General features: G+C 45.3%; 2 protein-coding genes and 1 non-coding gene across 3 annotated transcripts; 2 read left to right on the top strand and 1 right to left on the bottom strand.

Annotated features, from left to right (window-relative positions):
• Window positions 1–14150: 14150 nt before the first annotated feature.
• On the top strand, window positions 14151–14231 carry trnas-uga (transfer RNA serine (anticodon UGA)). Its single transcript has one exon. It is a non-coding gene; the product is annotated as a tRNA-Ser (tRNA).
• Window positions 14232–28023: 13792 nt separating this feature from the next.
• Window positions 28024–41142, bottom strand: LOC140402562 (probable G-protein coupled receptor 139). The gene is made up of 2 exons (XM_072490414.1): window positions 41080–41142; window positions 28024–29413 (listed from the first exon to the last, which is right to left on the bottom strand). Exons 1-2 carry the CDS (start codon window positions 41138–41140, stop codon window positions 28500–28502), a joined length of 975 nt encoding a protein of 324 aa, XP_072346515.1. The 5' UTR covers window positions 41141–41142; the 3' UTR covers window positions 28024–28499.
• An 11606-nt stretch (window positions 41143–52748) lies between these two features.
• On the top strand, window positions 52749–56427 carry LOC140402255 (probable G-protein coupled receptor 139). The gene is made up of 2 exons (XM_072489885.1): window positions 52749–52815; window positions 55520–56427. Exons 1-2 carry the CDS (start codon window positions 52749–52751, stop codon window positions 56425–56427), a joined length of 975 nt encoding a protein of 324 aa, XP_072345986.1.
• The last annotated feature ends 15662 nt before the right edge of the window (window positions 56428–72089 follow it).

The raw sequence follows: 72089 nt of genomic DNA, 5'->3' as shown, positions 1-72089 counted from the left end.
TGTCCCTATTCCCTAGTTCTCCCTCAATGCTCTCACCTTCTGACCTATTGCTCCCGTGCCCACCCCCCTGCCATACTAGTTTAAACCCTCCCGTGTGACACTAGCAAACCTCGCGGCCAGGATATTTATGCCTCTCCGGTTTAGATGCAACCCGTCCATCTTATACAGGTCACACCTGCCCCGGAAGAGCTCCCAGTGGTCCAGATAACAGAAACCCTCCCTCCTACACCAGCTGTTTAGCCACGTGTTTGTCTGCTCTATCTTCCTATTTCTAGCCTCACTGGCACGTGGCACAGGGAGTAATCCCGAGATTACAACCCTCGAGGTCCTGTCTTTTAACTTTCTGCCTAGCTCCCTGAACTCCTGCTGCAGGACCTCATGCCCCTTCCTGCCTATGTCGTTAGTACCAATATGTACAACGACCTCTGCCTGTTTGCCCTCCCCCTTCAGGATTCCCTCTACCCGTTCGGAGACATCCTGGACCCTGGCACCAGGGAGGCAACATACCATCCTGGAGTCTCTTTCACGTCCACAGAAGCGCCTATCTGTGCCCCTGACTATAGAGTCCCCTATAACTATTACTCTTCTGCGCTTTGACCCTCCCTTCTGAACATCAGAGCCAGCCGTGGTGCCACTGCTCTGGCTGCTGCTGTTTTCCCCTGATAGGCTATCACCCCCGACAGTATCCAAAGGGGTATATCTGTTCGAGAGGGGGACAACCACAGGGGATTCCTGCACTGACTGCCTGCCCTTTCTGGTGGTCACCCATTTCTCTGCCTGCACCTTGGGTGTGACCACACTTACATAACTGCGATCTATGACGCTTTCCGCCACCTGCATGCTCCTAAGTGCATCCAATTGCTGCTCCAACCGAACCATGCGGTCTGTGAGGAGCTGCAGTTGGGTGCACTTTCTGCAGATGAAGCCATCCGGGACACTGGAAGCCTCCCGGACCTGCCACATCTCACAGTCAGAGCACAGCACCCCTCTAACTGACATTGCGTCAATTAATTAAAATTAAAATTTGTCTTTTTTTTTTTTTTAAATACTTTTTTTAAATTTCAAAGTTACTGTCAACTATCTGTTTCCTAGCACTAGATTTCTAATAGAAATGCGATAGCTAACTATAATATTCTCCGATCTCTGGCTTAGATATCCTCTAAATTATAATTAAGTTATTATGTTTAATTAGATCCCAAATACTCAAAAAAATTTAGGTTAGAATCCCAACCAGCCACTCAGGTCACAGCTTTTCTGTGATGTCACTTCAGTTTCCCCCCGACACACACAATTTGAAAAACAGGTATAAAAGTAAAAATCACTTGCTTACCTTCTGAGATGTTCTCAGGTTCTCTCGCTGACAGAGACTGCTCCTCCACCGCCAATCCTTGACCTGCACAATGCTAATAATATAATAATATAATATGGCACTTACCTTACACCAATGGGTCTTATTATTAGGTTAGAGGAGGAGGGCGGGTGGGAGACACTACACGTGTAGTGTCTCGGGTTTCCTCTCCACCAGAATTTATTGGGGGGGGGGGGGGGGCACTTGCCAGAGGTCGAACTTCCGGTTCCCGCCGAAATCCAAAGGGCTGCTCCTGTAAAGGTAAGTGCTTTTAAACTAACTACTCACCTCCCAGAAGGCCCCTGCGCACCGCTGCCGCCGAAATCCAAAGGGCTGCTCCTGCAAAGGTAAGTGCTTTTAAATTCACTACTCACCTCCAAGAAGGCCCCTGCGCACCGCTGCCGCCGAAATCCAAAGGGCTGCTCCTGTAAAGGTAAGTGCTTTTAAACTAACTACTCACCTCCCAGAAGGCCCCTGCGCACCGCTGCCGCCGAAATCCAAAGGGCTGCTCCTGCAAAGGTAAGTGCTTTTAAATTCACTACTCACCTCCAAGAAGGCCCCTGCGCACCGCTGCCGCCGAAATCCAAAGGGCTGCTCCTGTAGAGGTAAGTGCTTTTAAACTAACTACTCACCTCCCAGAAGGCCCCTGCGCACCGCTGCCGCCGAAATCCAAACTGAATCAAAGCAAATTATCATTGCGTCGCAAAGTCTATCGCCACATGTTGCCCACACAATTATAGATCAGAAATGTGAATGAACAATGTCACATTTATCTCTCTGTTCTGCTGACGAACAGAAGCAGTGATGTCAGTTTTCACCCCTCGCCAAGTCGGCCTGTCACGTGGGTAATGTAATTCTGCCAATCAGTGGGTTCAGTTGGCAGTTTAGGAGGAATTCGAAGTCATCCTGACTTCACCAGTGGCCTCATGGTTAAGGTGTGAGTGATGTTGATCGTGAAGTGATCAAATGAGTGTCTATTTCAATCTTTCCGCCGTGTGTTTTCATACTGAGTAAAAACATGTTGGCCATGGTCTGGGAATGTTTCCCACCGGTCCATTCCCAACATTCCCTCACCTGATGGGATGGGTTTTTCCTTCCAAACGATGCGGGACACTTTATTAATATTATCATTTATCAAAAATTGTTTTAGATATTTAATGTAGTTTATTTAAAAAATGACAATTATCACACGGGATACATTTTTACTTTCATTCCCCCAACAGCCACATTGGGTGAAAACTATCAATGAGAGGCGAAAGGAGAACCGTGGTCAGTGGTTTGTTTATGGAACTGAGTAAATATTCTGGATCCGATTCACTGCGAGGCGGGTTCGGATCTGCACAGGGAAACCTGGTGCGACTGTGAGTGGAACACCTTACCCACTCGGCCGTCACAGTCTTTTTTACCTCCTCCCTTCTCAATACACAAGGCCCCAAACACTCTTTCCAACTGAAACAGTAACATACTAGTTCTTTTTCAGTTTAATTCACTGTATTTGCTCCTCCATTTTGGTCTCATCTACTGCAGCACACCAAATCGCAGACTGGCTGACCGCTTTGAGACATCTTAGTTTAGTCCGTAGGCCTGACTCTGAACTTCCTGCCACTTTCCATTTCAAATATCCACTTTGCTGCCACTCTGACCTTTGTGTCCGTGGTCAGTTACAGTGTTCCACTGGAGATCAATGTAAACTCGAGGAAGATATTGTATTCCTTGGCGGAGAGGTATTGGGAGATGTTTCGAGAATGAATTGAAGATCTAAAGGCTCAGCCATTTGCAAACGTGGCCACCATTCACGGAGCAATGAAAGGTTAAATGAACAAGAGGACAGGGATGGATTCAGAAAGAGAAAGGGAAATGTCTGGGAATGGAATCGGAACTCCAGTCTGGTAAGTGAGAAATCCCCCCCTGAACCACTAATTCGTGACGGATTCGTGAAGGGTAAGTCTTGCCTCACAAATTTGATTGAATTCATTGAGGAGGTAACTAAGTGTGTCGATGAAGGTAGAGCAGTTGATGTCGTATACATGGATTTTAGTAAGGCGTTTGATAAGGTTCCCCATGGTCGGCTCATGAAGAAAGTAAGGAGGTGTGGGATAGAGGGAAATTTGGCCAATTGGATAAGTAACTGACTATCACATAGAAGACAGAGGGTGGTGGTGGATGGAAAATTTTCAGACTGGAGACCAGTTACCAGCGGTGTACCACAGGGATCAGTGCTGGGTCCTCTGCTATTTGTGATTTTTATCAATGACGTGGAGGAGGGGGCTGAAGGGTGGGTCAGTAAATTTGCTGATGACACCAAGATTGGTGGAGTAGTGGATGAGGTGGAGGGCTGCTGTAGGCTGCAAAGATACATTGATAGGATGCAGAGCTGGGCCGAAAAATGGCAGATGGAGTTTAACCCTGATAAGTGCGAGGTGATTCATTTTGGTAGAAAAAATTTGAATGCGGATTACAGGGTCAACGGCAGGGTTCTGAGGAATGTGGAGGAACAGAGAGATTTGGGGTTCATGTCCACAGATTGAAGGTTGCCACTCAAGTGGATAGAGCCGTGGAGAAGGCTTATAGTGTGTTGCCATTAATTAACAGGGGGCTTGAGTTGCAACTATACATGACCCTGGTGAGACCACATTTGGAGTATTGTGTTCAGTTCTGGTTACCTCATTATAGGAAGGATGTGGAAGCATTGGAAAGGGTGCAAAGGAGATTTACCAGGATGCTGCCTGGTTTGCAGGATAGGCCTTATGAGGAAGGGTTGAGGGAGCTAGGGCTTTTTTCTTTGGAACGGAGGAGGATGAGAGGTGACTTAATAGAGGTTTATAGGATAATGAAGGGGATAGATAGAGTGGTCGTTCGGAGACTATTTCCTCAGGTGGATGTAGCTGTTACAAGGGGGCATACCTATAAGATTCAGTGTGGGAGACATAGGAGGGATGTCCGAGTAAGCTCCTTTACTCAGAGAGTGGTTAGTGTGTGGAATGGACTGCCTGCTGTGATAGTGGAGTCGGGCACTTTAGGAAGTTTCAAGTGGTTGTTGGATAGGCACATGGAGCACACCAGAATAACAGGGAATGGGATAGCTTGATCTTGGTTTCGGACAATGCTCGGCACAGCATCGAGAGCCGAAGGGCCTGTTCTGTGCTGTATCCAGTTTGTAATCTGTCTGAGGAGGGAGCAGACTGACTGGTCAGCTGCTTTCAAAGGTTTTATTTTGGCCCTGATTGCTTGTTCTGTGAAGGTGATGAATTTTATTTCTGTGACGTCATTCTGATGGGAAAGGGAAAAGAGACTGGAGACATCTTTTTTGAAGGAATTTCGGGCAGCAATTTCACTTCTCTGAGAATATTGATAAACATTGTACTGATTGCTTCATACTTTACTTAAAACCCGACTCTGTCGGGATTCGAACCCACAACCTTTGAACGTCTCATAATGATAATGATTAGCAACCCAAGGCGCTCTCCGTTGTGCCACAGTGCCACACCTGCAACAGTTCCCCATCCCCACATGGGAATGCCTGAAGTTGTCCAACAGTCAGTTCAAAAGTTCAGTAATTTACGACTACACCTGAGGAAGGAGCAGTGCTCCGAAAGCTGGTGATTTGAAACAACCCTATTGGACTTTAACCTGGTGTTGTAAGACTTCTTACTGTACATTGTAAATCTACTTTATTGTCTGCCAATGTTTGGGCCGTCCTGTGGTTGTGAAAAGAGCGACTGAAATTCCAGTAGAACTCCCTCTATAAAGGTGGATCCAGTCACTTTTCACTTTCCCATCGGAATGACGTCACAGGAGAAAACCCATCTTCTTCTCGGAACACACATTCAGGACAAAAATAAAATCTGTGAAAGCTGCTGACCAGAGTCAGTCTGCCCCGCTCCTCAGACAGATTGCAAACTGGACATATACATCAGCGGGCAACTGTTCAGTCAACGTTCCAGACTGTTTCTGACACACTGTTTCTGACATTCCCCATATGGGAATGTCTGAAGTTGTCCAGCAAGCAGTTCAAAAGTTCAGTAATTTTGACAGTGACTACAGTTTAAAAGTACTTTATTGTCTGTAAAAGTTTGGGCCGCCCTGTGGTTGTGCAAAGAGCGACAGAAATTCCAGTAGAACTCCGAAAGGACACAGACAGGTTAGTGCAATGGGAGGACACGGGACAGACAAAGAATTGCGTGAGTCATTTTTGCAGGAATAACACAAGTAGAAAATATAAAATAATGGGCAAAATCCCAAAAGCGGGTGCAGGAACAGCGGGAAATGGGTGGGCATGTGTATACATCATTGAAGGTGACAGGTCAGTTTGTAAGAGTCGTTAATAAAGCAGACAGCATCCTCGGCTTTATTAATAGGGTCACATAATGCAAGAGCCAGGAGGTTATGTTGAACTTGTATAAGAGCAGAAGGAGGCCTTTCAGCTCATCAAGTCTGCTGGGCCATTCAATGAAACAGACATAGAATTTACATTGCATAACGAGGACATCCATCCTATCGAGTTTGCACAGGCCCTTGGAAAGAGCACCCCACGAAAGCCCACACAGCCGCTGTATACCCGTAACCCAGCAACCCCACCCAACCTGCACGCCTTTGGACGAAAGAACAAAGAAGAATAAAGAACAAAGAAAAGTACAGCACAGGAACAGGCCCTTCGGCCCTCCAAGCCTGTACCGACCTTGCTGCCTGTCTAAACTAAAATCTTCTGCACTTCCAGTGTCCGTAGCCCTCTATTCCCATCCTATTCATGTATTCGTCAAGATGCCCCCTGAACGTCACTGTGGGAGGAAACCACGCCGACACGAGAACAATGTGCAGACAGTGACCCAAGCCGGGAATCGAATCTGGGCTCCTGGAACTGTGAAGCGGCAATGCTAATCACCGTGCTATGAATGAGATTGACTGATACCTTGAGAAAATCTCAACTCCACTTGTCTGCCTTATTCCCCTAACCCTTGATTCAAAGTCAGTCTGCCACAGCCTTGAACATACTTCACGACACCAACAGCCCGCTGCAGTAAAAACTTCTACTGATTCTTTCCCTTCTGAGAGAATGCATTTCTCCTCATTTATCTCGGAAATGGGCGACCACGTACTCGGCCCTGGACTGTGCCACAAGAGGAAACAGCTCTCAGCACTCTGTCAAGCCCCGTGAGTACTCGCCATGTATCAATGAGGTCAGCTCCTTCGTGAATTTAGAAATTGCATGAGTAAGAAAGGCACGTAGTCAGCAGGATGCGGGGAAAAGCCCAATGGATTTCTAGTCCATCGCCTTAACCACTCGGCCAAGACCACATGCTCGGTCTCATGAAAATCACACTCACCGCTGTTGAAAGCAATGCTCAAAAATGACCTGTCGTATTTCGTGACTGGTGGTGCATATTAAAGTATTTCAGAATTCTGTTGGTTGTGTGAATCAGTACTCTGCATTTAGAGGGAATCGTATTTAATTGGGCAGTTGTTTGTTCAGCTTTTCGTCCTGTTTTCGATCACGTCAAAATACATTGATACACAAAGCAGATCAACACAAATAGATTGAGAGATAACAGATATAAACACAGAATTATTCAGCACTGACACGCTGATCCACATAACATTCAATTGCAAACATCGCAATCGTCATCATGAATATTGTTTGATTTAGAGCATGAGATAATCCAATACCTGCAACATCGGCGGAGAGGACGTGCGCTCGTCTGCGATATGAACACCAAGTGTTTACATTCTTCTATCATTTTACGCATCCATTCTGCAATTTGGATTTGAGGAGATATAAAAAAATATGTGAATTCCATCGGATAGAAGGAAATAAATTGCTATGTGCGTGTAGGATGCAGGCTGGGAATGCAATGAATAGTAGATGCAGAGGCAGTCAGTGAAGGAATGCGGAGTTACACAAAAGCCTGACATTGCAGGCACCAGTGGAAAATCGGTGTAATGTGCAGATGGTGAGAAACGATAGACCGTGTAGGAGCAAGGGGATTGGAGACATTTGGTACGGACTCATTCACCGTCAGTGGCAATATCTGATAACTAGTTTCGCTCTCAACTTCCAGGCTGTCATATCAGAGGAAACATCCATTCCTCCAGCTCAGTGTCTGGGCAAATCTCTCGAATGTGCTGCTGAAATTAATGGTAGCACAGATTCCCTACCGGGTAGAATGAGGCCATTCGGTCCATCAACTCTGCACAGAACATCCGACGGACCACCACACCTCGGCCCTATCCATGCCCGACTCCATAACTCTAACTAATGTTTGGAAACTAAGGGTAAAGTAAAGATGGCCAAACCACCTGACCTGCAGATGGTTGGACTGTGGGAGGAATCCGGTGCAGTACCGAGCTCCCACTGCCTGCTCGCTTCCCATTCTATTCATCCATTAGCCGCTGATTTGAGCAATAACCTGACATCCAGGCATTTTACTCATTACTTGTCTGCAGGGCACAGCTCCAGGCACAACTTTTCTGTGATCTTCTCACAGACAATTTTACTCTTCAATTTCTGACTCACATCTTGCGGCAGTTTCTTGAAACCAGCCCCCCCCCCCCCCCCCACCCGCCTACCAGGGTCTCAGGTAGTTTCACTGTTTATCTGGAATTCGCAAGGAGAGGATCACAGTGCCTGTGAGGGCATATAAGGGTTTAATCCGCACTCACATACAGACTGATAATGAGGGAATGACACACAAACACACACACACACCCCGCCACGGCAGATGGTGAAATTCGATATCAATAAAAATATCTGCAATTAAAAGTCTGATGACCATGAACCGATTGTCCTAAAGCCCAACTGGTTAACTGATGTCCTTTAGGCAGAGATGTCTCACCTGGTCTGGCTGTACATGTGACTCCCGACCCACAGCAATGTGCTTTCCCCTGAGCTCCCTCCGAGATGACTGACCAAGACGCGCAGTTCGCGGCAATTTGTGATGGGCAATAGTTTCATCCCTTGAATGAATTTTAAAGATCGGAAATTCAAAACGAGGAGATACAGAAACTCGCTTCCAATACAAGACATTGACAAATACAAAATTAATTCCAAACTAATTTCCAGTCCTGAATTTGTCTGTCAGAACATCGCGCAGGTGCACGCCCTGCTCCACCCACACAATCAGCAAGTGATCTAACCCTCACACAGCAGCGGATCATTCAAAAACAGTGTGAACATTAGAACAAAGAAATGTACAGCACAGGAACAGGCCCTTCGGCCCTCCAAGCCCGTGCCGACCATGCTGCCGACTAAACTACAATCTTCTACATATCCTGGGTCCGTATCCCTCTATTCCCATCCTATTCATGTATTTGTCAAGATGCCCCTTAAATGTCACTATCGTCCCTGCTTCCACCACCTCCTCCGGCAGCGAGTTCCAGGCACCCACTACCCCCTGTGTAAAAAACTTGCCTCGTACATCTACTCTAAACCTTGCCCCTCTCACCTTAAACCTATGCCCCCTAGTAATTGACCCCTCTACCCGGGGAAAAGCCTTTTATAATCCACTCTGTCTCTGTCCCTCATAATTTTGTAGACCTCTATCAGGTCGCCCCTCAACCTCCGTCATTCCAGTGAGAACAAACCGAGTTTATTCAACCGCTCCTCATAGCTAATGCCCGCCATACCAGGCAGCATTCTGGTAAATCTCTTCTGCACCCTCTCTAAAGCCTCCACATCCTTCTGGTAGTGTGGCGACCAGAATTGAACACTATACTCCAAGTGTGGCCTAACTAAGGTTCTATACAGCAGCAACATGACTTGCCAATTCTTATACTCAATGCCCCGGCCAATGAAGGCAAGCATGCCGTTTGCCTTCTTGACTACCTTCTCCACCTGTGTTGCCCCTTTCAGTGACCTGTGGACCTGTACTCCTAGATCTCTCTGACTTTCAATACTCTCGAGGGTTCTACCATTCACCGTATATTCCCTACCTGCATTTGACCTTCCAAAATGCATTACCTCACATTTGGCCGGATTAAACTCCATCTGCCATCTCTCCGCCCAAGTCTCCAAACAACCCAAATCCTGCTGTATCCTCTGACAGTCCGCATCGCTATCCGTAATTCCACTAAACTTTGTGTCGTCTGCAAACTTACTAATCAGACCAGTTATATTTTCCTTCAAATCATTTATATATACTACAAACGGCAAAGGTCCCAGCACTGATCCCTGCGGAACACCACTGGTCACAGCCCTCCAATTAGAAAAGCATCCTTCCATTGCTACTCTCTGCCTTATATGACCTAGCCAGTTCTGTATCCACCTTGCCAGCTCACCCCTGATCCTGTGTGACTTCACCTTTTGTACTAGTCTACCATGAGGGACCTTGTCAAAGGTGTTACTAAAGTCCATATAGACAACATCCACTGCCCTACCTGCATCAATCATCTTTGTGACCTCCTCGAAAAACTCTATCAAGTTAGCGAGACACGACCTCCCCTTCACAAAACAGTAGATCCTGTCTCGAAGAATTCTCTCCAGTAATTTCCCTACCACTGATGTAAGGCTCACCGGCCCGTAGTTCCCTGGATTATCCTTGCTACCCTTCTTAAACAGAGGAACAACATTGTCTATTCTCCAGTCCTCCGGGACATCACCTGAAGACAGTGAGGATCCAAAGATTGCTGTCAAGTCCTCAGCAATTTCCTCTCCAGCCTCCTTCAGTAATCTGGGGTAGATCCCATCAGGCCCTGGGGACTTATCTACCTTAATATTTTTTAAGACGCCCAACACCTCGTCTTTTTGGATCTCAATGTGACCCAGGCTATCTACACACCCTTCTCCAGACTCAACATCTACCAATTCCTTCCCTTTGGTGAATACTGATCCAAAGTATTCATGTCATACCTCGCCCATTTCCTCTGGCTCCACACATAGATTCCCTTGCCTATCCTTCAGGGGGCCAACCCTTTCCCTGGCTACCCTCTTGCTTCTTATGTACGTGTAAAAAGCCTTGGGATTTTCCTTAACCCTACTTGCCAATGACTTTTCGTGACCCCTTCTCGCCCTCCTGACTCCTTGCTTAAGTTCCTTCCTACTTTCCTTATATTCCACACCCGCTTCGTCTGTTCCCAGCCTTTTACCCATGACAAATGCCTCCTTTTTCTTTTTGATGAGGCCTACAATATCTCTCGTTATCCAGTAATGGTAGTAACAACTGACCATTGAGCAGAATAGCGCAGCGGACTGGGCGCATGATCTATAAGACAATGGACCGAAACTATCTTCGGCTATGCAACAGATCACCTGGACTTTCCTTTTGGTGAATGTTTATCAGACGCCCCTCAATCGGCAAACAATCGCCAGAGTGGTTTTTATCAGCAAATTGACACGAGCAGTAAGTGCTTCAAAAACAAACCCGCCAAGGACTTCCCCTGTCTCTCAGCCCATTTCAGGCCATGCTCCGAATTCCCTTCCCTTGTTCTCTCCTACTCCTTGATCATCAGAACAGCAAAGAGGAAAAAATCCAATTCCCCTCCCTAAAAACAAGATAATGAAGTGTATACATATTACTACAGTCTGTCTGATCTACAGCATTCACCATGCTTATTTGGACAGCAGCGTCCTCCCTGTGTCATGCACTGGAATGCACTACTTGGGAGTGTGATAGAAGTAGGTTGTAAAAGTATCCGGATGATACTTGGCACGTCATAACTTTCAAGGCTATGGCCCACGTGCTGGGAAATGGGATTCGGTCGCCAGGACACATGTTTTTCAAGCGTCGCTGCAGACTCGATGGGTCGAAGAGCCTCCTCTGCATGTATAATTCTGTGATTCAGTGACATGTACCATCGAGAAGGACAAGAGGGTCAGCGCAGCGGAAACAGCATCACTTTAAATACACAGTTAATAAGCGTTGGACAGACATGATCGTTCCTTTCAATCGCTGGTTTAAATTTGGAAAAAATCCTTAAGTTCACCATGAGTTGTTCAGGTGCATTTTCGTTCTTTGAGGTTTAAATGAGAAACATATTGTATTCAATCATTCTGTGAGTATTTCTGGTTGATGAACTGAAGATGCTCGGAGTTCTGAGCGTTTACTCATTGATGTTGACAAGAGTTGATCCAGTTTTAACTTTGACTTGTTCTCGGGCAGACGATGGTAACACATGTCCGTGAGCAGCCTCATTTGTGGATGATGCTCCAAAAATCTCCACGGCTCACGGAGTGAAGAATATTATCGACATGGAAAATGACCAAGTTCGGCAGATGGAGCTCTCCCTTGCATTTACTGGGATCTGGGTGACAGCGGATCATGAAAACGGAAAACGCGTTGCAGCCGTTGTCCGAGCGGCCGAATGGATAAGGCTGATGTCAGCAGGTTGTAAGTTCGAATCTTCCCGCGGTTGCTTTATACCGAAATCCAGTGGATCTTCCGGAAGTTTTCCGTCGTCAGCTCAAAGTTCCTCCTTTCCTCCCAAGCATGGTCGGGCAATTCTCAGAATGTATTTCCTTGTTATTTTGTCCATTCAGTTCTCTTTCCTCTTCGTACTTTATTTGCTTTCTAACGAATCCACAATGTATGTTTGATGCGGATAAAGTATTGATTCTCCCAACGAGAACAAAATGGTTTGTCTCAATCGATTTAATAAAATCCTGTGGAGGGAAATTCTTTCTCCTCAGGAATGAGCTGAATTACCTGTTTGTTTGTTCACGGGGATGAAAGCTTCTGTCACCGCTTCACACCTTTGTCGCTTTTTGATTGTTTAATTGACATGTAGATGTGATTTGTTTGAGAGTTTTGAATCTTTCTCCAGTAGCAGCGGTTTGACGAGCAGGTGGCTGTGGCCCCCGGAGCTATTCAATCCCTGACCAACTCATCGCTCAACGTTTCACACACACATTTCCCGCTCAGATTGTCAAGATTGCCATACATGATTACGTTGATTCATCTGCTCTTTGGGACACGTGTCTATTGAGTTTTAAATTGTTCACCTGAAGTAAATACTTTCTTACTTTTTGAACTACGTCTGGGGTCCTTTCTCCGCCTCCACTTCAAACACAAACCATTCCAATTTCTGGCTGCCATCGGAACCGGCTACGTTTACTAATGCGACAGCTTGTTCCTTTATTGCTTTGTCAGAGACACCGGAGTAAATGCGCCACTCCTTTACAAACTGCTCCGCAATGTTGTGGGCAGACACAAGTGTGACCAAGCGGTAAGTCTTTGTGCCACACTGCCCATTCCTGACAACAAATGGATCAGCTGATTCTCAATGACTGGCGACCAAGGACTTGTGACAAACAATAATGTGCGGCACAGGAGCACAGTGGTTAGCACTGTTGTTTCACAGCGCCAGGGACCTGGGTCCGATTCCCGGCTTGGGTCACTGTCTGAGCGGCGTCTGCACGTTCTCCCCGTGTCTGCGTGGGTTTCCTCCGGGTGCTCCGGTTCCCTCCCACAAACCCCGAAAGACGTGCTTGTCAGGTGAATTGGATTTTCTGAATTCTCCCTTATTGAACCCGAACAGGCGCTGGAGTGGGGCGACTAGGGGTTATTCGCACTAACTTTATTACAATGTTAATGTAATCCTACTTGTCAAATGTGAGGTAATGCATTTTGGAAGGTCTAATGCAGGTAGGGATTAAAGAATGAATGGTAGAACCCTCAAGAGTATTGAAAGTCAGAGATCTAGGAGTACAGGTCCACAGGTCACTGAAAGGGGCAACACAGGTGGAGAAGGTAGTCAAGAAGGCATACGGCATGCTTGCCTTCATTGGCCGGGGCATTGAGTATAAGAATTGGCAAGTCATGTTGCAGCTGTATAGAACCTTAGTTAGGCCACACTTGGAGTATAGTGTTCAATTCTGGTCGCCACACTACCAGAAGGATGTGGAGGCTTTAGAGAGGGTGCAGAAGAGATTTACCAAAATGTTGCCTGGTATGGAGGGCATTAGCTTTGAGGAGCGGTTGAATAAACACGGTTTGTTCTCACTGGAACAAAGGAGGTTGAGGGGCGACCTGATAGAGGTCTACAAAATTATGAGGGGCACAGGCAGAGTGGATAGTCAGAGGCTTTTCCCGGGGTAGAGGGGTCAATTACTAGGGGGCATAGGTTTAAGGTGAGACGCGCAAGGTTTAGAGTAGATGTACGAGGCAAGTTTTTTACAGAGGATAGTGGGTGCCTGGAACTCGCTACTGGAGGAGATGGTGGAAGCAGGGACGGTGGTGACATTTAAGGGGCATCTTGACAAATATATGAATAGGATGGGAATAGAAGGATACGGACCCAGGAAGTGTAGAAGATTGTAGTTTAGTCGGGCAGTATGGTCGGCACGGGCTTGGAGGGCCGAAGAGCCTGTTCCTGTGCTGTACATTTCTTTGTTCTTTGTTTGACACTAAGAAAAAATATTATTTTTATGTATTTACTAGTTGAGCAGCTACTCCAGGTTTGTTCTCTGACACCCATCTGCGGAGAATTGCCGCGATGCCAAAACGGGATAAAGTTATCACGTGATTATTCTGTGCCGGAAAGATTTATGATTCAATTACATTACATTTGATGCAGACCAGTCCCATGATTAAAAACATGAATTTTTAGGATATTTCCAACGCAGCTTTTCACACCAACAATTTAATCAGTGAAACTGAGTTTAGGGAGTTTAGATTTTCAAGTCGCTCAAGGTTTGGCTCCAAATCCAAAGATAATTTTCCACATAGATTCTCCCCCTTCTCACAGACAAACTGGAACAACTTCAGACTGAAATACCTTCATCGCGTGAATACAATCAATTCCTCCAATCTTTCCAGGCCGGTTTTATAATGTTTTGCGTTGACCAAGTTATTAATGAATATGTTGCATCGCAGCTGCGATGTCCGAGTGGTTCAGGGGTTGGATTTGAAATCCAATGGGCGTCCTCGCGCTGGTTCGAGCCCTGCTCGCAGCGACTGTGATTAAAGTTGTTTGCACAGCTCCTCATAGAAAGTGCTAACTGCAGAATGAATCGGAATTGCAAGTGAGTTTTCTTGAAACGATGGACACACATTTATCCAGTTTAGTTATATATTTAATTTTCTCTTTGGATTTAAACAAAATACTGAGATGAATAAGAATCTCACACACAAACCCACAGTGAATAAATAACAGCGCTTCCTGCAACGTTTGGAAGAAAAAACAGCGCAGTCAGGGATTGAGTGGAAACGTTGTTTGGTCTCGTTCAGCTGAATGTTTTTCTGTGCAAAAAGATCGTGGCAGAAATGGAACATATTTTTGAAATATTTTCTTCTCTCTTTCCTTTTATTCTCTCTCTGTTTCTTTCTCTCTCCCTCGCTCACTGCTTTGTGTTTCTCCGGGTCTCATTGGATGCACAGTGAAACTCAGACCCATCTCATCCCAACTCTTTTGGACGAATACGTCCTGGTGATGGACGGTCCTGAATCAGAGGAAGAATCGACAAACTATTCCATTCTTAGAACATAGAACATAGAACATTCCAGCGCAGTACAGGCCCTTCGGTCCTCGATGTTGCGCCGACCTGTGAAACCACTCTAAAGCCCATCTACACTATTCCCTTATCGTCCATATGTCTATCCAATGACCATTTGCACACCCTTAGTGTTGGCGAGTCCACTACTGTTGCAGGCAGGGCATTCCACACCCTTACTACTCTCTGAGTAAAGAACCTACCTCTGACATCTGTCCTATATCTATCTCCCCTCAATTTAAAACTATGTCCCCTAGTGCTAGATATCACCATCCGAGGAAAAAGGCTCTCACTGTCCACCCTATCCAACCCTCTGATCATCTTGTATGCCTCAATTAAGTCACCTCTTCACCTTCTTCTCTCTAACGAAAACAGCCTCAAGTCCCTCAGTCTTTCCTCATAAGATCTTCCATCCATACCAGGCAACATTCTGGTAAATCTCCTCTGCACCCTTTCCAATGCTTCCACATCCTTCCTATAACGCGGCGACCAGAATTGCACGCAATACTCCAAATGCGGCAGCACCAGAGTTTTGCAACATGACCTCATGGCTCCGAAATTCAATCCCTCTACCAATAAAAGCTAACACACCGTACGCCTTCTTAAAAACCCTCATTCTTGGCTCTGTAAGAAGTACCATTTCTGGTAGTAAGGTGGCTCTGAGAAAAAGGGATCGAGAGAGAACGAGGTGACTGCAGTCTGACTCTTCCTCTGAAAACCAGTTAGTGCGCCCTTGTAGAAACTGGATGTGTCTGAGAACAGGAGGAAAGCAGATCCTTGTAGAGACTGGATGTGTCTGAGAACAGGAGGGAAGCAGATCACGGGCCTGTGATGGATTTTATTGAGCTGGACCTTGAAAAGTGGATAAAGAGCGCAGCACGGTGTCGGAGTGGGTTAGCCCGGTTGCCTCACGGCGCCGAGGTCCCAGGTTCGATCCCGCCTCTGGGTCACTGTCCGTGTGGAGCTTGCACATTCTCCCTGTGTTTGCGTGGGTTTCAAACCCGTAATCTAAATATGTGCAGGCGAGGTGGATTGGCTATTCTAGATTGGCCCTTTATTGAAAAACAAATTAAACAGGGTATTCTAAATTAATAAGAAAAGCGGTTGAAAGCGAGTTATGCGAAAAGGTAACCTAACCCTTTTGAATTGGAGCAAAATAACATCAACATAATAATCATCTTTGTTAGTGTCATAAATAGGATTACATGATGGTACTATGAACATCCCCTCGTTGCCACGCTCCTGCGCATGTTCCAATTGACTGAGGGGCATTCAGAATTTTCAATTCGCCTCACAAGCACGTCTTTTGGGACTTGTGGGATGAAACTGGAGCTGCAAGAGGAAACCCACGCAGACACGGGGAGAATGTGCACAGTCAGGGAACCAAGCCAGGAATCGAGCGCAGGTCCCTGGCACTGTGCAGGAACAGTGCAAATCAATCTAGTATAGTGCCGCTCAACATGGCATTTAACGGTTAACATCATTGTAAAACAACAATTAATCACAATGAAAGCCCCAGACATCTGCTTTCTGACTGAGCGAACCTGCTCATCCAGGACTATCGGAAAATGTAAGACTCCCATTCCAGCCATATTGTTGCAAAACTATCTAATCTCTGATTCAATACATTATCCCGGTTCATTGCTTGTGTATTCGTTCTATAAATACAGAGGGGGTGACATAGCCCGGTGAGGGATTGTGGTAAAGTGGTGTCTGTCCGAACATTTGACCCATGTTCCGTTCCTGGCTATCACAATGGTGAATTATTTAATTAGATATCGCAGGTCAGAACAGAAAATAAGGGGACAGTCCTCAAAGAAATGCACAAAATATTCTCATCATCTAATTTCATCTATCCAGCTTCAGTTTGTTTTCAGTGGAAATTTTAGTAAACAATAGTAAATATTAAATAGAAACATCAGTATAAATGTGGTTTAATTGGGTCAGAAAAACGTCACAATCAAAGTTCAATTTACAAACTGTGTTGTGGATATTCTTGGGGCCAGATGAAATGAGCAAGTAAATTATTTACATAATGAACAATAATTTTTTTAAAATGAGTGGTGGCTCTATGGAGCAAGTGATGCTGTGTTGGCCACGTGTTTCGTGTCCTGATGATGCATTCTGACGTTATCGTTTCTGTATTCCAGCAGAGTCGGCTTTTGGGTGGGACCAAGGTAGAGGCGCCTCACAGCGCCAGGGACCTGGGTTCAATTCCGGCATTGGGTGACTATGTGTGTGGAGTTTGCACGTTCTCCCGTGTTTGCGTTGGTCTTCTCTGGGTACTCTGGTTTCCTGTCACAGTTTCCTCCGCTTACTCAATTCCTGAGATTGATTGGCCAGGCTCAATTGCCCCAGGTGAGGTTGCAGGGGAATGTTAGGGTTTTGGACCAAGGTACAGTGCTCATTCCGAGGGTCGGTGCCGATTCGAAAAACCGTGTTACCCCCGGAATTGAACCTGGGTCCCTGGCGTTGTGAGGAAGCACTGCCACGGTGCCACCCAAGAGCCGATTCTTGTGGAATTCAACCGATAACATCAGAATGCCCTGGAGGGAATGTAGATTACTGAGAAATGGTGAAATATACAGGATTAGGACAAGGTACGGTCTCAGGCCCGAGTTAGAGTCCTATGTAAGGACACACAGAACATCAGACATCAATTACTAGACTACAAGGGCTTGAAGTTCATAAGGAGGACGTGTTAACAATTCTGGAAAGTGTGAAAATAGATAAGTCCCCTGGGCCGGATGGGACTTATCCTAGGATTCTCTGGGAAGCTAGGGAGGAGATTGCTGAGCCTTTGGCTTTGATCTTTAAGTCATCTTTGTCTGCAGGAATAGTGCCAGAAGACTGGAGGATAGCAAATGTTGCACCCTTGTTCAAGAAGGGGAGTAGAGACAACCCCGGTAACTATAGACCAGTGAGCCTTACTTCTGTTGTGGGAAAAATCTTGGAAAGGTTTATAAGAGATAGGGTGTATAATCATCTGGAAAGGAATAATTTGATTAGACATAGTCAACACGGTTTTGTGAAGGGTAGGTCGTGCCTCACAAACCTTATTGAGTTCTTTGAGAAGGTGACCAAACAGGTGGATGAGGGTAAAGCAGTTGATGTGGTGTATATGGATTTCAGTAAAGCGTTTGATAAGGTTTCCCACAGTAGGCTACTGCAGAAAATACGGAAGCATGGGATTCAGGGAGATTTAGCAGTTTGGATCAGATATTGACTAGCTGGAAGAAGACAAAGGGTGGTGGTTGATGGGAAGTGTTAGACTGGAGTCCAGTTACTAGTGGTGTACCACAAGGATCTGTTTTGGGGCCACTGCTGTTTGTCATTTTTATAAATGACATGGAGGAGGGCGTAGAAGGATGGGTGAGTAAATTTGCAGATGACACTAAAGTCGTTGGAGTTGTGGACAGTGCGGAAGGATGTTCCAAGTTACAGAGGGACATAGATAAGCTGCGGCGCTGGGCTGAAAGGTGGCAAATGGAGTTCAATGCAGAAAAGTGTGAGGTGATTCATTTTGGAAGGAATAACAGGAAGACAGAGTACTGGGCTAATGGTAAGATTCTTGGCAGTGTGGAAGAGCAGAGAGATCTTGGTGTCCATGTACATAGATCCCTGGAAGTTGCCACTCAGGTTGAGAGGGTTGTTAAGAAGGTGTACGGTCTGTTAGCTTTTGTTGGTAGAGGGATTGAGTTTCGGAGGGATTGAGTTTCGGAGCCATGAGGTCGTGTTGCAGCTGTACAAAACTCTGATGTGGCCGCATTTGGAGTATTACGTGCAATTCTGGTCGCCGAATTATCGGAAATCTGTGGAAGCATTGGAAAGGGTGCAGAGGAGATTTAACAGAATGTTGCCTGGTATGGAGGGAAGATCTAATGAGGAAAGGCTGAGGGACTTGAGGTTGTTTTCATTAGAGAGAAGATGGTTAAGAGGTGACGTAATTGAGGCATACAAGATGATCAGAGGATTGGATAGGGTGGACAGTGAGAGCCTTGTTCGTCGGATGGTGATGCCTTGCACATGGATACATATCTTTAAATTGAGGGGCGATAGTTATACGACAGATGTCAGAGATAGGTTCTTTACTCAGAGAGTAGAAAGGGCGTGGAATGCCCTGCCTGGACTCGCCAACACTAAGGGCATTCACATAGTCATTGGATAGACATATGGACGATAAGGGAATAGTGTAGATGGGCTTTAGAGTGGTTTCACAGGTCGGCGCAACATCGAGGGCCGAAGTGCCTGTACTGCGCTGTAATGTTCTATGTTCTATGTTCTAATTGCATAAATATATTTATTGCGGACTCGGCAAATTTCCTGGCTGTGCGAGAGCCGTGCGACAAGGGCACTTTCATTCAGAAACAGTTTCAATTGGAGCAAAATAACAGAAGCCGAGTAGGATGCTTTTACAAGACAGTTTATCAAACAAATGTAAGGTACCAAATGGTCTCAGGCTCCGTCAGTGAGCGATGATTGTATAGTTGTGAGCACAGCTGCTTTCCAAGCAGTTGAACCGGGATCGATTCCCGGCCATCGCAGTAATAATTTGATCGGAAGATTTTGGAGTGAAGAAGTGAAACAGTTTATAACTCTGACGTTTTACGCTAATATGTAATTGAGGTGTATAAAATGCCAAAAGTTATGGATAAAGTAGACGTGGAGTTCATACTTCCACTTGTGCGGCATTCTAAAACCGGACGTCATAATCTTCAAATCAGAGGTGACAAATTTAAAAAAGATTTGAGGAGAAACTACTTCTCTCAAAGGGTTGTGATTCTATGGAATTTGCTAGCCCAGAGTGTGGTGGATGCAGGGACAGTGAGTAAATTTAAGGAGGAGTTATATTTTTATTGGCAAGGATTTGAAGGGTTATGGAGAACGGGCAGGACGGTGGAGTTGAGGCCTGGATGCGATGAACCAAGATCACAAGGAAGATGTTAGGCCCATGAGGCTAAATTGCCTACTCCGCTCCTAGGCCATGTGCGAAAGGGAGGAGGTGTTCTGGCTGATATCGCAATCGAGGCTCTTCGTCTCCACCATTCAAGGGAGGAGGTAAGGAACATATGAGCCATGATAGAATGTCGGGGCTGGCTCGATGGATGGAATGGCTGAATTCTGCTCCTATATCTTATGAACTTATCTTTTGCGCGACTTTGTGAGTTTGAAACTGAGAGAAGGAAAGAGTTTCCAACTCAAAATGTATGCGCAATGAGGGCGGGGAGTGAAATCAGTAACTTCCTCCTCATTTTTTAATGTGGTTTCAATATGGACAGTGCTCGAGTATTCACCACCCCCCAAGCCCTCAAATAAATGCGAAAGATCACAGCATTTGAACTTCACCCTCTTGAAGTAGCCAAACAGAGACACCTCAGACGCGTTGCAGACGAGGATGGGATTGGAATCCATGTGTGCAGAGCACAATGGATTATTGTTCTTCTCCTAAACCACATGGTTCAACTCCTTTACTTCATGGAACTTTAATAGCTGATCTGACAGGCAAGCCGCCGAAGAACCTTTCAGTGTGCAAACTGGGGGAGGTTCATCCAGGAGAGAAGTATGGGAGAAGTCAATCCGGTCACCTCGACTGTACTGTGGGTGGCCGAAGAACTGGTGACAGGGATCGGTTAAGCCCCAAACACGTCTCATTCCGTTTCGCCCTCCTCTAAGCCAACTCGCTGCAACCTGGCCTGACCACTTGGAATGAATTGTCACGCCATTGACAGCAGATCCATCTTGGAAAAATGAGCCCCACTTCCGAGAACTAGTGGATGGAAAGTCAACGAAGACGGGACACGAACCCACGCGCGCATAGCACAACGGATAAGCAATCTGTCACATTAACCACTCGGCCATCATGCCCCACAAGCTCATTCGCCAAAACGTCTTCATTCGTTTTGCATCCGTGAACTGATGGAAACGATCTGTTTCGTTCTATTCAACTATTGGATAGCGGTGTTCACTATTGGAAATGCAGCGATGCTGGTATAGTGGTGACCATAGCTGCCTCCCAAGCAGTTAACTCGGGATCGGTTCCCTGCTATCGCAGTAACAACGTAATCGGGCATTTTTGCTCGCCTCCGTATAGTTTAAACGGAGAAACAGTTTCTCACTCGGAATTTTTTGCGCAGTTAGGGCGGGGAGTGATATAAGTAACATTCTCATCATTTTGTAACGTGGGTTCGATATGGACAGTGTTCGACTAGTCACCACCCAAGCCCTCAAACAAAAGTTCAATACCCCAGCATTTTCACTTTTCACCTCACCCTCATGAAGTGGATCAAACAGAGACACAACAGACACGTTACAGACGAGGGTGGGATTTGAAGCCACGTGTACAGAGCGCAATGGATTATTGTGCATCACCTTAACCACGTGGTAGAGCTCCTTTAAATCCTGGAACTTCAATATCCCTCAATCTGACTTCTTTGCGTTTCTTTGGCACAGGCGCTGATTCACAGAATACAATCAATGCGTAAATGAAAAATGAGGAGAAAGGTGATGAACCACCCCCCAATTGAACTCAGCACTTGGGTTGGTGGAGCGTCTGACTCCAGATCAGGCGATTGTGTTAAAATCACGTCAGGCTCATAGAGTTTTTTTTGCAGCTGGTTCCAGCAATTTCTCTCTGTTTGGGAATGTTCTCGAAATGACTCAGTTCAAAGGCACGATTCAAATAATCTTTTTCAGATATTTCAGATTTGCCCACTCAGTTTACCTTTCTGTAGTTTTATATCGGAGCGGCTGTCAGCCAGGAACAGAGTGGCGCCGCGGAAGCGGGCTGGGCCCATACCCAGAGCTCGGCGGATCGAAGCCATTCTCTGCTTGCACCAAAAGTAGACACGAAGCGATCACCTTTATCACCTTTATCAGTATCAAAGTGTTGCTGCCAGTCTGATCCGGAACATTTTCCCAGGAATAACGCAGACAGCATTGCAATATTGTGAAGCTCAAAGTTCTTCGATCGAGACTCAATTAGGGAAAGAAACAACCCCTGCTTTGCTGTGTGAGTATTGTTGATGTCAATATCACTTCTCCACTGACTAGAATGGGTTATGTTTTATTATCACCGTGACGTCATTTGGTAAAGATAGAACGAGGAGTTTTTCAGTGTTTTCAACTGCTTGAACATGGAGAAGAGGAAGAGTGTAGATAACAACATCTAGGGATGTTGTGGATTCCTTAGGAACTAAACAAAGGACCAAGATGAGAGACAATCGAAGGAACAAAACGCAAGAAAATAAATTCTGAGAAAGATCCGGCAATGTTTGGATGGAAATGCTTTGATCTGAGGGGGCAAACTTGTTTATCAGCAAGTTCCAGAGGATTTGCGCGGCAGAAATAGAACCTGCAATCTTCTGATGCCCCCACTAAAATCAACGAAGTCAAACGCCTTATCCATTGGGCCACGCGCTCTAATGCAGCAGCTGATGTTAACATCATGTAAGAAAATACTGTGATTGAATGTGTTGCATTTCTAATTGTTGACGATCCGCTGTTTGCAAGATTCCGTAAAATATAAGGGAAAGCTCCAGCAGCCGGACATGGCCATTTTCGACGTCGAAACATCCCTTCACCTGTGAGCCGTGAAGATTCATGCAGCATCGTCCTCAAACTCGGCTGCTCACGGAAATGTGTCACATCCTCTGTCTGCTCCATAATCACATAGAGTCAGTGATCCTCACCAAGTGAATCAACACAAACCCCGCTCAATAGAAACTGCAGACAAACAAAGGGTGCGTCATTGCACCAATTCTCCTTTCCATTTTCCTTCCTTCAATATTGTACCTGTCACGCAGCAACTTCCCCACAGGCCTGGAGATAATCAAAGAAAGGTCAGGATATTGTCCAAACTATAACAGTCTTCATCAGAAGAACAAACTCTATCTTCAGTCGTTGAGCTCAAGTCTGAAGGTAAAGCTTGTGTGGGTGCTGACTCAGAAACTTAGCCCAGGTCACTGAGCATTCCTTCCGAGAAGCCGATCAGACCTTGATCTGTCACAGACAGAGAAGTGAAATCCACTTCAAACATTCCGGGCTCAGTAAGACCACCAAAACAGCTCCAACAAGAACTAACTGAAGTGGTCCAGTTTAATGGGAAAAATCACACCCTTCCCGGCCTCGCACAAGCCTTTGGAGCACACACCTAAGAACATAGAACACAGAAAATACAGCACACATCAGGCCCTTCGGCCCACGATGGTGGGCCGAACTTTTGTCCTAGATTAAGAACAAATCAATCTCCACCCCAGCATTCTACCGTAATCCATGTACCTATCCAACAGCCACTTGAAGGTCCCTAATGTTTCCGACTCAACTACTTCCACAGGTAGTGCATTCCATGCCCCCACTACTCTCTGGGTAAAGAAACTACATTTGACATCCCCGTATATCTTCCACTATTCATCTTAAATTTGTAACCCCTTGTATTGGTTTGTTCCTCCCGAGGAAAAAGTCTCTGACTGTCGACTCTATCTATTCCCCTGATCATCTTATAAACCTCTATCAAGTCGCCCCTCATCTTTCTCCGTTCTAATGAGAAAAGGCCTAGCACCCTCAACCTTTCCTCGTAAGACCTGCTTTCCATTCCAGGCAATATCCTGGTAAATCTCCTTTGCACCTTTTCCAAAGCTTCCACATCCTTCCTGAAATGAGGCGACCAGAACTGCACACAGTAATCCAAATGTGGCCTTACCAAGGTTTTGTACAGCTGCATCATCACCTCACGGCTCTTAATTTAAACGCTCTGCTATTGAACTAGCGTTGAGTATAGTATTGAACTATGCACACCATAGGCCTTCTGCACAGCTCTATCCACTTGAGTGGCAACTTTCAAAGATCTATGAACATAGACCTCAAGATCTCTCTGCTCCACCACATTGCCAAGAACCCTACCGCTAACCCTGTATTCCGCATGCATATTTGTCCTTCCAAAATGGACAACCACATACTTTTCAGTGTTAAACTCCATCTGCCGCTTTTCAGCCCAGCTCTGCATCCTATCTATGTCTCTTTGCAGCCGACAACAACCCTCCTCACTATCCACAACTGCACCAATCTTCGTATCGTCTGCAAATTTACTGACCCACCCTTCAACTCCCTCATCAAAGTCATTAATGAAAATCAAAAACAGCAGAGGACCCAGAACTGATCCCTGTGGTACACTGGTAACTGGGCTCCAGGCTGAATATTTGCCATCCACCACCACTCTCTGACTTCTATCGGTTCGCCAGTTCGTTATTCAACTGGCCAAATTCCCCACTATCCCACGCCTCCTTACTTTCTGCAGAAGCCTACCATGGGGAACCTTAGAAAATGCCTTACTAAAATCCATGTAATCCGGAGGCATGGGATTCAGGGTGATTTAGCAGTTTGGATCAGAACTTGGCTAGCTGGAAGAAGACAAAGGGTCGTGGTTGATGGGAAATGTTCAGACTGGAGTCCAGTTACTAGTGGTGTACCACAATGATCTGTTTTGGGGCCACTGCTGTTTGTCATTTTTATTAATGACCTGGAGGAGGGCGTAGAAGGATGGGTGAGTAAATTTGCAGATGGCACTAAAGTCGGTGGAGTTGTGGGCAGTGCGGAAGTATGTTACAAGTTACAGAGGGACATAGATAAGCTGTAGCGCTGGGCTGAGAGGTGGCAAATGGAGTTTAATGCAGAAAAGTGTGAGGTGATTCATTTTGGAAGGAATAACAGGAAGAAAGAGTACTGGGCTAATGGTAAGATTCTTGGCAGTGTGGATGAGCAGAGAGATTTCGGTGTCCATGTACACAGATCCCTGAAAGGTGCCACCCAGGTTGTGAGGGTTGGTAAGAAGGCGTACGGTGTGTTAGCTTTTATTGGTAGAGGGAGAGAGTTTCGGAGCCATGAGGTCATGTTGCAGCTATACAAAACTCTGGTGCGGCCGCATTTGCAGTATTGCGTACAGTTCTGGTCACCGCATTATAGGAAGGATGTGGAAGCATTGGAAAGGGTGCAGAGGAGATTTACCAGAATGTTGCCTGGTATGGAGGGAATCTTATGAGGATTGGCTGAGGGACTTGAGGCTGTTTTCGTTAGAGAGAAGAAGGTTAAGAGGTGACTTAATTGAGGCATGCAAGATTATCAGAGGATTGGATAGGGTGGACAGTGAGAGCCTTTTTCCTCTGATGGAAATGTCTCGCACGAGGGGACATAGCTTTAAATTGAGAGGAGATAGATATAGGACAGATGTCAAAGGTAGGATCTTTAATCAGAGAGCAGTAAGGGCGTGGAATGCCCTGCCTGCAACAGTAGTGGACTCGCCAACACTAAGGACATTTAAATGGTCATTGGATAGACATATGGACGATAAGGGAATAGTGTAGATGGGCTTTAGAGTGGTTTCACAGGTTGGCGCAACATCGAGGGCCGAAGGGCCTGTACTGCGCTGTAATGTTCTATGTTCTATGTGCACTACATACACTGCTTTACCTTCATCCACGTGCTTGGTCTTCTCCTCAAAGAATTCAATAAGACTTGTAAGGCAAGACCTACCCCATACAAATCCGTGCTTACTATCCCTAATCAAACAGTGTCTTTCCAGATGCTCAGAAATCCTATCCTTCAGTACCCTTTCCATCACTGTTCCTACCACTGATGTAAGACTAACTGGCCTGTAATTCCCAGGGTTTTCCCTATTTGCTTTCTTGAACAGGGGCACGACATTCGTCACTCTCCAATCCCGCTATGCCACCCCTGTTGACAGTGAGGACGAAAAGATCATTGCCAACGGCTCTGCAAATTAATCTCTTGCTTCCCGTAGAATCCTTGGATATATCCCGTCAGCCCCGGGGGACTTGTCTATCCTCAAGTGTTTCAAAATGCCCAACACATCTTCCTTCCTAACAAGTATCTCCTCGGGCTTACCACTCTGTTTCACACTGTCCTCTCCAACAATATGGCTCCTCTCATTCGTAAATACTGAAGAAAAGTACACGTTCAACACCTCTCCTATCTCTTCAGACTCAATACACAATCTCCTGCTGCTGTCCTTGATCGGACCTACTCTCGCTCTCGTCATTCTCATATTTCTCACATATGTGTAAAAGGCCTTGGGGTATTCCTTGATCCTATCCGCCAAAGATTTTTCATGCCCTCTCTTAGCTCTTCTAAGTGAAAGTCACAGAATTGTGGTCACTATCTCCAAAATGCTCCCCCACTAATAAATCTATCACTTGTCCTGGTTCGTTACCAAGTACCAAATCCAATATGGCCTCCCCTCTGGTCGGACAATCGACATACTGCGTTAGAACAGCTTCTTGGACACACTGCACAAACAACACCCCATGCAAGCTTTTTGAGCTAAAGAGTTTCCACTCAATATTTGGGAAGTTAAAGTCACCCATGACGAGTACCCTGTGACATCTGCACCTTTCCAAATCTGTTTCCCAATCTGTTCCTCCACATCTCTGCTGCTAGTGGGAGGCCTATAGAAAACTCCCAACAAGGTGACTGCTCCTTTCGTATTTCTGACTTCAACCCATACTACCTCAATAGGGTGATACTCCTCGAACTGCCTTTCTGCAGCTGTTATACTATCTCTAATTAATAATGCCACCCCCCCCCCACCTCTTTTACCCCCCTCCCTAATCGTATTGAAACATCTATAACCAGGAACCTCCAACAACCATTTCTGCCCCTCTTCTATCCAAGTTTCCGTGATGGCCACCACATCGTAGTCCCAAGTACCGATCCAATCCTAAAGTTCACCCACCTTATTCCTGATGCTTCTTGTGTTGAAGTATGCACGTTAAGGGAAGCACGGTAGCACAAGTGGATAGCACTGTGGCTTCACAGCGCTAGGGTCCCAGGTTCAATTCCCCGCTGGGTCACTGTCTGTGCGGAGTCTGCACGTTCTCCCCGTGTGTGCGTAGGTTTCCCCCGGGTGCTCCGGTTTCCTCCCACAGTCCAAAGACGTGCACGGTAGGTGGATTGACTATAATAAATTGCCCTTAGTTACCAAAAAGGTTAGGAGGGGTTTTTGCGTTACTGGGGTAGGGTGAAAGTGAGGGTTTAAGTGGGTCAGTGCAGACTCGATGGGCCGAATGGCCTCCTTCTATGTTGTATGTTCAACCCATCTCCATGCCCCTGCAAGAACTCTTCTTTGTCAGTGTTCCTTTCCCCAATGCCTCATTACATGCTTTGGCGTCCTGAACATCGGATCAACTTCATGATCAAATTGTCTGATCAATGAGTTTAGAGGGGTATAACTAAACTGACTAAAGACTGATACGTCCTCCTGCCTGATGGGGTGCACTGCTCGATATTTATTTAATTAGCTACAAAGATAGTGGATGCATGGTGACAAGGTTCCAAGAATGCTTAAAATCTGGAAAATCCTAGAGGTTTGGAAACCTGTCTTATTCGAAAACAGAGGGGAAGAAAATCAGTTAACTGAAGGCCAGTTCGCTGAACATCTGCTGTTGGGAAAATGCCATAGTCCTTTATAGACGATATAATAGCAGAGCATAGAGGCAGATATATGACATAACCAAGCCGATTCAGCATGGCTTCATGAAGGCGACACCATGCACATACATTATTAGAATTCTTTGAAGTGGTGACAATCAGTATAAATAAAAGGGACCTTAAACAAATAATTGATTTGGATTCCTGAAAAGCGTTAAATAAGGTACCACACAGAAAATCACTGTCAAATTCGAGGCAGCATTGATTTGGGGTATGGGCCAGATTAACTCTGATTCATTTAATTCGCAACAAAAACACAGAAAATAGGAGCATAAATAGATTATTCGATTTCCTCCGTCATTCATTATAATCATTCAAGTGAGCATGCTCTTCCCACCCCCACTCGCCGCCCCATATTCTTTGAACCCTTTAGCACAAGGAGCTCATCCTAATTTCGTCTTGAAATCATAAGGTGGTTTGACCTCAACTGCTTTCCGTGGTAAAGAATTCCACCGGCTCAACACTCCCAGAATGAAGGGAGTTCTCCTCATCTCACAGCTAACTGGTTTACCCCTCATCATCGGACTGTGACCCCTGGTTCAAGGCTAACCTGCCATCGGGAACATCCTTCCTGCATCTACCCGGCCTATTCCCATGAGATTTTATAATGTTTTGTCTTGGAGACTCTTACAGAAAGCAGGCGGAGACCTTGAAATTAACCTCGATCCTGAAGTTAAAAAAAAAACACTGCGCCACACAGAATTTGCCCAACAAGGTAATTATTTATTGTATATGACAATAATCGTACATGGTTGTCGGAATTCGCCTGTCTTAATAGGCGAGGGAGATAATTATCTGCGCAACAAGGACAACATTTTGGTTTGAGCGAAATCCTTCATGCATAAATGTGTTTTCAACAATTATGAGTGCAGTCAAGTTGTCGGTAACATTCACCGAGTTGTCAACTGTCTTGTCCATCACAATGTGGGAGGGTATTAGGGTGCTGTCAATCAGAGACCGAAAGTTGCACATCATCCCCACAGGCGCCGCTCACACATGGGGAACACTGCAGTCGCTGTCTCAACTGTAAACATGCTGATTTGTCAGTCGGCCGCAAGTTGGCACAGAATGCCTGATTGGCTGAAGATTCGTAGATCAACATGATTTGCTGAGGTGACCGTTGCTCACTGGAAGAATGTATCTGGCTGAAAGTTGTCGAAGTGATAGGAAGAGGCTCTCTGCTTGGCTTAGAGAATCGGAGAGCTCGAATGATGCTCCTGATTCGCCTGATAGTTATGGGGCAGAACTGCCTGATTGGCCGAGTCTCTGTATAATTACTGTGAGCGGATATTTCACCGCTAACTTGATTTGCTCTCTGAATCTGGCCTGAGTGATCACATAAATAAATGTATTTGTGCAGCAATTACAATTAAGCAGCAAACCGCTGACATTCTGTAATATATATGCCGAATCGCTGATGGAAAATAATCCGATAATTTTAATATACATGAATTTTAAAACGTTGACCGACCACAAGAGTATGAAGGTGCCAGATATTGCGAAGAGTAAAATCATAGACTTCCTTCTGCTCTCCATCTCTGGGTCACTGTCGTTTTCTCCCTTATGCTGAGACCTCAGTCCTTTCCGGACTCGACTTGTCATCAAAATGTGTCTTACTGTCAGAGCGTTAATCAATAGAATTAAACCGAACGGGAGCAATGGAGTTATAATCTTATCAAACCACTGAAATCCGACCCATCTGCGATCAGTATAAGAGCTTATCGTTGTTGCACAACCCCACGGTACATTTTGGAATATGAACATAGGTTCCTTTGTGAAGTAGAAAGGAATGTTTTTTAATAGCAGAATAATTCCGGTTGTTGATAGTACCACAGCCGCAGTTTTTACGGTGCAATATTTGGTTTGCAGCTTCTGGCAACAAATGGCCACAAATCTATCGAAGGAAAACGTTACGGTGAACCAAACAGAACATTCTGTAGCTGCACCCATCAGTACAGATTTTACACTACACACAGGGGTGATATAAAGGAAACTCACTGGGAAATAATAATCATTGATTGTCGTTAGTATGACCACAATGATAATGACCAATAAGTCAGCCGTTGCCATGGCGATGAGGTAGCAAGTGGTGCAGGTGGAAAGACCGCATTTTCTTCTGGACAGGATCAGAATTGCCAGTAAGTTAACTGTAAGAAGGAGACCGGAAACAATATTCACAATTACTGATAAAGCATCCTACTTTTTCGTTTACCGGTGCTAAAAACGCCTTTTGCGCAACAAAAGCGGGTGGAGAGGGCATTGTTCAGAATTTAAAATTTCATAAATCTCAACCTTGACCGAAGCTATGTCCAATTTGCACCAACAAATGTTTAATGGAGTTTGCACTGGAATCGAGCTGACAGCAGGGAGCTGGTTGTTAATTCACATGCTTTAATACTTTTGTACAGCCTATTTAAACGTTTTGACAGGTTCCACTCTGAAAGGCTACCTCTCGACATCCAAACTAAAGTCGGAACAAAGAACCGAAGATTGGCATCAGAGGAGAATTCCAGTCCTCACCCAATATCCGACCTCACACTGGTTTGAACACCTCCTGGGACTGGATGATTTAGCCGGTTGAAACACCCGGCTCGATTATTCCATTCACCAAGATTCAGGAGCAGAAGCCTGTGGTCAGTTTGTTTACTACGTCAGGGAAGAATGCATAAACGTAGGTGCAGACACTGCGAGGGTACACTCTGATAAGGAATAGACCGTCTCCAGGTTCAGCACCTCCCCATAGAAACATATCTAGCCTTGGAAAATCCCCGCATAGGAAACGATGTGCCTCTTTGTCCAAATGCTTCTGGCACAGTGTCAGACATATGTTACCACCTGAGCTGATACAGGGTTTCTTCCGATCCAGCATCAGACTCTATGAGATGGGCGCCTGGATCGGCATTGATACAAACCAAGAATTGTTTCAATCCATGCATCTTCGCATCACTATGGAATTCTCGGCTTTCGGGCTCTGCTCCAGTCATTGGAATTGAACACTCCCAATAATATGTTTCCCCAGGATCAGCCCCTCCTCCACCTCCGAATCAATACCGCCCACACTTACAGGGAAGGGACACACTCAGGATTCGACAGTATTGACGACCATATGGGAATTCACGCCTGACCATTTAATTAAATTCTTTGAGGTGATAACAAGGGTGATCATTAATGGGAAACGTGTCAATGCTTGGGTTTCAAGTGAGTATTCGATCGGTACCCCACAAAAGGCTACGTAACAAGAGACGATCACATATTATGGGTGCTGGGGGGGGGGGGGAGTGATAGTGTATTAGATTAGATAAATGATTCCCTAATTAAAACAAGACAGCGTGGGGATAAAAGAGGATCATTCTGGATGTCACTATGTAACTAGTGGAGTGTCGGAGGAATCTGCACTGGTGCCAATATTATTTACGATATATATTTTGATGACTTGGGTGGGGGACGGGACTTACTATTCTCAAGTTCACAGAGGACACATAAAGAGTTGGGAGGGCAATTGTGAGAATAACAGAAATATTTAACAGAGGGATATTAACAGGTAAAGTGATTTTATTCAAATGGCAGAAAAGATTTAATGCAGGTAAAATTTGAGTTTTGCACCATGGTAGGAAGGATAAACGAGAGGAATGTAGTAATACTGCAGAATGCTGTATCACAGAGGGGTTTGGAGGTACTGGTTTATAAATAATAAATGCCTTCCGACAGGTTTTTCAGATAACACTGAAGGGAAATGCAATGTTGCATTCTATTTCAAAGGGAGTAGAGAATTGTAATGGGAATGTATTTCTAAAACTATATAAGGAACTAGTTAGACCACACCTGAAATATTGTGAACTGTTTTGGTCTCCTTTTCTTCGGAAATCTATACTGTCAGTGGAGGATATCCAGAAGAGATTTAATAGTTGATTCCGCATTTGGACGGATGTTTCTAATGAGGAGAGGGTGAGTAGGTTTGCCCTGTATGCATTGGAGTTCAGTAGACCATAAGACCATAAGTCATAGGAGCGGAAGTAAGGCCATTCGGCCCATCGAGTCCACTCCACCATTCAATCATGGCTGATTTCAACTCCATTTACCCGCTCTCTCTCCATAACCCTTAATTCCTCGAGAAATCAAGAATTTATCAACTTCTGTCTTAAAGACACTCAACGTCCCGGCCTCCATACCACTTTTCCAAAGTGCAAGACCTCGCACTTGCCCATGTTGAATTTCATCAGCCATTTCTTGGACCACTCTCCAAACTGTCTCAATCTTTCTGCAGCCTCCCCACCTCCTCCATACTACCTGCCCCTCCACCTATCTTCGTATCATCGGCAAACTTATCCAGAATGCCCCAGTCGCGTCATCTAGATCGTTAATATATACAGAGAACAGCTGTGGCCCCAACACTGAACCCTGCGGGACACCACTCGTCACCAGTTGCCATTCCGAAAAAGAACCTTTTATCCCAACTCTCTGCCTTCTGCCTGACAGCCAATCGTCAATCCATGTTAGTACCTTGCCTCGAATACCATGGGCCCTTATTTTACTCAGCAGTCTCCCGTGAGGCACCTTATCAAAGGCCTTTTGGAAGTCAAGATAGATAACATCCATTGGCTCTCCTTGGTCTAACCTATTTGTTATCTCTTCAAAGAACTCTCTTCAAAGAGTGAGAAATGACCTTATTGAGACAAACAGGATTCTCAGGGGTCTTAATGGGCTATTTGCCGGGAGGTTGTTTCCCCGCGTGGGAGAGTCGACGGCCAGATCTGAGAGTTGGGCTTCGAAAATCTAAGGCAGAGTGGAGGAGGAATTTATTCCATGAGAGAATAGTGTATCTGTAAAATGTATTACCGCAGACGTCTGGAGAGTTTGGGTCGTAAAGTAGAGTAAAGGCTGAGATAGACCGGTTGATAATTATAGAGAGACTAAAGGATTATGGGGGGGAAGGCGGGAAAGTGGAGTTGAGGATTACTTTACTAGATCAGCCATGCTCTCATTGACTGGCAGCGCAGATTCGAAAGGCCGAATGACCGACTTCTGCTCTGATGTTGGATGGTCCTATGGCCTTTTAAATGTGCCCAGGAAACAGCGAAGATTAGCAGAAAAGACAGGAAGACGCATCCTGCATAAAGACTGTGCAGCCGGCATTTTTAGAGCACGAAGATCCAAAGGATGAATTCGAACCTTTATTGCCCCACAAGTGTACAGAGCCTAATGCACAAACGCAGCACAGCTTATAGAAATCGCGGTTCTTTCAACGGGACAATCTCAGTGTGAAAAGTCCCGATGAAAACGCCGGCTGTCCCCGCACGGTTACTTTACAAAAGATCCATGCACAAAAAACAGGTAAAGGACAACGCAGGGTTTTAATTCCCAGATCAGAAGTTCTGAGGAGGAGAGAAGATCCAGTAAGAATGAATATCGAATGAAACTAAATGAACCAATCGGATTATCCCAGCTGGAGATGGTGGGGTTAACTTGTCCCGGACAATGTGTGTCGGTTCTGCCAGTTACCAAACATGGACTTAATATAATCGAGATTGACATAAACAAGCTAGATTGACATAAATAGAAATTGCCGTCTGGAGCACATCTCCGAACCCTAGAGAAGCAATGTTTATGGCGCCGCCCAGACAGAATGAACCATTTGATGAGAATATGGAATCTGGAGAATGGAGGGAAAGCTGGGATCGCTGGAAGTAAACTGTCAATTCATTCGGAAAGATTTCAAAGCAAAGTACATTTTCGGTAAGCATTTTATAAATTAATCAGAAACAAGGTAAAACCTTTGGTTTGGATAGAATGCATCCAAACAAATTAATAAAAGAAATGGGAAGTACGAGCAGGTGAAATATTATCCTTTCACTAATTAGCTTCGAATCATTACTGAAGGATTTGAATGCAGCTAATACTTGCGGTTGAAGATACAACAAGTGAAAATAACTGTAAATAAGTTGGCACGTGTACCAAAAGAAAGGCTATGCTTAATCAAATTTTATAATTAACCATCGGAATGTGTTGATTTGATGAATACAGGTGGTGTTACGATCCTTGATTTTCTGAAAGATTCAGTACGTAACTGCAGAACCTGCTCATGTCTAATCACAGAACAAATGGAGTACGGGGATAAGTGGCAAAATAGTGAACAAACTGGTAACAACAGAAACAGAATCCAGAGAGTAGAGATGAAAGATATTTGCTCAGAATTTGAAGATCGGTTAAATGCGCCACTACAATGATCAGCACTGGGGCTGTGTCCTCATCAATTACGTAGAGAATGCGGAACCAGAAAGTGGAAAAACAAATCAAAATTGAGTGTAAGAACATAAGAGCTAGGAGCAGGAGTAGGCCATCTGGAGTCTGCTCCACCATTCAATGAGATCATGGCTGATCTTTTGTGGACTCAGCTCCACTTTCCGGCCAGAACACCATAACCCTTTTATTCTTCAAAAAACTATCTATCTTTATCTGAAAAACATTTAATGAAGGAGCCTCTACTGCTTCACTGGGCAAGGAATTCCTTAGATTCACAACCCTTTGGGTGAAGACGTTCCTCCTAAACTCAGTCCTAAATCTACTTCCCCTTATTTTGAGGCTTTGCCCCCTAGTTCTGCTTTCACCTGCCAGTGGAAACAACCTGCTCGCATCTATCCTATCTATTCCCTTCATAATTTTATATGTTTCTATAAGATCCCTCCTCATCCTTCTAAATTCCAATGAGTACAGTCGCAGTCTACTCAACCTCTCCTCGTAATCCAACCCCTTCGGCTCTGGGATTAACCTAGTGAATCTCCTCTGCACACCCTCCAGTGCCAGTACATCCTTTCTCAGGTAAGAAGACCAAAACTGAACACAACACTCCAGGTCTGGCCTCACTAACACCTTATACAATTGCAGCATAACCTCCATAGTCTAAAACTAAATCCTTCCAGCAATGAAGAACAAAACTCCATTTGCCTTCTTAATCACCTGTTGCACCTGTAAACCAACTTTTTGCGACTCATGCAGCAGCACACCCAGGTCTCTCTGCACAGCAGCATGTTTTCATATTTTATCATTTAAATAATAATCAATTTTGCTGTTATTCCTGCCAAAATGGATAACCTCACATTTGTCAACAATGTATTCCATATACCAGACCCTAGCCCATTCACATAACCTCTTCAAATCCCTCTGCAGACTATAACCATAAGACCATAAGTCATAGGAGCGGAAGTAAGGCCTTTCGGCCCATTGAGTCCACTCCACCATTCAATCATGGCTGATTTCAACTCCATTTACCCGCTCTCTCTCCATAGCCCTTAATTTCTCGAGAAATCAAGAATTTATCAACTTCTGTCTTAAAGACACTCAATGTCCCGGCCTCCACCGCCCTCTGTGGCAATGAATTCCACAGACCCACCACTCTCTGGCTGAAGAAATTTCTCCTCATCTCTGTTCTAAAGTGACTCCCTTTTATTCTAAGGCTGTGTCCTAGTCTCCCCTGCTAATAGAAACAAATTCCCTACGTCCACCTAAGTGTTCCCTTACTTGAAGATATTTTATCAAGTCTGGCTCATTACATAACACTAAGTCCAGAATGTCCTGTTCCCTCGTGGTCTCCATCACAAGCTGTTCCAACAAGCCCTCCTGTAAACATTCAATGAATTCCCTTTCTTTGGGTCCATTGGCAACATTATTTGCCCAGTCACCTGCATATTGAAGTCCCGCATGATCATAGTGACCTTGCCTTTCTGACATGCACTTTCTATTTCGTGGTGCATTTTGTGGCCCTGCTCCTGACCACTGTTAGGAGGCCTGTACATAACTCTCATTATGGTTTTTTTGCCTTTGTGGTTCCTCAACTCCACCCACACAGACTCCACATCATCTGACCCTATGTCGTTTAGTGCTACTGATTTAATTTCATTCCTAATTAACAAGGCAACCCCGCCCCCTCTGCCCACCTCTCTGTCTTTTCGATAGGTTGTGAATCCCTGGATGTCCAAATGCCAGTCCTGAACCCCCCCTACAACCACGTCTCTGTGATGCCTACCACATCATACCTGCCAGTCACAATCTGGGCCACAAGCTGTTCACTGCGCGCATATAAATATAGCACCTTTAATTCTCTATTGACCGTCCCTTTTTGTTTTCTTAGTGTGGTGGACCTTGGTTTACTGAGCCTTTCCATACACTGTGGCATATTTCCAGTATCCTCTGCACTTTTTGCTTTTCCACTCACCATAGTGTCGTCTGCAAACATGGACACATTGCCCTTTGTCCCCACCTCCAAATCATCTATGCAAATTGTGAACAATTGTGGGCCCAAGACTGATCCCTGAGGGACACCAGTAGCTACTGATTGCCAACCAGAGAAACACCCATTAATCCCCACTCTTTGCTTTCTATTAATTAACCAATCCTCTATCTATGCTACTACTTTACCGATAATGTTATGCATCTTTACCTCTGTGTGGCACCTTGTCAAAGGCTTTCTGGAAATCCAGATATACCACATCCATTGGCTCCTCGTTATCTACCGCATTGGTAATGTCCTCAAAAAATTCCACTAAATTAGTAAGGCACGCCCTGCCCTTTATGAACCCATGCTGCGTCTGTCCAATGGGACAATTTCCATTCAGATGCCTCGCTATTTCTTCCTTGATGATAGATTCCAGCATCTTCCCTACTACTGAAGTTAAGCTCACTGGCCTATAATTACCCACTTTCTGCCTACCTCCTTTTTTAAACAGTGGTGTCACGTTTGCTAATTTCCAATCCGCCGGGACCACCCCAAAGTCTAGTGGATTATCGTAAATTATCACGAGTGCATTTGCAATTTCCCTCGCCATCTCTTTTTGCACTCTGGGATGCATTCCATTAGGGTCAGGAGACTTGTCTACCTTTAGCCCCATTAGCTTGCCCATCATGACCTCCTTAGTGATAACAATCCTCTCAAGGTCCTCGCCTGTCATAGCTTCATTCCTATCAGTCACTGGCACGTTATCTGTGTCTTCCACTGTGAAGACCGACCCAAAAAACCTGTTCAGTTCCTCAGCCAAAAAAACCTGTTCAGTTCCTCATCTCCCATTATTAAATCTCCCTTCTCATCCTCTAAAGGACCAATATTTACCTTAGCTACTATTTGTTGTTTCATATATTTGGAGAAACTTTTACTATCTGTTTTTATATTCTGAGCAAGTTTACTCACATAATCTATCTTACTCTTCGTTATAGCTTTTTAGTAGCTTTCTGTTGTCCCCTAAAGATTCCCCAGTCCTCTAGTCTCCCACTCATCTTTGCCACTTTGTATGATGTTTCCATCAATTTGATACTCTTCCTTATTTCCTTAGATATGCACGGTCGATTTTCCCTCTTTCTACTGTCCTTCCTTTTTGTTGGTCTAAGCCTTTGTTGAGAACTGTGAAACATCGCTTGGAAGGTTCTCCACTGTTCCTCAACTATTTCACCATGAAGTCTTAGCTCCCAGTCTACCTTAGCTAGTTCTTCTCTCATCCCATTGTAATCTCCTTTGTTTAAGGACAAAACACTAGTGTTTGATTTTACCTTCTCATCCTCCATCTGTATTTTAAATTCCACCAGATTGTGATCGCTCCTTCCGTGAGGATCCCTAACTATGAGATCATGAATCACTTCTGTCTCATTACACAGGACCAGATCTAGGACCACTTGTTCCCTCGTAGGTTCCATTACATACTATTCTAGGAAACTATCGTGGATACATTGTATAAACTCCTCCTCAAGGCTGCCTTGACCGACCTGGTTAAACCAATCGACATGTAGATTAAAATCCCCCATGATAACTGCTGTACTATTTCTACATGCATCAGTTATTTCTTTGTTTATTGCCTGTCCCACCATAATGTTACTATTTGGTGGCCTATAGACTACTCCTATTAGTGACATTTTTGCCTTACTATTCCTGATTTCCACTCAAATGGATTCAACCTTATCCTCCATAGCACCGATGTAATTTGTTAATTTTGCCCGGATGTCACCCTTAAATAACAGAGCTGCACCACCTCCATTACCATCCACTCTGTCCTTCCGAATAGTTTGATTCCCTTGGGTGTTTCATTTAACCCCCAGTCGTGGCCATTCTTTAACCATGTTTCAGTAAAGCCTCTAAATCAACGTCATTCACGATGATTTGCGCCATGAACTGATTAACCTCATTCCGAATCCTCCGAGAATTCAGGTAAAGTACACTGATGTATGCTTTTTTACTTCTGTTTTGAATCTTAACACCTCGATCAGTAACCTCTCCTAAGTTATATTTCCTCTTAACTTTTTGACTAATTTTCCTTGTCGTTGAACCCATATCTTCATGTAACAACCTGCCGCGTCGCTAACCATTAATGTTTTTACTTCCCGTTTTATTCATTTTAGTATTCCTGGTCCTATTCACTGAGCTCCCCTCAGTCACTGTACCTTGGACTGTCGCCCTTTTTGATTTTTGACTGTGGCTTCTCTGCCTGACACTTTCCCCCTTACTTCCTTTTGTTTCTGTCCGTTTTACTACCTGGCAACGTCCTGCATCGGTTCCCATCCCCCTGCCACATTAGTTTAAACCCACCCCAACAGCTCTAGCAACCCCCCCTCCCCCCCCCCCCCCCCACCCACTCTTGCAACATCTCTCGAGCCACGGAGTCATCATATCTATCCTGACATTCCTATCTGACTAGCTCCTGGCACTGGTAGCAATCCTGAGATTTTTAGTTTAACTCCTAACTCAGTGAATTCAGCTTGTAGGACCTCGTCCCGTTTTTTACCAATATCGTTAGTGCCTTTGTGCACCACGACAGCTGGCTGTTCACCGCCCCCCCCCCCCCCCCCAGAATGTCCTGCAGCCACTCCGAGACATCCTTGACCGTTGCACAGGGAGGCAACATACCATCCTGGAGTCTCGATTGCGTCCGCACAACCGCCTGCCTATTCCCCTTACAATAGAGTCCCCGATCACTATAGCCCTGCCATTCTTCTTCCTGCCCAGCTGCGCAGCAGAGCCAGCCACGGTGCCATGAACCTGGCTGCTGCCGCCTTCCCCTGGTGAGCCATCTCCCTCAACAGTATCCAAAGCGGTACATCTGTTTTGCAGGGAGATGACTGCAGAGGACACCTGCACTGCCTTCCTACTCTTGCTCTGTCTTTTGGTCACCCATTTACTATCTCCCTCAGTAACTTTCACCTGCGGTGTGATGAACTCGCTAAACGTGCTCTCCACGAGGTCCTCAGCATCGCGGATGCTCCAAAGTGAGTCCATCCGCAGCTCCAGAGCCGTCAAGCGGCCTAACAGGAGCTGCAACTGGACACACTTCTTGCACTGAAGGAGCCAGGGACAGTGGACGTGTCCCTGAGCTCCCACATCGCACACGAGGAGCATGACACGGGTCTGAGATCTCCTGCTATGTCTTAAACCTTAGGTAAACTTATACAACTACAATTCCAAAAAACGTAAGGAAAAATAAATAAATTAGACAATGAAAAGATAAACTACTTACCAGGGATAAAAAGCACCGCCCCCCCCCCCCCCCCCACGCTTCGAATTCCAGTGTCGTGTGAAACGATAGTATCTATACACAATCATAATGATTGATAGACCGGCAGAGATGGAAAATCAATGGTAAATTAATGCGACTGTAGCCTCAGGTGCTGCATTTTCATCGAAATAATGTTACCAATGCAGGTTGAAAAATCAGAGTCGGAATGCGGGCTCAACACTCCTAAACATCGAAGTTCACAAAGAACAATAAACATCAAAATAATCATTGGAGCTCAAATTTTTAGTGCAATAGATGTAAAATGAAAACCGAACGTAGTATGGAATTCTGTTCGAGTGCTTCCAGGTGGTTCAAAGGCCAGGAATCAGTGGATGTCTGATTCTGGATGAAAATAAATATAGATATTTCTATACTTTTCTTTTACGTACTCGTTTTCAATGGCAAATGGGGCGGAATTCTCTGGTCCTCCAGCTGCATGTTTCTCGGCGCCGCACCATTCACTGGCGAGAGGATTCCATCTTACGGTTGCTTGTCAATGTAACTCTACCCAGGCAAATAGAATCGCAACAACCGCAGAATTCGGGGTCCTATTGCGCGCAGCCGGGAAACGCGAGGACGGGGGCCCTGAGAGGCTAGCGCAATGTGTTTCTTTCCGAGAGTGAGCAGCCACGTTGAAAAGGCTGGACTACACTGACCACATTAAACAATTAACAAAATGAAGCTGTGTTCAATCAGAAATATGTCTGTCCACGTAAACGCCATAGGAACACATCTCGATATCCCATTTTCTTCAGCGAACGCCTTCAATGGTCGATGTTCACTGAGTAATTAATTTCCTAGTCTAGGGTGCCTGTCTCAGGGCTTTTGTACTGCGCTATCGGATAGCTGCCGTCTTTAACTGTGGACATTCAAATGAAGGACTCAAGTTAGTCATTAATGGATTTCAAAGTCAAATTCAACGACTAGGGGAAGGGAAGTGAGATAAAAGTCAAGGCCGATTGGAGTACACTTCAGAGTGTTGTAGGATTGTTTGAATGTCAGGAGTTAGTTGCTATTTTTTTTTGTGGGAGAAGTTTTACATAAAAGAGGGCAATAACGCCACATTTCACATTCTTTTCATGACATTTGATTTTTTGATAAAAAAGAACAAAGAAATATTACAGCACAGGAACTGCGCCGATCCAAATCCTCTGTCTAAAACTGTCGCCAATTTTCTAGGGATCTGTATCCCTCTGCTCCCTGCCCATTCATGTATCTGTCTAGATATATCTTAAATCACGCTACCGTGCCCGCTTCTACCACCTCCGCCGGCAACCATGTTACTTACCAGAACCCCATGATCGCTAGTACTGGGTAGAATATTTTCTTAAACATTGAAAGAAACATTTTCAATAAAGTGATGTGACCATTTGTGCTGGAGGTAATCTCTCTGTATTGAAAGCCCATTCCAAAATCCACTAATTTATACCCTGTTGGTTCCCCTCTCGTACATTCACGTTGCAAAATCTTTCTGTTTTCTGTATAATCAGTTTCTGAACGCACAGATATGTCAGTGTATTGGAGAAGGTACTATTCAATTCAGACAAATAACGCATCTCAACATAGAACAAACTCATTTTACAATCAATACAATTACCTCCACAGATATTCCCAGAAATGCATCGTCACAGGGGTTAAGTATTCCAACCCAGTTCAGCACCCGTACTCAGTCGAATTCTACATTTACGAGTACTCCTATATATGCATAGGCGTTTTTGTCAATTATTCCAGTCAGGCAATCAGTGAATGCCCCTCAGTGAGTGCATTCTGATAGAAGCAGATGGTCCCAGTAATATATGGCCACCAAGATCAAATATTCCATTCTTTTAGATTATCACTGAAATAAATGGTCAATGGGTCAGGTATTTCAATTAGTTTAGTTGACTGACCTGAAGACCAATGCCACACAGCAATGGCACCATGAATATATATCCTGGTCGTCAGGATTCCTAATCTGTTTAGTCACCCACACTTAACGTTGCTGCTACTTCCACTCGCAACGTCCTTCAGAGAATTTGAGTTCACTGCCATCGATTTCACATTCACGGTTTTCTACCTGCAACAAGTTCGTAATTCAGAGAGCCTCTGAGTTTCAGACGTAGGTTTGTTATCAGATGAGGAATTAAAATGAAACTGCAGACATAAATCACCACATTTGCTTTCAGCAACCGACATCACTGTTAATGGATCTGCTGGACGGTGACCATGACGGCAACATGTTGCATTATGAATCACAGAGTAAACACGGGAAAAACTACACAATTTTAACAATTATTGTTACTTACCAGGAACACCGATGATCGCTAGTACTAGGTAGAATATTTTCGTAAACATTGAAAGAAACATTTTCAATCAAGCGATGTGACCATTTGTGCTGGAGGTAATCTCTCTGTATTGAAACCCCATTCCAAAATCCACTAGTTTATACCCTGTTGGTTCACCTCTGGGATAGTCACGTTGCAAAATCTTTCCAATTAATCTGAAATTGACAAAGACATTGCGTCATCTAATGAAGAGATTGTATATTTATTTTTAGATTCAGTTGCCATGTTCCAGAAACTGGACAACGAGTTCAAATTACTGTATTATTTAAAATTGCAGCTGTATTTTTCCACCTGGAAGTTGCCCACATGGTTTTGAGGCGCTGCATAACGCATTTCCTCTCCCCAGGTGCTGCTCCCAATTTCCAGTAGTTTCTGTTTTTATGTAATAGTTTGCTCATTGACTGATAACACATCCCTTTGAAGCAAATATTCTGTAATCAGCAACTGGTAACAAACTGTTTTTAAACAGACAGACTCATTCTTGCAATCTCCTTTCGAATCCCTGACAAAGACAATGTTTTAACCTTTCCATTCTGCGCCCACTGGATCAATTCACATCCAGCTACTCACACCCTTCATGCTCTACAGTATTTAGGAGTGGCATCTATCCATGAATCATAAAATGGTAAAGTGCAGAGGGAGCTCAATCTGCATGTGCTAGTTCTTTGGTGTAACTGATGTAATTACTCCCAGTTCCATGCTCTCACTCCATGGTCTTATATTTTATTCCTTCAGGTATTTCTCCAATTTCCTTTTCTTTTCCCCCAAAACTGGTCACCATTTTGAACAGCGCATGGCAGAAGCGTTCTTTATGCAAGGGTAGTGGTAAAAAAAATACAGATGAATCTTTAAGAAGATTGTAAATCCATCCAAAGTCCGAAGATTTCGCAAGCAACACCGAGATTCAGCATAACTTCACAAAGTGCTTGAAAGGAGCTTCATCAAGAAACATTAGGAACGGAGTCATACATCAAGACAGCTGAACAAAACCATGGTCAAAGTGATGGATCTTTATGGCAGACTGGCAGCCGGGGATGTTTCTAAAAGGAATTGCAGAACTAAAGGCAGCTGAAGACGTGGCCATCAATCGTGGAACAATGAAAAGTGTAAATGAGCAAGAGGACAGCGCAGGATTCAGAAAGAGAAATGGGAATGTCAGCGAATGAAACCGGAACTCCAGTCTGATACATACATTGGCAGTATGTCAATCCTTCGCAGTTTTCCAGAATTTAAACATGCTTGAAAGATTATTACCATTGCCTCCAATATCTGAAGAGTTACTTCCATTAATATCATGGCATGCAAACCTTCAGCCCCCAGGCACATATCAGCCTTTAACCACTTTAAGATAAGACGATGATGGTCAGGAAGTGTGGAATAAAATGCCCTCTCGGAAGCCTGGAAGGGTTTGATTTTTTCTATTAAACTGCAACTCTGTAGTTAGTTCTTCGTGGAGGGGTTTATCGTGGCGTTACTGAGTCTGGAATCTTTCATGTGCACGTTGGCATTCTGCATGTTAGAGACCGAATTCTCATCTGCTTCGCAGAAGGAATTCTGAGTGACCTGAGCATAGTTTCTTCTTCGTTTTCAGGTATTTTATTCCAAATGAAAACGGTACCAACAAAACTACAGTCCAGCAAAACAGAGCGAACATTGGGACGATTTTCACCTTTTAATCCCTTACACCGACCCCTGGCCCCAGCGATAAACAAATCCTCAAATATCGCCTCCACCATATCTAGAACCGTCTTGTGACCCCCGTGAGGCAAACCTAATATTTTCCAATCGGAGAAACTCAGACATTTCCCCCAGCCAGGCCGCAACCCCCGCTGGCGCATCTGACCTCCAATTCCAAACAATCCGTCGCCGGTCAATCAGACAGGCGAAGGTTGTGACTTCGGCCCCCCTTCCCCTCCAGCAGGCCCGGCACCTCCAAAACCCAAAGGGTTCCTCATGGGTTTCGGCTTCACCTTGGTCCCCACTGTCCCAGGTAAAATTCCAAACACCGCCTCCCGGAAGCTCTCTGAATTCTCGGAACCTCAGAAAATGCGAACCCGATTCGCCGGCCCATCCGCTACCCCTGGGAAGAACCCACTCATCGAAGCCGGATTTCACATCGGGATTACTCCCTGTGCCACGTACCAGTGAGGCTAGAAATAGGAAGATAGAGCAGCTAAACACGTGGCTAAACAGCTGGTGTAGGAGGGAGGGTTTCCGTTATCTGGACCACTGGGAACTCTTCTGGGGCAGGTGTGACCTATATAAGAAGGAGGGGTTGCATCTAAACTGGAGACGCATAAATATCCTGGCCGCGAGGTTTGCTAGTGTCACACGGGAGGGTTTAAACTAGTATGGCAGGGGGGTGGGCACGGGAGCAATAGGTCAGAAGGTGAGAGCATTGAGGGAGAACTAGGGAATAGGGACAGTGGGGCTCTGAGGCAGAGCAGACAGGGAGAAGTTGCTGTACACAGCGGGTCTGGTGGCCTGAAGTGCATATGTTTTAATGCAAGAAGTATTACGGGTAAGGCAGATGAATTTAGAGCTTGGATGAGTACTTGGAACTATGATGTTGTTGCCATAACAGAGACCTGGTTGAGGGAAGGGCAGGATTGGCAGCTAAACGTTCCAGGATTTAGATGTTTCAGGCGGGATAGAGGGGGATGTAAAAGGGGTGGCGGATTTGCGCTACTGGTTCGGGAGAATATCACAGCTGTACTGTACTGTACACCTCAGAGGGCAGTGAGGCTATATGGGTAGAGATCAGGAATAAGAAGGGTACAGTCACAATGTTGGGGGTTTACTACAGGCCTCCCAACAGCCAGCGGGAGATAGAGGAGCAGATAGGTAGACAGATTTTGGAAAAGAGTAAAAACAACAGGGTTGTGGTGATGGGAGACTTCAACTTCCTCAATATTGACTGGGACTCACTTAGTGCCAGGGGCTTAGACGGGGCGGAGTTTGTATGGAGCATCCAGGAGGGCTTCTTAAAACAATATGTAGACAGTCCAACTAGGGAAGGGGCGGTACTGTACCTGGTATTGGGGAATGAGCCCGGCCAGGTGGTAGAAGTTTCAGTAGGGGAGCATTTCGGGAACAGTGACCACAATTCAGTAAGTTTTAAAGTGCTGGTGGACAAGGATAAGAGTGGTGCTAGGATGAATGTGCAAAATTGGGGGAAGGCTAATTATAACAATATTAGGCGGGAACTGAAGAACATAGATTGGGGGCGGATGTTTGAGGGCAAATCAACATCTGACATGTGGGAGGCTTTCAAGTGTCAGGTGAAAGGAACTCAGGACCAGCATTTTCCTGTGAGGAAGAAGGATAAATACGTCAATTTTCGGGAACTTTGGATAACGAGAGATATTGTAGACCTCGTCAAAAAGCAAAAGGAGGCATTGGTCAGGGCTAAAAGGCTGGGAACAGACGAAGCCTGTGTGGAATATAAGGAAAGTAGGAAAGAACTTAAGCAAGGAGCCAGGAGGGTAGAAGGGGTCACGAAAAGTCATTCGCAAATAGGGTGAAGGAAAATCCTAAGGCTTTTTACATGTACATAAAAAGCAAGAGGGTAGCCAGGGAAAGGGTTGGCACACTGAAGGACAGGCAAGGGAATCTATGTGTGGAGCCAGAGGAAATGGATGAGGTGCTAAATGAATACTTTGCATCAGTATTCACCAAAGAGAAGGAATTGGTAGATGTTGAGTCTGGAGAAGGGTGTGTAGATAGCCTGTGTCACATTGAGATCCAAAAAGACGAGGTGTTGGGTGTCTTAAAAAATATTAAGGTAGATAAGTCCCCAGGGCCTGATGGGATCTACCCCAGAATACTGAAGGAGGCTGGAGAGGAAATTGCTGAGGCCTTGACAGAAATCTTTGGATCCTCGCTGTCTTCAGGGGATGTCCCGGAGGACTGGAGAATAGCCAATGTTGTTCCTCTGTTTAAGAAGGGTAGCAAGGATAATCCCGGGAACTACAGGGCGGTGAGCCTTACTTCAGTGGTAGGGAAATTACTGGAGAGAATTCTTCGAGACAGGATCTACTCCCATTTGGAAGCAAATGGACGTATTAGTGAGAGGCAGCATGGTTTTGTGAAGGGGAGGTTGTGTCTCACTAACTTGATAGAGTTTTTCGAGGAGGTCACAAAGATGATTGATGCAGGTAGGGCAGTGGATGTTGTCTATATGGACTTCAGTAAGGCCTTTGACAAGGTCCCTCATGGTAGACTAGTACAAAGGTGAAGTCACACGGGATCAGGGGTGAGCTGGCAAGCTGGATACAGAACTGGCTAGGTCATAGAAGGCAGAGAGTAGCAATGGAAGGATGCTTTTCTAATTGGAGGGCTGTGACCAGTGGTGTTCCACAGGGATCAGTGGCACACCTCAACACCTTTGCTGTTTGTAGTATATATAAATGATTTGGAGGAAAATGGAACTGGTCTGATTAGTAAGTTTGCAGACGACACAAAGGTTGGTGGAATTGCGGATAGCGATGAGGACTGTCGGAGGATACAGCAGGATTTAGATTGTTTGGAGACTTGGGCAGAGAGATGGCAGATGGAGTTTAATCCGGACAAATGTGAGGTAATGCATTTGGAAGGTCTAATGCAGGTAGGGAATATACAGTGAATGGTAGAACCCTCAAGAGTATTGAAAGTCAAAGAGATCTAGGAGTAAAGGTCCACAGGTCACTGAAAGGGGCAACACAGGCGGAGAAGGTAGTCAAGAAGGCATCCGGCATGCTTGCCTTCATTGGCCGGGGCATTGAGTATAAGAATTGGCAAGTCATGTTGCAGCTATATAGAACCTTAGTTAGGCCACACTTGGAGTATAGTGTTCAATTCTGGTCGCCACACTACCAGAAGGATGTGGAGGCTTTAGAGAGGGTGCAGAAGAGATTTACCAGAATGTTGCCTGGTATGGAGGGCATTAGCTATGTGGAGAGGTTGAATAAACTCGGTTTTTTCTCACTGGAACGAAGGAGGTTGAGGGGTGACCTGATAGAGGTCTACAAAATTATGAGGGGCATGGACAGAGTGGATAGTCAGAGGCTTTTCCCCGGGGTAGGAGGGGTCAATTACTAGGGGGCATAGGTTTAAGGTGAGAGGGGCAAGGTTTAGAGTAGATGTACGAGGCAAGTTTTTTAAACAGAGGGTAGTGGGTGCCTGGAACTCGCTACCGGAGGAAGTGGTGGAAGCAGCGATGATAGTGACATTTAAGGGGCATCTTGACAAATACATGAATAGGATGGGAATAGAGGGATACGGACCCAGGAAGTGTAGAAGATTGTAGTTTAGTCGGGCAGCATGGTCGGCACGGGCTTGGAGGGCCGAAGGGCCTGTTCCTGTGCTGTACATTTCTTTGTTCTTTGTTCTAACACTGACATCTGGTCCGATTTAAAGTGCCTCCTCAGCTGAATCCAAATCTTGATGGTTGAGTCCACAACCGGATACTTCCCCAGGGCAATGTGGCAATAAGCATGGCCCTCAAACTTGATGCCCTACTGGACTCCTGCTGCAACCTGATCCATTCTACTTCCGTTCAGACCCCCCCCCCCCCTCCCCCCTCCCCAACCCACCAACGCTTCACCTTCTCCACATTTGCGACGCAATAGTTGTGTATCAGGTTCAGGAGCCTCATTCCTCCTGTCCGCCTTTGTAGCAGAGCCCTCATCACCCTCAGTATCTTCCCTGCCAACACAAATCCCGAATCCAGCGCCTCCATCTGCCGCAAAAAGCGCCTTGGAGAGAAACATCAGGAGGAAATGAAAAACAAAGAGGAACGTTGGCAACACATTCATCTTCAGGAAATGCACCCTCTCTGCCAACGTCAAGTTTAACATATCCCACATTTTACAGAGCCCATTCACCTCTTCCACTAAGCCTCTCAAGTTCTGCCGTTGCATTGTGGCCCACTCATGCGTTACCTGAATCCCCAGATACCTAAACTCTCCCTTGCTATGGTAAATGGTAACCCCGGCACGCCACTTTCACCGGGAACACTTCACACGTTCCGACATTCAACCCACAGCCGGAAAAAAGCCCCGTTTGTCTCCAAGGAACCTATAATTGCCCCCATACTTTCCAACTGGTCCGGCACAAACAACAACAGGCCGGAAGCATACCGTGATACTTGGTGCTACCTAGCCCCATCACAGTCCCTCACCACTCAGCTGACAACCGAAAGGACATCGCCAAGGACTCGCTTACCAACGCTAATAACAATGGCGATCGTAGGCGCTCCTGCTTCGTCCCCATATGCAACCGAAAATACGCCAAAATTATCGCATTCGTTCGAACAGTCGCCATGGTGGACACATGCAGCAAAGGAACCGGTGCCACATATTTCTGTCTAAACCCAAAACTTCCCAGAATTTCAAACAGGCACCTCCATTTTATCTGGTCAAATGCCTTCTCTGTATTGATGGCCATTATCACTTCTGGCTCCCGTTCCCTCGACGGAGTCATAATTACATTCAACGGCCTCCTAATGTTACTGGGGAGCTGCCTCACATGTGCAAAATCCGTTTGGTCCTCGGAGACCACCTCCGGGACACGCCACTCCAAGACCTTCGCAGGAGTTTCACGTCCGTGTTTGGCAACGAAATGGACCTGTGGGACCCACACTCCAGTGCGTCTTTCCCATTTTTTGTGATCAATGAAATCGACGCCTGCACTAACGTAGCTGACATCTCACCGTTTTCACCGCCTCACTAAACATACCCACCATGTGTGGGGTCTACCTCATCGCAACCTGCTTGTAACACTGCGCCGGAAAGCTACCCGCCCCCGTGGCATTCCACAACTGCACCCTATGAATACACTCCATCAACTCAAATAATTTTTGGGGGCTGGTTTAGCGCACTGGGCTAAATCGCTGGCTGTTAAAGCAGAACCAGCAGCACGGTTCGATTCCCGTACTAGCCTCCCCGAACAGGCGCTGGAATGTGGCGACTAGGGGCTTTTCACAGTAACTTCATTGAAGCCGACTTGTGACAATAAGCCATTTTCATTTCCTCTCACCCACGAAACCGCCCCATATCCTCCACTTCCCCACCGACCCAGTCCTATACAGCACCTCGTAGAAAGCCTTAACAACTTCATTTATCGTCTCCGGCTCCAACGCCACCTCCCCCTTCTCTGCCCTCGCCTGGAAACTTTCCACCAAACGCTGCCTGACACCACTCCTGGTGAAGCCACATACGATCGCCTTCTCCCCATATTCACACCTTACCGTCCTCGCGCTCCACATCAGCTCCGCTGCCATACATCCTTTCAACCGGTCAAACTGCCCTTGCAACTACTTCCCCTCTGTCAACAGCACCTTCGTGGGTGCCGCCGAGTTTCTCCTCTCCACCTCAAATATCTTGTCCAACAACGCGAGTGTTTCTCCCACTTCATCCTATCCCTGTGGTTCTTGAAGAAAATAATTTTCGCTTGGACCACCAGCTTCACTGTCTCTGACAACGTAGCTGCTGACTCCTCGCCATTCTGGTTCAGCTCCACATATTCCTTAATTTACATTCTCACCTTCCTACAAAACTCTTTAACAGCAAAAATTCCCGAGTCCACCCCCAGTTCTGGCCTCTCCACCTGTTCCAAACAAAGCCTCACATCTAACTAGCGTGGCACATGGTCTGAGATCACAATCCCTGCACAGCCCATTCCAAACATCCCCATCAACACCACCCAGCTCACTACAAAAAAAATCAACCCTGGAATACACCCTGTACACATGCGAGAAGAAGAAATATTTCCTTCCTCCCAGGATCCCTAACGTCCCATTCCCATTCTTATCGTGAACTCTTCCAGCTCGTTCGCCATTCTCACTCTTCCCATTGACTTGCGGCTCGACCTACCCAATCTCGGCTCATTATACAATTATACTCCCTCTCCTCACCCTCCCACCTTTCCATGATTAAATGGTGAGAATCGAGATAGGCAGTCGTTTCGAGTAACATCTTTACAAGACAATCATCGCCCCAATTAGACAAATACACATTTACCAACACCACCCTTCGAACAACACACTGTCTATCACATACCTCTCCACCGTCCCCCGGGCCGCGTATCTCCCTGGCCCTGGAAACCCCGGCTGCTGGCTCAACAAAATGACCACACACTTGACTTCGAAACAAAAAACGAGTGAAGCATTTGTCTCATCCATTCCTTCTTCAGCCTCGTCTCATCTTTCACGTGGAGATGCATCGACTGCAAGAAAATCAACTCCACTCTCAAGCTAATCAGGTGTCCAAACACCCAGGAATTCGTGACCAGTTAATTCAGCCCGCGGCCATTCCATGTCACGATTCTCATCGGAGTTTTATGCATCCACCCCACTCTGTGTCCGCCATCACCACATTTGAGCTCCACTTCACCAGTTCCAACTCTTAAACCGTGCCCTTCCAAAATGGTCCTCCGCTCTACCCATATCTGCACTCATGCCCCATACCTGCCATGTCGCATTCCCAGCTCCTGCCTCGCCAACGCCACCTCCACCCTTCCCTCCCCCCAACCCTGGCCGAACATCGCAGCCTCCCTAAACCCACTGCACTCCTGTTCACTGTCATTGCTGACTCGCGTGGCGCTTCCTGCCCAAAGGCTTTCTCCAACACGCCCATCCCTCCCCCCACACAAAGTAGCGCAACAGGCACCCAATGACCATAAAAGTTTCAAAGCTATCAGCACATCCCAAAAAGCACCAACAATTCAAACTAAACAAAAAAATCATCAAAAACACAAAATACACCCCAAAATAAGTAGTAGGGGAGACGCAATCACCCCCTTCAAAATTTTCAACTGCTTAAATCCCCCCCCCCCCCCCACATCGGAAAACAAGAGCAAAAATAACACCCAACTACCATAGACAGAACTCTTCCATACAAAGTCATCATTCAGCGCTCCCCCACCTCATGATCCTTGGTAAAGGCCTTCACCTACACCAGCATCCTAAAGTAACATTCACTGCCATCATAGGTTATCGAGAGTTTGGCCGGGGACAACAGGCCGAATCGAGTCTGTCACCGGTGCAGGAGTTCCTTGGCCTTTTTTAACCCCAACTCCGCCCCCAAATCCTGCTAAATCTGGATTATATTTCGCTCCCATTCACAGACCCGTTTCGCCCTGTCCCACCTCAGTATCTATTCCATGTCCAGAAACTTGAACATCCGCACAATCACTGCCCGCCGGAACTCCCCTGCTCTCGGCTTCTGCCTCAAGGACCAATGAGCCTGGTGCACCTCTGCAGCCTTGTCCAATACCTTGTCCTCCATCATCCTGGCCAACATCCTCACAACATTGTTCGTGGTGCGCCATCCCGCCACGCCCTCCGGCAGACCCACTATCTGCAGGTTTTGTCGCCTGGGTTTCTTGTCTTAGTCCTCCACATTCGAACACAGGGACTTGCGCATATCCCCAGGATGTCCACCTCTACCTCCAAAGGCACAATAAAGTTACTCCGTTCGGACACCACCTATCCACCGCCTGGAATGTCGCCTTCTTTGTTTAGAGGCATTTTACCACCCGTTCCAGTAGCCTTCGAACAGTAGCTGTGCAATTTCTTACTTTGCTGCTGAAACCCTTCTTTAATGGAGCCCATCAAATGCTCCACCTTCCGATTTCCCGTCGATGCCTACCCTTCCCCGTGCACCACTTTCATAATTGGTACTGCATCACGAGTCTCCTCCATCTCGTTCAGCGTGCCTGTGACTGTCTTCAGCCGGGTCAGAAAGCCCGTAAACATGCCCATCCAATGGAGAACTACTTCCACTACACTCCCCTCCCCGCATTCCAGCCGAATCTACCCAAAGCACGTATAAAACGAGCCAAAACCAACAACTTCAAGCAGGAGCCGCCCGAGATGCGACCACTCACTCCATGGCCGCCTCCCGAAGTCCTGGGCTAAGTTTCTGAGTTACGACCCACACATCCATCACTTGCAGTCGATAGCTCATTGAATTAAGATACATTTTGTCGTTTGAACGATTTCCTCTCCTTTCTCTGATTTCCTCCGGGCCTGTGGGGAAGTTGCTGGAAGCCATGTGCTGTACTGAAGGAAAATGGATGAGAAAATTGGTGCAGTGACGCATTCTTCTTTGACTGTAGTTTTTACCGAACGTTGTTTGCGCGGATTCACTTGCTGCCGATCACTGACTGCATGCGACCCTGTAGTAGGCAGAGGATGGCGACGCATATGTGTTAGCAGCCACACTTGAGGAGAATGTTCCACGAATTCTCATGGCTCAAAGAGTGAACGACTTTCCCGATGTTGTACTTTTCAATCTTTCTTTCATAGTAGCGGCTTTGGGACCAGGTGGCTGTGGCTCCCACAAACCCTTCGCTCCCTGACTAACTCATTGGTAAGGTTGTCAAATACACATTTCTTCTCTAAGATTTTCAAGGTTTCCATATCGAATTGTATTGATTGATCTGCTCTTTGGTTTGTTGAATTAATAGCGTGCCTTTTGAGTAGTGTGAACTATTTTTCATTATGGCGGAATGAATTAAATAACGGGACCTTATTTAAATGCAGAGAGATTTCGGAACCAGCAGGGGCAAAGGGATCAGTCTGTCCTTCCATGCGAATCGCAAGCAAATTCGGCCGATACATAGATTGGGTGGTAAGGCAAATGAAAGGTTGTTGTTTGTCGCAAAGTGAACAGAATAGAATGTTTTACTACATTTGGCGTAAGTAAGACTACCTTCTGAAAGCCGGTTAGGGGTGGGCAATAAATGCTGGCCGAGCCAGTTACGCCCATATCCCGTAAATGAGGAAAGAAAAAACGTGTTGTGAAAGGTGATTGGAATCTGTCTTTCAAACAGCAGGAAACAGTTGAATCGGCTGTGCCTATATCCATTGACAGAATAATGAAAGGTTAACATGGTTACACGTATGAGAGACTGAGGGGGTTCACAATGTGGCGCTGTAGAATATTCCCCTTGTGGGAGAACCCATAACTAGGTGACACCGTTAAGTAAATTAATGGAACTTCCATTCAAGTCTGAGAAGAGGGAATGTTTAATCTTGACCAGAGAGCCGTTAGTTCTGTCAACTCGCTTTCTCAGAGATCGGTGAATTTAAATAGTTGTAAGAAAGAGGTAGATATGTTATTGACGTCCAAGGGAGTCAAAGTTTATTGGAGTGGGCAGGTGTATAGATTTGCGGCCACATTAGGGTCAGCAGTGATATTTTTGAATGGCGGAACAGGCTTGAGGGACTGAATAGTCGCCTCCTTCCCCTGATTCGGAAGTTCTAAGTTTTGTTTCTCCATCGATTTCCACTATTTTGTTGTCTGTAGACTGTACTTAATAGTTTTGTTTAACCTTTGGTAGATTTTATCCCTGTCCATTTAGTCATTTTTTGTGTTCTTGATCACTGCGGCTATTTTGTACTATTTTTCCATCATCCCTAATAACTGAATCTACTTTATAGAAATAGTTTGTGCACTGTAATATTTAATTTTCAGCTCTGTTTGCTTCACAACAGCGGCTAGTAATTATGGTGCAATCTTTTGATTCCAATTAAAAAAAACATTGATGCAACCACGTGGTTATTCCACCGTGTATACATTATTGAATCTCTTAAATTATGCAGAGAGCTCTCTTGTGTTGTTAAATGAGCTATCTTCTCCAGATAAATGGACCAAGCATTGAAAATTATTGAGAAGGCATGTTATCTGATCCTTGCCATCATTGGTGTTCCTGGTATGTGATTTTCACCTCTGTAGTTTTGTGAAGTTATGCTGAACTAGATTCCGATTGCACTCCATGAGTGATACTGTCCCGTGTTCATCTCCTAGACACAGGATCAATGATATAATTTTCTGGAGTTAAATAACCCGAAGTAGCAGTAACTTTTGATTCCATTGCCTCAACATCTGTTTGTAATTCATTGGCTCTCAAAATGATTACATTAGCAGAACAGAGCGTAATGTGGAATCAGATATCGCTGCAAGAAACATTCTGCGGGTAATTTCAGTCGTCTTGCCATTTGCTGTAGAATTCGATTGCAAGTTGGTCACCAACTGGAGTGGACCACTTGCTATCAGTTGGAAGAAATTAAAGCTGGTATCGGACATTGCAAAATTGCACTGAGGATTGGTCATGAAATGAAATGGGCAAGGTGGTGGATGTGAAGATAGTAGGATAGTGCATTGTGACGAGGACGTGAGTACTCTGAAAAATTATGTGGATACATTAACTGAGTGGGTAAAAATGGCAGATGGAGGATAATGTTGTCTAACGTCCACTTTCATAACTTAATACAGATGGATCTGTGTATCCTTCTGCGTGGATCACAAAGTTTATATGCAGGGAAACAATTAATTGGGAACACAAATGGACACTTGTCGTTTATTGCAAGGGAAATTAATGTACTGAAGCGTTGCCACAGTTTCGCAGGGCATTGGAGAGATCATATCGGGTTTACCGTCAACATATGTGGTGTCCTTTTGTCAAGGAATTGCATAATTGCATTGAAGCAGTTCCAAGAAAGTTGACTCGACTGATATTTAGGATGACGGGGCTATCTTGTGATGAAAGGGTGGAAGATTGAGGTTGCGACCATGGGTTTGAGAACAATTTAAGCTGGCCTTACCTTGAGGCATTTGACAAACTGGTTTGCTGAAACATGTGTTTCTCCGTGTGGGAGAGGCCAGAACAAGGAAACATTAAAAAAAATTAAAAGGTCTCCTGTTTAAGATGGCGAGGGCAGATTGATTTTCTCTCAAAGGCTCGTGAATCTGTAGAACTCTCTCTTGCCTGCAGAGCAATGGCGGCTGGATCATTGAATATTTAAAGTTGATTATATATAGATTATTTATTAGCCAGGGCATTAAAGTGCATTGGAAGCAGGCTGGGGAGGTAGGCAGGATAGTGGCGCTAAGTGCTCAGTCAGATCAGAATGGCGGAGCCGACTCCAGGAACCGGGTGGTTTACTCGCTCTCCTAATTTTAACATTCGTATGTTGGTTCAACTTTGAAATTGCTTATTTACATAAATGATCTGGCCGTTTCATTAACGGTTCTCTGCATGAAAAATTCTTGAATAAATATCCAAAGTGAAAAGCTTTGTAGATATTTGATTCCATGTTCAATGTAAACCGTGTTGATATTGTGCTATTCCTGGTGATCTACACCAAAGTAAACTGGTATTAAATATTCACTGACTGATTAACAGAAGGATAATGCCTCTTCAAATCTGTGTAATTGTTCTTTCTTACTCTGAGAATGGTGATTGTGAACTCCTGTGTGCAGTTGAAGAGCTGATTCATCAGAATTCCACCAACACAGTTTTGGGAAAGCATTTTCATGTCAGTAACGGCAAAGCAATGGGAAAGTCAGACTGAGCTTTGCGGTGCAAGTGCCCTTTGAGAACACTGTCAACGACACGTTCCATCACTTTTGTGATCAACAACAGATGATCAGTCATTGTCAAGCTTGGCCTCGAGTCGAGTATAGAGGGCTCTCGAGCAAGAATCGGAACTAGGGCGGTTTAGAATATAATACTGATATTTATAGTATTTCTGTTCTATAATGAGTGGAGTCCAATCCGTTACTGCAGAGGATGGGAAGTGGTCTATCTCCAAAACTGGGTTAACATCCAGCGTCCTGCATTGGGGTCCTCTGCCCGTTAGAGCTGATGGAGGGTGATAGGAAATGGTGAGGTTTGTGTCACATTCGCAATCCAGACAGGTTCATAGGTTGAGCCCTGTGACGTGAGAGATCTGGGCAATGTCAAATTCCTTGCTGGATACAGGGAATAGCATCCAATCCTGGGGATGAGACCAGTGTCGTGTGATGTCGAATCCCTCGAGATATTAGAGAAGATGTTCAGAACTTGTCGCCGATCCTGAACCACAGCTGGACTGTGTTGGTAAATGGTCCAGATTCCTGAATTGTTTTTTGAGTTTTGAAAGGTTTTGATCCGGGTTGCTCGCATTATTGGTGCTATTAACCTTGTGGCTCTGAACATCCTTTGGCCAAAATATGTATTGTGAGCGACGGCGTGGAGCGTGGGGAGCTACCCCACATAAGGTATCACGATCCTGGGAGGCTTCGAACCATCCAGCTGATGTATCCATGTGGGAGGAACACTTCAGATCGACAATTCTTTGTATCTGTGTGTGACCTGGGTTCATGTTAAATTGTGAAAGAGAATAAGCCAGAGATTTAATTTGTCATCCCGCCTCCTGGTGGTGGTGACAGATCCATGTCACAATCTGTTAACGTCGCAATTTAATGGGTTGCAGGTAGTTGGAGTCAGCGGTTGAGATTTTAAAAAATGTCCGACTAGCCCTAAATCCATTTGTTTAATTGTTGCTATAGACCAGCAGTTGCTACGTTGATCTGACAAGACGAATATTTCAGCACGTAATGTCGAATCATTTCGTTCCATTTAATTCCCACAGTTAATTTGCTTGCAATCGTGATCCTGTCCAGAGGAAAATGCGGCCTCTCCACCTGCACAACTCGGTACTTGGTGGCCATGGCAACGGCGGATCTTCTGGTCATTATTACTGAGGTCATTCTGAGGCAAAATATTGGCTCTCATTTTCCGAGATCATTCCTGAATATCACACCTGTGTGCAGTGTTATCGTTGTCCTGAGCCGCGCAGCTACAGACTGTTCTGTCTGGTTCACAGTATCTTTCTCCTTTGATCGTTTTGTGGCCATTTGCTGCAAGAAATTAAAAACAAAATATTGCACCAACAATACTGCGGCAGTGGTTCTGGCAACAAGTTGTACTTTTCTCTGCATAAAGAACATTGCTTTCTACTTTGCAATTGAACCTGGAGAGATAATTAACCATATACCGTGGTTCTGTTATTTAAAGCCAAGTTATTTTGTGCAACCAGGCTGGATGGGATTTGACTGGTTTGATACTGTTTTAACACCATTGCTCCCGTTTGTTTTAATTCTGTTTCTCAATGCCTTGACTGTGAGACACATATTAGTGGCCAGTCGAGTCCGTAAGGGACTGAGGGTACAGAGAAAGGGAGAAACTCACATTGACCAAGAGATGGAGAGCAGAAGGAAGTCTTTGATTTTACTCTTCACTATTTCGGGCAGCTTCATACTTCTGTGGTTGATATATGTTGTGGGGTTCCTATATTATATAATCCCAGGAGCAATTCCCGAGGGTTACAACGATTCTGATTATATATTTCGTCAAGTTGGATTTATGCTGCGGAGTCTGAGTTGCTGCACAAACACATTTATCTATGCAGTGATCCAGTCCAAATTTAGGGAGCAGCTCCAAAGTGTGGTGAAATATCCGGTTACCTCAATTATGCAATTACTTCAAAGACACAATTAAGAACTCCCTCAAGAGGGGCCCCAGTTGTTTTTTCGCAGTGCGTGAGTACAATATTTCGCCCCAGATTCGGTAGTGATTTTATGTCAAAGAGCAATTCAAATGAGCCATGTGGTGACAGCAGTAGGACTGGATGTCAGGGGAAGGGGCCGGGCTGGAGAGACAGATCGGCCGCACAAAACAGTGGAGTGAACGGAAAGACGCGCCATCGTTTATTTCTACTCGGCCGAATCTCAGCTGCAGACATTATCTCAGGAAGGGAAACAAAACCTAGTGTTCATCTACAAGCCAGAGAGCTGAAGATACTGCAAATCGTCTGTCTCAATTAATTATTATCGTAAATTTTCTTTAATCTTGGTACAATTTATTGAAGCAGTTTCCTTAGATTCCTTCTCTCGGTTTCTACATGTCTATCTGCCTCTGCGTGTCTGACTGTCTGATTCTCTATATATTAGCCCTTAATTTTCGATATTAAATATATTACAAAATTGGACTTTGCAACCTGTCCTCGTCATTTGACTCTATTATCACTCTGGTGAAATTCTGTCTGCTGCTCTCCCTCCAAGTCCAATCTAACCTTCGCGAGGTGTATTGTCCAGACTGAACACGGTGATCGAAATGGGATTTGAACAAAAAATTCTACAACTGGGACACGAGTTCCGATCCTTTATATTCTATTAGCTATGTTGCGGTATTTTTGCCTTCCTGACAACTAGCTTTTAATCATGTCTGTACACGGCTCTCCGCACCTTCACAGTTCCATTATTTCACCACAAATATAATCTGTTTGTTCTATCTTTCATAGGTTGATGTAGATGCCCACTCACTTTAAACAACATTTTCTAAAATTAGATCGTTCACAAAAGTCGCAAACGATTTTAAAACCAACTGCATTCCCCAAGGATAATGTTTTATTTCTGCCCCGTCGCCATTAATGTTTGCTGTTGTTCTTTCAGCCGGCGTAAATCCAGAGAACGGAAGGGAGGGAGGGAGGGAAAAATCTTGCTGCCTTTCCTGAATCCTATTTGATGCATATTTGAGTAAAATTTAGGTAAAGTACTGTAATTGTCAGTATCAATTTTGATAAAATTTCTACAAGTCCGGAAATTCCGGTGAGACTTTGATGAGCAAATGATTTCAGACGTCTCTCATGGAAAATATGTCGAATCATGGAGAAGCAATTACGACAATTACCCTGAAACCAGCAACAATGATGGGATTGGAACAACCGTGGCAGGTCACAATGGATTAATAGTCCATCACCTCAACCTTTCAGTCAGCTTCTCACCTGAGATTTTGAACAGTCCATTAGGACACCCTGGGTGCATTCCAGCGCGACATGCCCGGAGTCAGTAAACAAGCGAATGAATCAATAATTCTTACAAAAATTACCCAAAGCTTTAGGCCATTAGCTGTCCAATAGTTACAGTCGCCAGGCTTGTAATTTGAAACACAATTACTGTTTGTGAATAACACGATTAATAATTAAATACACAGCAGATAGAGTTGTTCAGGTATTAATAAATACATAACTCCAACTTTAACTTGCCTTCCCACCATCGACACACAAACACCCACCTGACAGACAAACACAGAAGGGTGGAAAAGGGAAAAAAAGTAAGTGAAACAGATCAGAGTCTTTGCTCCATATGATGGTTCCTTCCGTGTATTTTTCACAGTAATGTTGTAGATTACAGTCTTTGTGTTGCAGCCCCGACTGGTTTTCCTGCAGTTTGTTTTAAAACACCGGAATCACAGCTTTCCTGCTGCCTTCAGGCCTGTTTCATAAAATGGAATACCCCTTCACGAGAAAGATGGTCGATTCACATCAGCTTTCTGGGGATATTTAACAGTTTATGAACTTCGCCTACACAGCCTGTAATCCTTCTCCTCTAAATAGATTGTTCCAGAATTTCTATCAGTTCAGAAATATAGCGTTTCTGGAGAAAAACGGAGAGGAAGAGAGAATGGGTCTCTTCGTACGGCAGCCAAGACAACAACTGAAATGAACTCAAGCGCTGGCCCTGAAAAACATTCCAGTGGGGTCAGGTCCAACCACTAACTGTTATCGGGAAGAGCACAGCGTTTTGGTTCAATGATTAGGCCAGCAGCCAAATCAATCACCGGAGCCCCAGCCAATCTCTGACAATGTTGCCGGTTAGTCAGTATGTTCTGTCAACAAACAGTAAAGCTTCTGCGTGAATTTACGGCACAGACCATTGCTCTCTTCTGTCTGAATTCAAGATACAGGCTGCCTGAAAGACACGTGTCCATATATGATCCATGGAGCAAAAATGTAACGGCAAAAGTAAAAGAAAGGGGAAATTAGGGAATTTAAAAGGAAGGACCCTTCCAAGTCTCAGTCCTTTGTCCCATGCATGGAAATATGGAAGAACGTTTTGAATGTGCAGTCAGATGCGCAATGCAGGAAATGGAACTTCGGGAAGCAAAATACATTTCTATTACATCAGGTCAGGGGCTGTTTGGAATGGATCAGGGTGAAAAAATCGTGCAAATTTAATTGGGAAAAAGAAGAAATCATTGCGAATTAAGGTGAATGTCTTCACTGGATGACGAACTTTCCGTCAGTTGGATAAATATTGTGCATGAGAAGAAAATCCCTGGAATGTTAAATATCAAAATGACTAAATCTCCTCTTAACAAATTGTGTCATAAGATAATCAACTCAGTTTGTTTTTAGACTGACACCATTTTTGTCAATCATCACTGCCCACTCTCCACGCTCCTCCCATAAAGTAGCACTTTTACATCCAGATTAGCATTCACAGCCAGAGTGCGACAGCAAAGAGTGAGTTGGGAATTTTAATCTAGGTGGGAATTGAATCCAATCAAATCGGTAAAGCAGCTCCTTTTAAATTTCAGGAGTTTAATTAATTTAAATTAACCTAGAATTGTGCAGTATAGGCTGCCCCACCCACTCACATAACTGGTTGGCAGTGAAGTGTCAGTCACTTTAATCTACTTTGATCTGAAAGCAGGTGGGGGAGGGGAGTCAACTCAGGCCAATTGAAAAAGAGCAACTTGTAACTCACTCCCAATGAGTTTTCCCAGTGAGCCAGAGAAGAGACAACCAGAGTGAGACAGCAAAGAGTGAGTTTGGTCATTTGAATCTAGATGGGAATTCGAAGCTGGGTGGGGAGGAGATGCTTTTTATCCCTGGTAAGTGACTGGTAAGTCGTTTTTCTTTTCATTGTCTAATTTATTTATTTTTTCTTTCGTTTTTTGCAATTGTAGTTGTTGAAGTTAACCGAAGGTTTAAGACATGGCAGGAGATCCCAGACCCGTGTCATGCACCTCGTGTGCGATGTGGGAACTCAGGGACACGTCCACTGTCCCTGGCTCCTTCACGTGCAAGAAGTGTGTCCAGTTGCAGCTCCTGTTAGACCGCTTGACGGATCTGGAGCTGCGGATGGACTCACTTTGGAGCATCCGCGATGCTGAGGACATCGTGGGAAGCACGTTTTGCGAGTTGATCACACCACAGGTGAAAGTTAGTGAGGGAGATAGAAAATGGGTGACCAAAAGACAGAGCAAGTGTAGGAAGGTAGTGCAGGTGTCCCCTGCGGTCATCTCCCTGCAAAACAGATATACCGCTTTGGATACTGTTGAGGGAGATGGCTCACCAGGGGAAGGCAGCAGCAGCCAGGTTCATGGCACCGTGGCTGGCTCTGCTGCGCAGCTGGGCAGAAAGAAGAATGGCAGAGCTATAGTGATAGGGGCTCAATTGTAAGGGGAATAGACAGGCGGTTCTGCGGACGCAATCGAGACTCCAGGATGGTATGTTGCCTCCCTGGTGCAAGGGTCAAGGATGTCTCGGAGCGGCTGCTAGACATTCTGGGGGGAGGGGGGAGGGTTAACAGCCAGATGTATGTGTGCTGGTGCACATAGGCACCAACGATATAGGTAAACAACGGGAAAAGGTCCCACAAGCTGAATTCAGGGAGTTAGGAGTTAAGCTAAAAAGGAGGACCTCAAAGGTAGTAATCTCAGGATTGCTACCAGTGCCACGAGTTAGTCAGAGTAGGAATGTCAGGATAGATAGGATGAATGCGTGGCTCGAGAGATGGTGCAGGAGGGAGGGATTCAAATTCCTGGGACATTGGAACCGGATCTGGGGGAGGTGGGACCAGTACAAACCAGACGGTCTGCAGCAGGGCAGGAAAGAACCGATGTCCTGGGGGGGGGGGGGGGGGGGGGCGGGGGGGGTATTTGCTAGAGCTGTTGGGGAGAGTTTAAACTAATGTGGCAGGGGGATGGGAACCGATGCAGGAAGTTGGAAGGTCGTAAAACAGGGACAGAAACAAGAGGCAGTAAGGGGGAAATTGGAAGGCAGAGAAGCCACAGTCAAAAATCAAAAAGGGCGACATTTCAAGGTACAGTGACTGAGGGGAGCTCAGTCAATAGGACCAGGAATACTAAAAGGAATAAAATGGGAAGTGAAAACATTAATGGTAAGCGACGCGGCAGGTTGTTACATGAAGATATGGGTTCGACGACAAGGAAAATTAGGAGAAAAGTTAAGAGGAAAAGGAACTTAGGCGAGGTTACTGATCGAGGTGTTAAGATTCAGAACAGAGGTAAAAAAGCCAACATAAGTGTACTTTACCTGAATGCTCGTAGTATTCGGAATAAGGTAAATGAGTTGATGGCGCAAATCATCGCGAATGACTATGATTTAGTGGCCATTACTGAAACATGGTTAGAGGATGGTCACGACTGGGAGTTAAATATCCGAGGGTATCAAACTATTCGGAAGGACAGAGTGGATGGTAAGGGAGGTGGTGCAGCTCTGTTATTTAAGGATGTCACCCGGGCAACAGTAAGGGATGACATCAGTGATATGGAGGAAAAGGTTGAATCCATTTGGGTGGAAATCAGGAATAGTAAGGCGAAAAAGTCACTGATACGAGTAGTCTATAGGCCACCAAATAGTAACATTATGGTGGGGCAGGCAATAAACAAAGAAATAACTGATGCATGTAGAAATGGTACAGCAGGGGATTTTAATCTACATGTTGATTGGTTTAACCAGGTCGGTCAAGGCAGCCTTAAGGAGGAGTTTATAGAATGTATCCGCGATAGTTTCCTAGAACAGTATGTAATGGAACCTACGAGGGAACAAGCGGTCCTAGATCTGGTCCTGTGTAATGAGACAGGATTGATTCAGGATCTCATAGTTAGGGATCCTCTCGGAAGGAGCAATCACAATCTGGTTGAATTTAAAATACAGATGGAGGGTGAGAAGGTAAAATCAAGCACTAGTGTTTTGTGCTTAAACAAAGGAGATTACAATGGGATCAGAGAAGAACTAGCTAAGGTAGACTGGGAGTAAAGACTTTATGGTCAAACAGTTGAGGAACAGTGGAGAACCTTCCACGTGATTTTTCGCAGTGCTCAGCAAAGGTTTATACCAACAAAAAGGAAGGACGGTAAAAAGAGGGAAAATCGACCGTGGATATCTAAGGAAATAAGGGAGAGTATCAAATTGAAGGAAAAAGCAGACAAAGTGGCAAAAATTAGTGGGAGACTAGAGGACTGGGAAATCTTTAGGGGGCAACAGACAGCTACTAGAAAAGCTATAAAGAAGAGTGAGATAGATTATGAGAGTAAACTTTCTCAGAATATCCAAACAGATAGTAAAAGTTTCTACAAATATATAAAACAAAAAAGAGTGGCTCAGGTAAATATTGGTCCTTTAGAGGATGAGAAGGGAGATTTAATAATGGGAGATGAGGAAATGGCTGAGGAACTGAACAGGTTTTTTGGGTCGGTCTTCACAGTGGAAGACACAAATAACATGCCAGTGACTGATGGAAATGAGGCTATGACAGGTGAGGACCTTGAGAGGATTGTTATCACCAAGGAGGTAGTGATGGGCAAGCTAATGGGGCTAAAGGTCGACAAGTCTCCTGGACCTGATGGAATGCATCCCAGAGTGCTAAAAGAGATGGCTAGGGAAATTGCAAACGCACTAGTGATAATTTACCAAAATTCACGAGACTCTGGGGTGGTCGCGGCGGATTGGAAATTAACAAACGTGACACCACTGTTTAAAAAAGGAGGTAGGCAGAAAGCGGGTAATTATAGGCCAGTGAGCTTAACTTCGGTAGTAGGGAAGATGCTGGAATCTATCATCAAGGAAGAAATAGCGAGGCATCTGGATGGAAATTGTCCCATTGGGCAGACGCAGCATGGGTTCATAAAGGGCAGATCGTGCCTAACTAAATTAGTGGAATTTTTTGTGGACATTTACAGTGCGGTAGATAACGGGGAGCCAATGGATGTGGTATATCTGGATTTCCAGAAAGCCTTTGACAAGGTGCCACACAAAAGGTTACTGCATAAGATAAAGATGCATGGCATTAAGGGGAAAGTAGTAGCATGGATAGAGGATTGGTTAATTAATATAAAGCAAAGAGTGGGGCTAATGGGTGTTTCTCTGGTTGGCAATCAGTAGCTAGTGGTGTCCCTCAGAGATCAATGTTGGGCCCACAACTGTTCACAATTCACATAGATGATTTGGAGTTGGGGACCAAGGGCAATGTGTCCAAGTTTGCAGAAGACACTAAGATGAGTGGAACAGCAAAAAGTGCAGAGGATACTGGAAGTCTGCAGAGATTTGGATAGGTTAAGTGAATGGGCTAGGTTCTGGTATATGGAATACGATGTTGACAAATAGAACATAGCACATAGAACATTGAACGATACAGTGCAGTACAGTCCCTTCGGCTCACGATGTTGCACCGACATGGGAAGTCAAAAAACAAAAGCCATCTAACCTACACTATGCCCTTATCATCCATATGCTTATCCAATAAACATTTAAGTGCCCTCAACGTTGGCGAGTTCACTACTGTTGCAGGTAGGGCATTCCACGGCCTCACCACTCTTTGCGTAAAGAACCTACCTCTGATCTCTGTCCTATATCTATTACCCCTCAGTTTAAGGCTATGTCCCCTCGTGCTAGCCATTTCCATCCGGGGGAGAAGGCTCTCACTGTCCACCCTATCTAACCCCCTGATCATTTTAAATGTGAGGTTATCCATTTTGGTAGGAATAACAGCAAAAGGAATTATTATTTAAATGATAAAACATTAAAACACACTGCTGTGCAGAGTGACCTGTGTATGCTAGTGCATGAGTCGCAAAAAGTTGTTTACAGGTGCAACATGTGCAACAAGTGATTAAGAAGGGGAATGGAATGTTGTCCTTCATTGCTAGAGGGATGGAGTTTAAGATGAGGGAGGCTATGCTGCAATTGCATAAGGTGTTAGTGAGGCGACACCTGGAGTATTGTGTTCAGTTTTGGTCTCCTTACTTGAGAAAGGACGTACTGGCACTGGAGGGTGTGCAGCGGAGATTCACTAGGTTAATCCATGAGCTGAAGGGGTTGGATTACGAGGGGAGGTTGAGTTGACTGGGACTGTCCTCGTTGGAATTTAGGAGGATGAGGGGGGATCTTATAGAAACAAATAAAATTACGATGGGAATAGATAGGATGCGGGCAGATTGTTTCCACTGGCGGGTGAAAGCAGAACTACGGGGCATAGCCTCAAAATAAGGGGAATAAGATTTAGGAATGAGTTTAGGAGGAACCTGTGCACTCAAAGAGTTGTGAATCTATGGAATTCCTTGCCCAGTGAAGCAGTAGATGCTCCTTCATTAAATGGTTTGCAAGATAAAGATAGATAGTTTTTTGAAGGATAAAGGGTCAAGGGTTATGGTGTTCGGGCCGGAAAGTGGAGCTGAGTCCACAAAAGATCAGCCATGATCTCATTGAATGGTGGAGCAGGCTCGAGGGGCCAGATGACCACTCCTGGTCCGACTTCTTAATTCCTTATGTCCTTGTGATACTTCTCCAATTCTTTGAATCCAATCTATTTACATTATTTTCACAGAATTAAGATTATGATGATTGCAGAGGAATTCAGGATTCATATATATCAGATACGTTGCTGTGCAACAGGAGGCCATTCGGGTCGGTACCACACTTGGAAAGAGCACCCTAATAAAGCCCACACCTTCAATTTAGCATGGCCAATCCACCTAACCCTCACATCTTTAGACTGTGGGAGGAAACCAGATGAAACCCAGACAGACACGGAGAGAACGTGCAGATTTCGCACAGACAGTGATCCAAGCCAGGCATCGAAACTGGGACCTTGGCGCTGTTCAGGCACTGTGCTACCGTGCCGTCAACGTAAGGACGTGGAAAGATATTGACTTAGAATTTCAGTTAAATATATGTTTACAATTTCTGGAATCAGTCGATGAACAATCCGCACCTTCATGTCATTTGTTGTTAATTTCATTTCGGACAATCCTACTCCTTTATCACAAACACTTCCATCTTTCACTTTTAACCATATTCAGTAAAAGTGCTCAGTTTCTCCTGAGGCAATTGTCTAATGACTTATCTTGTAGAATACTCTTGTTAAAGAAGAGGTACGAGGAAGTCTGGATGTACGTAATAGTGACATGTCATGTGGACCAGGTGTGATGCAGCTGAGGATGCTGAGTGATGTAATAGTGGACATTGTGGCCAGAAATTTCCAAATTCTATTTGTGTTTTTAATGGACAGCTACAATTCATTTGTTTATTCCTGGACACAACAAAGAATTTCACCCTCCGCTCGGAATCTGATCACAGCCTCAACCCCAACATTCATCTCGGGTTAGAAAGCAAGGCACCTTCCTTCCCGCTGCCACCCAGCACAGACTGAAAAATATCCCAAACTCGTATCCCGCTATTCTCACATTGCTCCACCATCTTGTTCTCTTCCCAAAATCTCTGCGAATCTCAGCCCATATCCTGAAACCTTTTATTCTCTCTGAATAAACATTCTGTTCCCTGATTATGTCCACCCTGGGAAAAGGGCTCGGTATTCCAATGGAGGGAGAAGGATTTGGATTGGACTGGTTTATTGTCACGCGTACAGTGAAAAGTATTTTTCTGAGAGCAGCTCAACAGATCATTAAGTACATGAAAAGAAAAGGAAACAAAAACAAATACATAATAGGGCAACACAAGGTTCACAATGTAACTACATAAGCACCGGCATTGGATGAAGCATACAGGGTAAAATCGTGTCTCACAAATTTGATTGAGTTTTTTGAGGGGGTGACCAAGAAGGTAGATGAGGGCAGTGCAGTAGACGTTGTCTACATGGACTTTAGCAAAGCCTTTGACAAGGTACCGCATGGTAGGTTGTTGCAGAAGGTTAAAGCTCACGGGATCCAGGGTGAGGTTGCCAATTGGATTCAAAATTGGCTGGACGACAGAAGGCAGAGGGTGGTTGTAGAGGGTTGTTTTTCAAACTGGAGGCCTGTGACCAGTGGTGTGCCTCAGGGATCGGTGCTGGGTCCACTGTTATTTGTGATTTATATTAATGATTTGGATGAGAATTTAGGAGGCATGGTGAGTAAGTTTGCAGATGACACCAAGATTGGTGGCACAGTGGATAGTGAAGAAGGTTATCTAGGATTGCAACGGGATCTTGATCAATTAGGCCAGTGGGCCGACGAATGGCATATGGAGTTTAATTTAGATAAATGTGAGGTGATGCATTTTGGCAGATCGAATCAGGCCAGGACCTACTCAGTTAATGGTATGGCGTTGGGGAGAGTTATAGAACAAAGAGATCTAGGAGTACAGGTTCATAGCTCCTTGAAGGTGGAGTCGCAGGTGGACAGGGTGGTGAAGAAGGCATTCGGCATGCTTGGTTTCATTGGTCAGAACATTGAATATAGGAGTTGGGACGTCTTGTTGAAGTTGTACAAGACATTGGTACGGCCACACTTGGAATACTGTGTGCAGTTCTGGTCACCCTATTATAGAAAGGATATTATTAAACTAGAAAGAGTGCAGAAAAGATTGACTAGGATGTTGCCGGGACTTGATGGTTTGAGTTATAAGGAGAGGCTGGATAGACTGGGACTTTTTTCCCTGGGCTTAGGGGTGATCTTATAGAGGTCTATAAAATAATGAGGGGCATAGATAAGGTAGATAGTCAACATCTTTTCCCAAAGGTAGGGGAGTCTAAAACTAGAGGGCATAGGTTTAAGGTGAGAGGGGAGAGATTCAGAAGGGCCCAGAGGGGCAATTTCTTCACTCAGAGGGTAGTGAGTGTCTGGAATGGGCTGCCAGAGGTAGTAGTAGAGGCGGGTACAATTGTGTCTTTTAAAAAACATTTAGATAGTTACATGGGTAAGATGGGTATAGAGGGTTATGGGCCAAGTGCGGGCAACTGGGACTAGCTGAATGGTAAAAACTGGGCGGCATGGACTGGTTGGGCCGAAGGGCCTGTTTCCATGCTGTAAACTTCTATGATGCTATGATTCTATGGAAACAGCGGGGAAGAGGCTGTTTTTGAGACTGTTCGTGCATGTTCTCAGACTTCTGTATCTCCTGCCCATTGGAGGATGTGGAAAGAGTGAGTAAGCTAGAGGGAGGGGTATTTGATTATGCTACCCACTTTCCCCAGGCAGCGGGAGGTGTAGATGGAGTCAATGGATGGGAGGCAGGTTTGTGTGATGGACTGGGCGGTGTTCACGACTCTCTGAAGTTTCTTGCGGTCCTGGGCGGAGCAGTTGCCATACCAGGCTGTGATGCAGCCCGATAGGATGCTTTCTGTGGTGCATCTGTAAAAGTTGGTAAGAGTTAATGAGGACATGCCGAATTTACTTAGTTTCCTAAGGAAGTATAGGCGCTGTTGTGCTTTCTTCGTGGTCGCGTCGATGTGGGTGGACGAGGACATATCTGTGGAAATGTGTACCCCTAGAATTTGAAACTGCTGACCATCTCCACTTCGGCCTTGATGCTGATAGGGGTGTGCACAGTACTTTGCTTCCTGAAGTCCATGACCAGCTCTTTAGTTTTGCTGGCATGGAGGAATAGATTGTTGGCGCTGCACCACTCCACTAGGTTGTCTATCTCCCTCCTCTAGTCTGACTCGTCGTCATTCGAGATCCGCTCCACTTTGGTCGTATCGTCAGCAAATTTGTAGATGCAGTTGGAACATAATTTTCCCACGCAGACGTGTGTGTACAGAGAGTAGAGTAGGGGGCCGGTATACAAAGAACAAAGAACAAAGTACAGCACAGGAACAAGCCCTTCGGCCCTCCAAGCCCGTGCCGACCATGCTGCCCGACTAAACTACAATCTTCTACGTTTCCTGGGTCCGTATCCCTCTATTTCCATCCTATTCATGTATTTGTCAAGATGCCCCTTAAATGTCACTATCGTCCCTGCTTCCACCACCTCCTCCAGCAGCGAGTTCCAGGCACCCACTACCCTCTGTGTAAAAAACTTGCCTCGCACATCTACTCTAAACCTTGCCCTTTGCACCTTAAACCTATGCCCCCTAGTAATTGACCCCTCTACCCCGGGGAAAAGCCTCTGACTATCCACTCTGTCTATGCCCCTCATAATTTTGTAGACCTCTATCAGGTCACCCCTCAACCTCCGTCATTCCAGTGAGAAGAAACCGTGTTTATTCAACCGCTCCTCATTGCTAATGCCCTCCATACCAGGCACCATTCTTGTAAATCTCTTCTGCACCCTCTCTAAAGCCTCCACATCCTTCTGGTAGTGTGGCGACCAGAATTGAACACTATTCTCCAAGTGTGGCCTAACTAAGGTTCTGTACAGCTGCAACATGACTTGCCAATTCTTATACTCAATGCCCCGGCCAATGAAGGCAAGCATGCCGTATGCCTTCTTGACTACCTTCTCCACCTGTGTTGCCCCTTTCAGTGACCTGTGGACCTGTACACCTACATCTCTCTGACTTTCAATACTCTTGAGGGTTCTACCATTCACTGTATATTCCCTACCTGCATTAGACCTTCCAAAATGCATTACCTCACATCTGTCGGTTGTTTTTCTGGGGAGGTACAAACTCCCCATCGGAGAATTGGACCCCGGTCTCCCGCGTGACAGGCGGGGATACTAACCACGAGATTAACGCGGAACTATTGAGGACTATTGTGGAGGAGGTCTTCTTGTTTGTCCTTTCTGATTATGGTCTTTGGTTAGAAAGTCGAGGATCCAGTTGCAGAGAGGGAGGAGCCAAGTCTTAGGTTTGTGAGCTTTGATATGAGCTTGGCTTGGATTATGGATATAAGGCGGAGCTGTAGTCAAAAAATAGGAGTCTGATGTAGGACTCCTTGTTGTTGAGATGCTCTAGGGATGAGCGTAGTGCCAGGGAAATGACGACTTCTGTGGACCGGATGCGGCGGAAAGCACATTGCAGTGGTTCAAGGCATTCTGGAAGAATCGAGGTGATACGCTTCATGAACAACCTGTTGAAGCACTTCATTGTGACTGAAGTCAGGGCCACTGGACAGTAGTGATTGAGGAACGTTGCCTGGTTCTTCTTTGGAACCCGTATGATGGTGGGGACCTCGGAGTGGAGTAGGGAGGTTAAAGATGCCCGCGAACACCTCTGCCAGCTGGTCCAAGCAGGCTCTCAGTGCACGACCAAGGTTCCCGTCCGGGCCCGTCGCCTTCTGAGGGTTCACTTTCAGGAAGGCTGATCTGACTTCGGAAGATGTGATGGTGGGTATGAAAGAGTAATGGGCTGCTGGGGCACTCGACAGCAGGTTGTTGGTTACATAGAACATAGAACATAGAACAATACAGCGCAGTACAGGCCCTTCGGCCCACGATGTTGCACCGAAACAAAAGCCATCTAACCTACACTATGCCATTATCATCCATATGTTTATCCAATAAACTTTTAAATGCCCTCAATGTTGGCGAGTTCACTACTGTAGCAGGTAGGGCATTCCACGGCCTCACTACTCTTTGCGTAAAGAACCTACCTCTGACCTCTGTCCTATATCTATTACCCTTCAGTTTAAGGCTATGTCCCCTCGTGCCAGCCATATCCATCCGCGGGAGAAGGCTCTCACTGTCCACCCTATCCAACCCCCTGATCATTTTGTATGCCTCTATTAAGTCTCCTCTTAAACTTCTTCTCTCCAACGAAAACAACCTCAAGTCCATCAGCCTTTCCTCATAAGATTTTCCCTCCATACCAGGCAACATCCTGGTAAATCTCCTCTGCACCCGCTCCAAAGCCTCCACGTCCTTCCTATAATGCGGTGACCAGAACTGTACGCAAAACTCCAAATGCGGCCGTACCAGAGTTCTGTACAGCTGCAACATGACCTCCTGACTCCGGAACTCAATCCCTCTACCAATAAAGGCCAACACTCCATAGGCCTTCTTCACAACCCTATCAACCTGGGTGGCAACTTTCAGGGATCTATGTACATGGAAACCTAGATCCCTCTGCTCATCCACACTTTCAAGAACTTTACCATTCGCCAAATATTCCGCATTCCTGTTATTCCTTCCAAAGTGAATCAGCTCACACTTCTCTACATTAAACTCCATTTGCCACCTCTCAGCCCAGCTCTGCAGCTTATCTATATCCCTCTGTAACCTGCTACATCCTTCCACACTATCGACAACACCACCGACTTTAGTATCGTCTGCAAATTTACTCACCCACCCTTCTGCGCCTTCCTCTAGGTCATTGATAAAAATGACAAACAGCAACGGCCCCAGAACAGATCCTTGTGGTACTCCACTTGTGACTGAACTCCATTCTGAACATTTCCCATCAACCACCACCCTCTGTCTTCTTTCAGCTAGCCAATTTCTGATCCACATCTCTAAATCATCCTCAATCCCCAGCCTCCATATTTTTTGCAATAGCCTACCGTGGGGAACCTTATCAAACGCTTTGCTGAAATCCATATACACCACATCAACTGCTCTACCCTCGTCTACCTGTTCAGTCACCTTCTGAAAGAACTCGGTAAGGTTTGTGAGGCATGACCTACCCTTCACAAAGCCATGCTGACTATCCCAGACCATATTATTCCTATCTAGATGATTATAAATCTTGTCTCTTATAAACCCCTCCAAAATTTTACCCACTACAGACGTGAGGCTCACCGGTCTATAGTTGCCGGGGTTGTCTCTGCTCCCCTTTTTGAACAAAGGGACCACATTTGCTATCCTCCAGTCCTCTGTCACTATTCCTGTAGCCAATGATGACATAAAAATCAAAGCCAAAGGTCCAGCAATCTCTTCCCTGGCCTCCCAGAGAATCCTAGGATAAATCCCATCAGGTCCCGGGGACTTATCTATTTTCAGCCTGTCCAGAATTGCCAACACCTCTACCCCACGTACCTCAATGCCAGCTAATCTATTAGCCTGGGTCTCAGCATTCTCTTCCACAACATTATCTTTTTCCTGAGTGAATACTGTCGAAAAATATTCATATAGTATCTCGCCTATCTCTTCCGACTCCACACACAACTTCCCATCCCTGTCCTTGACTGGTCCTACTCTTTCCCTAGTCATTCGCTTATTCCTGACATGCCAATAGAAAGCTTTTGGGTTTTCCTTGATCCTTCCTGCCAAATACTTCTCATGTCCCCTCCTTGCACGTCTTAGCTCTCTCTTTAGATCCTTCCTCGCTACCTTGTAACTATCCATCGCCCCAACTGAAACTTCTCACCTCATCTTCACATAGGCCTCCTTCTTCCTCTTAACAAGAGATTCCACTTCTTTGGTAAACCACGGTTCCCTCGCTCGGCGCCTTCCTCCCTGCCTGACCGGTACATACTTATCAAGAACACGCAGTAGCTGATCGTTGAACAAGCTCCACTTATCCAGTGTGCCCAACACTTGCAGCCTACTTCTCCACCTTATCCCCCCCAAGTCACGTCTAATGGCATCATAATTGCCCTTCCCCCAGCTATAACTCTTGCCCTGCGGTGTATACTTATCCCTTCCCATCATTAACGTAAACGTCACCGAATTGTGGTCACTGTCCCCAAAGTGCTCTCCTACCTCCAAATCCAACACCTGGCCTGGTTCATTACCCAAAACCAAATCCAACGTGGCCTCGCCTCTTGTTGGCCTGTCAACAAACTGTGTCAGGAAACCCTCCTGCACACACGGTACAAAAAATGACCCATCTAATGTACTCAAACTATATCTTTTCCAGTCAATATTTGGAAAGTTAAAGTCTCCCATAATAACTACCCTGTTACTTTCGCTCTTATCCAGGATCATCCTCGCCATCCTTTCCTCTACATCCCTAGAACTATTTGGAGGCCTATAGAAGACTCCCAACAGTGTGACCTCTCCTTTCATGTTTCTAACCTCAGCCCATACTACCTCGGAAGATGAGTCCCCATCTAGCATCCTCTCAGCCACCGTAATACTGCTCTTGACTAGCAGCGCCACACCTCCCCCTCTTTTGCCTCCTTCTCTGAGCTTACTAAAACACCTAAACCCCGGAACCTGCAACATCCATTCCTGTCCATGCTCTATCCATGTCTCCGAAATGGCCACAACATCGAAGTCCCAGATACCAACCCATGCTGCCAGTTCCCCTACCTTATTTCGTATAATCCTGGCATTGAAGTAGACACACTTCAAACCACCTCCCTGAATACTGGCCCCCTCCTGCGACGTCAAATCTGAGCTCCTGACCTCTATACTCTCATTCTCCCTTACCCTAAAACTACAATCCAGGTTCCCATGCCCCTGCTGCATTAGTTTAAACCCCCCCAAAGAGCACTAACAAATCTCCCCCCCAGGATATTTGTGCCCCTCA

Source organism: Scyliorhinus torazame, chromosome 25 (assembly GCF_047496885.1).
Source record: "Scyliorhinus torazame isolate Kashiwa2021f chromosome 25, sScyTor2.1, whole genome shotgun sequence".
NCBI classification, from domain to species: domain Eukaryota; kingdom Metazoa; phylum Chordata; class Chondrichthyes; order Carcharhiniformes; family Scyliorhinidae; genus Scyliorhinus; species Scyliorhinus torazame.
The sequence above is the reverse complement of the archived record's forward strand: the minus strand, read 5'-3'. Positions and strand labels throughout refer to the sequence as shown.

What these genes read in the sequence shown, in the direction of transcription:
- LOC140402562 (XM_072490414.1), bottom strand. Translation starts at nt 41,140, where the DNA reads ATGTTTCTTTCAATGTTTACGAAAATATTCTACCTAGTACTAGCGATC. An exon ending in AGCGATCATCGGTGTTCCTG is followed by an intron (nt 29,414 to 41,079) that starts GTAAGTAACAAT and finishes TCCTTCTTACAG; the next exon opens with TTAACTTACTGGCAATTCTG.
- LOC140402255 (XM_072489885.1), top strand. Translation starts at nt 52,749, where the DNA reads ATGGACCAAGCATTGAAAATTATTGAGAAGGCATGTTATCTGATCCTT. An exon ending in TGCCATCATTGGTGTTCCTG is followed by an intron (nt 52,816 to 55,519) that starts GTATGTGATTTT and finishes TAATTCCCACAG; the next exon opens with TTAATTTGCTTGCAATCGTG.